Below are 70390 nucleotides of genomic sequence, written 5' to 3' on the forward strand. Positions count from 1 at the left end.
GAAATTTTTTATATCTTTTTTTTTTTTTTTTTTTTTTTTTGAGACAGAGTCTTGCTTTGTTGCCCAAGCTAGTGTGAGTGCCGTGGCGTCAGCCTCGCTCACAGCAACCTCAAACTCCTGGGCTCAAGGGATCCTCCTGCCTCAGCCTCCCAAGTAGCTGGGACTACAGGCATGCGCCACCATGCCCAGCTAGTTTTTTTTTTTTTTTTTCTATATATATTAGTTGGCCAATTAAGTTCTTTCTATTTATAGTAGAGACGGGGTCTCGCTCTTGCTCAGGCTGGTCTCGAACTCCTGACCTCGAGCAATCCGCCCGCCTCAGCCTCCCAGAGTGCTAGGATTACAGGCGTGAGCCACCGCGCCCGGCAGAAATTTTTTATATCTTTTATGCAGAGGCTACAACCACACATACACATATACCCTGCAACCAGGTTTCACCCCCATAGCTCTGGCTTCCATGACTTCTGCCTATGGGCCTTTTTCATGAGGGGTTCCATAGCTCTTGGGCAAGCTGCTTCTCTTGGCTGAACCAGGAGTCCTCCTGGATTGGATTCTCTCTCAAAACATACATACTTTCTTTGCTTCAAACCATGTCAGGTGGAGTTCTGCCCACAGCCTAGCCATCCCCTTTTGCTTTATCTCTCACTATTGACCTATTCCTCTGGGGTCACCTCTTCCTCCCAGAGGATGTCAAGCCAGAGCTCCAGCTCCAGTGAGTGACTCCATTGTCAGGGGGATGGAGGTGGAGAGAAATTGTCCCTTTCAGTGATATAGTGCCATAAGTATGGAGTCACATTTTCTCTTCTTGGGACTCCTTTCTTATCCTTCAGCCTATGTTCTTAAAGACCAGCCCTGGGCAGTTTCCTTTCTCCACCTGTCTCTGGCCATCCAAAGCTCCCCACCTATCTTGTCTGGTGTAAGAGGAGAGCTCCACCACCTTCAGGTAAGAAGCTTCTTAAGAACCAAACTAAAATATTCTTTCCTGGGGCCACATAGTAGGGGCCCTTATTCAGGGAAGAAGGCTGACCTCCATCACATTTGGAGTAGAGCTGCTGCCTCCTGGGACTCCTTTACTCTCTTCTCTTTCCTAGGAGCTGCTCTGGTTTCTGGATTGGGGGAGCCCTACAACATGCTTTGTCTTGTGGAAGCTTGCTAGGCAGGAATTCCTAGGACTGGCTCTTTTTAGCCAAATGGGGAGGAACAGTACCCAGAACCACACCTTACCCAGAAATTAACTACTTACAGGTTTTTAAGAAGGCTCAACCTCTCCTCCCCCACTACCTCTTCCATTCCTATCACCACTGTTGAAAATCCTTGGGAAACCCTCAACAAATTGGCACATTGTAGCTCTGCTCTTCCCATTCCTCAGCTTGTCTTCCCCATTCCTGCTCCCTTTCATCCACAAAAGCCCAAGAGGAGGGGAGGAGATAGGGGGAGGGGGTAGACAAGAGAAGATTATAGGAAGATGGACAAATACTCTTCTTAATCACTTTACCTGGGTATCCTAAGATTAGGAAATAAAGATGTCTGTCTCAATGTATTCCTTTCTTTCCTCCTGTCCCTTACTACTAGCTACTTTTTGTTATTGCCTAATTATATAGAGTAGGCTGTGTAATTTTATTTTCTTGTGTAAGCCACAGTGAAGGCTGCAAGCAAGTCTCAATCAGCATCCTTCATCACCATGCATTAAAAAAATATCTACTGAGCCCTGACTAGGAACCAGACACTGTTCCAAACACTGTTTCTCTTTAGCCTTTTTTTTAACTCCATTCCCATAAAATGCTCTTCAGAATTTCCTAGAAAGGCATATATCCTTTGATTAATTTCTTTATTAAATTATGGAAAAATAAAGAAAGTTCTTCTCAACGTCTCAAACTTTGATTTTTTTTGTACAGGGGATTAACAGGGATTAATTTCAAAGCTGGTCACCTAGTGCTAATGAAACAGAAACAGTGTTTTGAAGAGTTGATCTTTACAAATTTTTAAAAACAGATTCCACCAACTGTAAAAGAAAAATATCCTTCTAAGTGGCTAATGGAACAGAAAAGGAGAAATGGATGCCTATGATCCAGGCTAACAGCCCCCTGCTTTATACCTAATGAGAATCAAATCAGAAAATGGGTTTGGAAATACATGTAAAATAGGTGGAAATTACGATGAAAAAAGAGATCTTTGTACAGAAGGATCTCTTTTATGGGCTTGCTGGGACTTTCTGATGGGAACTGTTGCAACTGAATTTGATTTAGAAATCATGTGTGTGCACTCTACAAATCTATACAGAACATTCATTATTTTCATCAGATTTGTCAAAATCAAATGTTTTCACACTGGTGGCAATTCTGGCAGGGTATTAAAGGGTGCTGGGGGGGTCTATTCTCTTTATTTACACCCCTCCATAAGAGCTAGGGGCATCTTCCCCTCCACCCCCCATTTCTCCACCCCCACCACCACCCACTCTCTACCTCCCCCAAGTAGAAAATGCTGCATTCTCCTATACAGCAGCCTCAGGCCCAAGCTCCTTTTCTTGGCTTTCTCAGCAGGATGGCGGGTATACTCCCTCCTCCTCTCAGGCTCTTCCTCTGGTGGGAGCAGCAGTGCTGGGGAGAGTGGAGCCCTCCTAAGGATCCCACCCAGGATTGGGCTCCCAAAGACCCCTGAGCCCTGAGCCCTGTGGTTGGGGGCACTGTGGGAGTGGGGACATCTGACTTCCTGGGCTTGGATTCCTTGAGAGCTTCATTTGCTTCCTCACACCCTGTTCCCTTCACACCAGGGCCGTTTTATTGTTTTATAACCTTCTTTAGAGCTTCAGTTGCCAAAGATTCCGATGGGGCTATTCTCTAGTTTCTCACTTTACCAAATCCTAAGTCTTGCTGTTTTAAGCAGTTTGGTCACTTGCAAAGGCTTCCCTTTCAAATCTAAGCAAATTATAGAAACCTCTAGGCATGTGGCTACTTTCAGCTTTCACCAAGCCTATCCACAACAATACAGAGGGAGCCAAGTGTTAATTCCAACTGCCACCTCCACCCTCAAGCCCACCCAGCCTTTCCCTAACCTTCCTCTATTGAAACTTGAACAAAATCTCAAATAACTTCTGGTATAAATAAGAAGTGGCCTTTGATGTTTTTCTTTATCACATCTAGAACTAGGAAATTATTGAAATAAAGGGGTTGATGGTACTCACAGCGAATGCAGCCAAAGAATCATAAGACATGCCCACCAACCAGCCTTTTCCAAATAGCACTATCTCCCAACTTAAACAGCTTTCTCTGAAAAGATGCTATTGATATGCCCCGGTATTGATATGAATATGACCTCCTGCATCCTGGATATTTGGAAGTATTTAAATCTGAAGAAACAGTTGCCCAAACCTTTATTTGGTGAATAAAAGTTTAAAGCCAAAGGTTATTTATGGTTCTGCAGAGATAGGACCTGAGTGGCTATTTACGAGCACGTGATTCCAATAAACTTTGTTTTATGGCTTGAGAGTTGACAAGCCAAAATATAATTCCCACCATAAATTAGGTTAAGAGCATACAAGTGCAGATGCTTGGTTCCTGGAGCAGCGATAGGAAAGTGAGAGGCTCCAGCCAGCACCCGGCTAAGGAGACAGTTCTTCTCCCAGCTCCCCTGCCCACTAGGAAAGAAAAACAGTAAGTCACTTATTACTTTTTCCGAAACAGATACAGAGGTGGGGAATTTCTCTTTCTGGACTTTTCTGCCTGGTGTGGGGAGAAGTCCCATCGAAGTTAATTCTAATTTTAGCCTACACCTAAATTAACAAATAGAATGAGGATCTCGGTCCCCCCCCCTTCTGAACATCGACAGTTAAAAATCGAGGGCTCCCATCTCACAAGAGGGACTTACTGTCTCTCTCCTCCCCATAATGAAGCATCTGCTTCAGAAGTAGACTAAAATAGTAGTAGTCTGGGTGGGGTAAAAGAGAAGGTGAGGGTACAGATGTGTTTGCCTCTGAGATTTCCGAGACGATTTCTATCCTAGAATAAAACTGGGAAAGACAGAAAACTTGAAGCTGGACACCAGCGCCTGGGAAGACCACTGCTTTGTGAGATTGGTTTTGTTGGCTTTCCAGCAGCAATGCTGAAAAATTGATGTCATACCCATAGAGCTGGATAACAATCTAAAGCATTACCATTTACCTTTAAACGCATTGATTTTCCTCCTCCTTGATTATCATTTGGGTGCTCATTTCCCCCTGGAAATTGCTCTTTGTTTTGAATTGGAGCAGAAGTGGGAAGGTGAGTCCCAGCCATGTCTGATTCTTCTTTAGGGAGGATAAGACAGGTTTGGGGAGGAGGAGGGCACTCCTTGGGGCAGATGAATTTTAAACAAACCTGAAACTGGAAAAGGGAACTGAACTGCTCCCAGGGCCAGAGAGACAGGAGAACTGGGGAGGGGACAGATGGACCGACTACACCCTCCCCAGTGGACCTGCACCTACCCGGCCTATTTGCGTAAAAGGAAACACACAAAGGCCCATTTTCTCCTCGGTTTCCGTTTTCCCACTGGGGAAACCCTAACAGGCAGCCTGAGTAGGGCCAAACAACCAGTAAGGTTTTGCCCAAGGGTGCGTGGAGTGGGGGAGGTGATGGGGACAGAACTCTCTCTCGCAATCTGCGGCTCCGTCCTTGAGGACTGCGGTCTCTGGCTCTGCGGAGAACTTTACGCAGTTCCCGGGGGCGGGCACCTGAAGCAGGGAGGTCTGCGTATTGATGGGGTGTTTGGGCCTTGTCATTTTTCTGTGTCATCTGTTTCTGCTTTTTATCCTGTGAAATTTAAGTGACCCCCGTTTTTATTGCAACAGGTTCAGGACCATGAGAGAGCGTCACTGTAAGTACCTTTCCGTTTCTTTCGAATCGCGAAGAGGCGGTGCTGATCCCGGGGAGGTGGTGGGCGAAGGGCTGTGCCAGCGGAGTGGGCTGGTGGAAGGGACGCCCTCCCTCCCCAGGCCTGGCCAAGCGAGCAGAACTGGATTTGGGTGGTGGAGGTGCTAAACTGAGCTCCTGGAAAGCTTTTCTGGGGCCTAGTTCACAGTCACCTGCCTAAGGAAACAGGCCACAGGGTCTCACCCTTGTCTCCTTGGACCTTTCTGGACCTTTCCAGCCTGTCCCTGGCTCAGCACAGGTGCAGCTCCGCCACAGCGCTCGCTTGGGTTCAGAGCTTGCAGCTAATTAGCAGCCTGCCCTATTAACGAGTTGCAGCCAGCATCCGCCTCCAGCCTCCAGCTACGCTGCAAACACCAGTCTCTGCAGTCCAGCCTAGTTTATCCCGGTCAAGCCTGGCCCAACCTTCGGCTTTAAAAAAAAAATTGACTACAAACAAAACTTAATCCTCTGTGGCCGCGGGTGTGTTGAGTTGGCCCGCTTCCGGGGAAGGCTGCTAATTCTGAGCTTTACGTGGACATTCCTCTCACGGCCCCTCCCCCGGACCCAGAGCTAGCGGTGTGGGCCCTGGGTTTGGGACAACGGCTGAGCGAGGCGAGATTCTCTCTCTCGTTCCCCTCTGCTTCTCTGTAACTACAGTTCCAGAATTTCTGCTCCAGAGTCGCTGGTGTCGCAAGGAAACATACCAGGGGTGGGGGGTTGGGTGGGGCCAGAGCCTCTAGGGGTCCTTAGCTGGGATAGTTGGATCTTTCCGAGTTCCCTGTGCCGCGAAAGACAGGTTCATTTCAGAGGAGGCCTGTGAAGTCTGCCGGAGAACCACGTCATTAAGATGATGATATTCGCAGGAGAGTCAGGGGAAAAAAGGTAGTCCCTCCCTCACTGCAAAGCGGAGGTGATTTTATTTTAATGGGAGAGGGGATATTGGAGGACTGCAGGGAACAGGCACCCTGGCTTGTGAGACACCCTATCTTCTGGTTGGAATAGCTGGGGCTGGGCTCCCGGCCAGGTTTTTTGGCCCCATAGGCTGGGCAGCCTAGGTGACTCCCTGGGGGCTGTGCTCACCCCAGAAAACCAGATCTGCCCTGTGCGTTGGCTTCTATGAATCAGGCCGGCTCAAGTGAAACCGGCTCTGGGCTCCAGGCTGGAAACTCTGGTCTCCCCAAGACCCCTTCGTCTTGTGCCCCTCCTTCAGCTGACCTGGCTTTAGGTGCTTATCTCTGCGGAGGCTACTCACTTGCAAACCCGCATGCAGCACCCTGTAGCTGAACACAGCACAAAAAGCCCGAGAGATCAAAAGCATTAGTATGGGCAGTTGAGAGGGAGGTGAATATTTAACGCTTTTGTTCATCAATAACTCGTTGGCTTTGACCTGTCTGAACAAGTCGAGCAATAAGGTGAAATGCAGGTCACAGCGTCTAACAAATATGAAAATGTGTACATTCGCCTGGGTCCCCACAAGGCTCAGGAGGCTCCCTCAATTTGTCTGGATAAAGCCTAGGCCCAGTGTCCCCAGGAAGGTGAATATGTGGGAACACTTGGCATTAGGGGAAATTGAGGTGACTCTCTGAGACAAACAGATTCAGCAGCCTCAGAGCCCTTGTTAGAATTGGTGCCCAGAAAATACCTACAAAATAACCAAAGTGGTGGAACCAAAGGATGTGAGAAGTGTGTAAAGTGCCAGGCTTAGAAGGGAGTTTCTCTGCCCCACCCTACCAAGCCCAGGCCTGAGGCTTAAAACTAATTTTTGAATTATGGAGTGGGGAGGGAAGGGGAATCAAAACACGCCCCCCCCCCAATTTAACACCTTCAGCCTACGGTCAGGCATCCAGAGCCCCACTTGAGCCAGGGCATCCCTTTGCCCCTGAAATCCATCCCGGCTCTGAGTGCCTCTGAGCACTTGGTGCCCTGAACTGAAGGACAAGCCTTGGACAGGGCTGAGGCACTGGGGCGGGTGAAATTCGTGAACTTTTGTACTCTTGTGTGCTGCTGTCGGCAAAGTAAAAATAATGAAACTTTGTGATATGTTTGTAAATGATTTCGAATGACCCCTCGCCCTGCCCTTCACCATTAGTGCGCCGGCCTCAGCCCAAGGCAGCTCTGTGCCTGTGAGCAGCAGTGCCTGCCTCGGGGTCTGCAGCAGCAGCAGCAGCGGGATGAACAGGCCGGCCGGCTCAGGGCCCAGGAAGGTAAGCATGCGAGCGTTCTTAGAGAAGTAGCTTTGGCAGCCAATCTGGCTTGGTCAGGCAATAGGAAAAGGAGTGAGCAGAAAATGCTCCCCTCCTGCCCCATTTTCTTCTGCCGCTGAGGATATTTGTTCCTTTCTGGAAAATACCACTTGATGGGAAGGGGGTACTAAAGCTGCCATTGCTGGGATGGATTATTTTTTCTTTTTTCTTTTTTTCTTAAGAAGAACATTCTGGTTGCTCGGCTGCTTGGTAACCCTGGCCCTGGCAAAGGAATGATCGAATTCGATTGCTGCAAATTGTCACCAAGCCTGTCAGGCTACCTGAACTGTCTCTGAAAGTGTGGGTGGCTGCATCGGGCTGGTGGTGGCTCAGAGGAAGAGGCCAGGGCTGGCAGCAGCCTGGGTACCCGCTCTGGGTGGGACCCGAAGGTTGTAACGTTGTCTATATATACCCTGTAGAACCGAATTTGTGTGGTATCCACGTAGTCACAGATTCGATTCTAGGGGAATATATGGTCGATGCAAAAACTTCACATTGCTTCGAAATAGCCAGATACTAAGGTGGAGACTAGAAGCCACCGGCACTTGTCAGCCACCTCTTTCTGTTTTAGTACCTTGGATGCCAGGAAGATCGACTGTGCCTGGTGACATAGAGCAGCCTTTTCCTCTCCGGAAGCTCCTCCTCACCTTTAAACAGAGGCTTCTGTGGCGGCTGCAAAAAGAATCCCTAATTGGTTGCATGAAGGCAGGGCCAAAGGGCTAGGTTTTGGGGTGCTAGGAAGTGAGGTGGAAGGCCAGCTAGCCTTAGCCCCAGCTGCGCCCTTGAGGGGCATGTTGTGCAAAGGTACCCAAATGGGGTCTTGCTGGAATTTAGGGCCTGTCTGTGGGAAGAAAGCAAGCTACGAAGAAGGCAAGTGGGGACCTTTGTCATGCATTTGGGTGAGGTGGGGGTACCCTCACTACCATCCCAGCCCACCCCTCACCTGCACGGACCAGGGCAGCCGAGGCTTCTTGCCATATCAGGAGGGCCCAGCTTTGGCTTGGGAACACCCTGGCTTGGGCACCAGTAGAAAGCATGGCAGTTACTCATTGCCTAATTTGATTCAGGTCCGCCAGATTCTGGTAACTTTTGGGTGACCCTGATGAAGACAAAGCCCCGACTGAGGTCTTTGTATGGCAGAGTCTCAGCTCCTGCGGGCTGGGCGGACAGGGCACCGCCTGCCTGGGGCACTCTGCCCAACTCACAGGCAACCTTGCTTACCCACCTTTCTCGTTGCCCTACACCCCAATGGGAGGATTCATTCTCCCTTGAACTGTGCGCAGTTGGTGGGGGGCTGCTTTCACGCAGGGGTTAGTGGAGAGGGCATGTGAGGTTAGTAAAATCAGTGGCAGACAAAAGCTGGGATTACCTGAGGGGAATGGGGGTGCTAGGGGTTGGAACTGTATTAACATCTGGCGGGGGCTCAAATGTGCCATGGCGAGTCACTTGATTACACGTATGTTATTTAGTTAAATTTGTGAAAATTATGAGATGTTCACCAACCCGGTGATAAACTCGCTCCCTTGCTATTGGCTGGCCTGGTCACATGGCCACCCAACTTTATTCAGTTGACAGCAAGTAGGAGGGCCCTATGGAAGGAGAAAAAAAGACAACACGAGAAAAATTAGTATTTTCTACCTTCAGAAATTAATGGCCATGAGTTCGTATATGGTGAACTCCAAGTATGTGGACCCAAAGTTCCCTCCGTGCGAGGAATATTTGCAGGGCAGCTACCTAGGCGAGCAGGGCGCCGACTACTACGGTGGTGGCGGCGCGCAGGGCGCAGACTTCCAGCCCCCGGGGCTCTACCCGCGGCCCGACTTCGGTGAGCAGCCTTTCGGAGGCGGCGGCCCCGGGCCCGGCTCGGCACTGTCTGCGCGGGGTCACGGGCAAGAGCCAAGCGGCCCTGGCGGTCACTACGCCGCTCCGGGAGAGCCGTGCCCGGCGCCCCCGGCGCCTCCACCCGCGCCCCTGCCTGGCGCCCGGGCCTGCAGCCAGTCCGGCGGCCCCAAGCAGCCGCCCCCCGGGACTGCACTCAAGCAGCCGGCCGTGGTCTATCCCTGGATGAAGAAGGTGCACGTGAATTCGGGTAAGGCGCGGTGGCTCCAGCACCCTCTCCATCCCCACCCCAGCCGGTTGGCCTGGGTGTCCCGGAGCAGGGCGCGAGTGGGTGGGAGCATGTGGAGCTTCCATGGGCGCCACAATTATTCTCTCCATAAATTTTTATAGCTGAGGGAGCAGGCCGGGACCATGTGGCTGGCTGCTCCTCTATGGGAGCAAAAAGGGGTGGGGAGGAGCTGGGGTGGGGAAGGACTCCATTTTCAGAGCAGAGGGAACGCGGGGGAAGAGAGGGGGGTTTCCAAAATGCTTGGGGATTCCGGAGCTGGTGGTGGGCCCCAGAGAAGGAGCACATTTGGAGATCCCACGCTGCAAGCCTGGGGGAATGGGTGTGTGTGAGGGGGTGGGTGGGTGGGAGAGAGTGTGTACGCCAAGGAGAGGGCGGGAGGGAGGAAGCGAGCTTGGGAGCGCGGGGAGGGCCGCGGCCTCGGGACGGGCCAGGAAGTGAGCCGCAGAGGCAAGGGGCCTAACTAGTGGCAGGGCGCTGACCTGGCTGTACTGTGTTTTGTCTCGCAGTGAACCCCAACTACACCGGTGGGGAGCCCAAGCGGTCTCGGACGGCCTACACCCGGCAGCAAGTCCTAGAACTGGAAAAAGAATTTCATTTTAACAGGTATCTGACACGGCGCCGTCGGATTGAAATCGCTCACAGTCTGTGTCTGTCCGAGCGCCAGATCAAGATCTGGTTCCAGAACCGGAGGATGAAGTGGAAAAAAGACCACAAGCTGCCCAACACCAAAGGCAGGTCATCATCTTCATCTTCCTCCTCCTCCTGCTCCTCTTCCTCAGCTGCCCCGGGCCAGCATTTGCAGCCGATGGCCAAGGACCACCACACGGACCTGACGACCTTATAGAAGTGGGGACCCTGGGCCCATCCCTCCCTGCGCTCCAGGCTGAGCCGAAGCTGCGGGGGCAGGCCGGGCCTGCTGTCACCTCGCTGGGCTCTAAGGTACTGTGGGGTGGACCTGGGACACACAGGCCTCCCTCCGACTAGGTTAGCATCCTGCCCAAGGGCAGCCCCCTCCCTAGATCCGGGATGGGGAGGAGAGGGGGGGCGGGATTTTCTCTCTAAGTATATTATATGGCAGGAGCTACTGATAATATAAAACCTTGTCGAGTCATTAAACTCATGAAAATCTCTGCTCTTGGATTTTGAATTTGCTGATGAAGGTTGGATGCTTTATCCCAGTATGAATTTGGACATTCTCCCCCATGCCACCCCTCCAGGGAGCTTTGTGGTTTAGTAAGGTGGGGGAGTTAAAGCAGAAGGTTGGCCATCCCCATACTAGGTGATTTCAGTGGATGTAGGAGAGCTGGGCCAGGATTTTGGAACTTTCTGGGTTGCCTGTAGAATTTTCTGTGTGATTAAAAATATATATATTTTGCTCCCAATGGCCCTGTGTCCAAAGAAATAAGTCTAGAAAGAAAGTGGAAATGGATTATTTTATGTTTAGATATTATTTGCTTAACTATTTATTTGTTGGGAAATGGAGTACAGAAATAACTGACACCTTCATGCCAAAAATCTTAAACGATGAAAGGGACTGAGCTTCAGGGAGCAGAATCAGAGATCTGTATACTTACTTCTGTCTATAAACCAGGATTTTGAACTCCACCCCCTCTCCACTCCCTGGAAATGTGTGTAGGGGGCCCTTAACCCTTCTAGAGGGAAGCAAAGGATCCACTCAGTTGAGTTCTTGAAAATGTATTTCCACATGTGCTTTTTTCAGCACTGTGCTTACAGCCAGTTCTGGATGATTAAAGGAAAGGGGAAAAAAGAAACAAATGGTCCAACATTTTCCTTCTGGGGAAAGAAAACAAAACTCAATGTACTGGGTTATTAGATAATGACTGAATTTTCTGTTCCAATAAGACTTCAAATGCCCCAAATACATAGCAGTATTTTATAGGAATTGGTATATGGCCTATGTGGGGGAGGGGCTGTATGGTGGGAAGAAAGTGGTAAGGTGAGGAAGTCTTGCTTTAAAAAAGAAAAAAAAACTTAATTGAATCTAGAAGTCCATAAAAGTTGGTCTTGGGGGCGTTTCCCCCCTGAAGCTCTAAGTTTTACAAAAGCAAATCTAAGGAAGTTTTTCTCAGTCCATTAATTCGAAGAAGAAATTGCAAAAGTATAAAAGTTTTCAAGCCTTCTTCTTTGCCTTGAGAATAGTAATTTTTTTCCAAAATCACTCTCAAACAACAGGAGAGATGTTCTCTAGTCATTTTTCTTATGCCTTGCCTGGGAAAGGTTCAAAGTTCATTTTTTCTAAAATGCTGACCTTGAGGATAAGGAGAAAAGAGTCAAAGGTAATGGCCAGAGTTCATATACTCAAATGAAGAAGTCTTTGGAAGTTTAAACCACCAAGTCTCAGGCTCCAAAAAAGAAACCCCTGGTTAGAGCTGCCAAAAGGGGACAAAAGAGGAGAGGGAGTAAGTATAAGCTTAAAACTTAATTTTAAGATCCAGAATGGTGTTATTTTTTTCAGTGCTTCAGAATACTTTAGAAGGTTTCAGTGGTAATTCTCAAAATATATTTAAGTGGGAGAGAAAAAACCCTTTCTTTGCAGGCGTATTCTTTGGTTCTGTGTCTCCTGAGAGCTGAGGGCAGGTATTCACTGGAGTCCCTAGGCTGAAATTCCACTTCTCCTAAAGTATCTTCCAAGCCTTGGTCTTTTGTATTAGACCCTGGGGACAGCTCTTTGTTCCTCCTTGGGGTGAGCCTGGCTCTCAGACTTGCACATGGCAATACTTGAATATCACCACGTCGGGATATTAAAGATGGATATTCCTGCATTATTCACATCATTGTTTCTATGACAAAAAGCACAGAGTTCATACATAGTCAAGATGTCTTTTTTCTGACGCCCTCACGTTGAGAAGCTGAAAAGGTATTTTACTGAAGTTCGGGTAAATTACAGAATCAGGTTCATCCAGAGGACAAATTTTCTATTCGATTAGCTGTATTTCAGCCGGGAGACTGACCTCTAAACCCTTAACCTTTTGGACTCTAACTACCCTTCTCTTCTTTTTTCCCCTCTAACATGGAGAGCAGTCTTTGGAAGTAGAATTTGAAAAGAGCCGCTATCTTTAAGCAAGTTGGAAAGTTGCTAAGATTCTTTCTTAAAACCTAAATATGTGCATATATTGAACCTACTCCTTGGGAGGGGGAAAGGTATATATTTTCATAACATCCAACTACATATATATTATAGAGATTATTATATGGATTTTTCCCCCTCCTCAGAAGTCCAGGTTACTCACCCCAGCTTCCTACCAAATGCCACAACTACTTAACTGACACCATCCCTGGCCCAGAGGAAAGCCAAGAAGCATGTTTTCATGAGGAAAACCCAAGCTCCTTCTCAAACATAGCCACACTACTTTGGAAAGAAACTTAATCAGAGAAACAACTTCTTTGTTTATAAATCTCAGCTCTCCTTCTCAGCTTCCTGGGATTGTCTTTTGATATGTTAATGGAGCCTTGATGGCTCAGAGGGCAGCCTGTTACCCTGATGTCCCACTCGGACCCCAGCATCCATTTGGGCCCACAGGAGTGGGCCAAGGAAGGGGCAGGGCCCCAAAACCACCTAGGGCAGGGAAGGAAATGGATTTCTATCTGGGAACGTGCTCTGCAGAAAGCTACATGTGGAAAGGCTCCAGTGCCCATTTGCTATTATTTGTTTCCAGTTTGTTCCCCTAAATATGAGCCAGAGTGTGTGTTTTGGTGTTTAAAAACAAACAAAAAAAAAACATCAAAAAACCTGTGTTGGGGTTGTGACTGGGGGAGGGGGCGAGTGAAATGTTTGCTGAGGACACTGCTCCTCAGACTCCCATCTCACTCGGTCCATCGCTGCCTTTTGTTGTGAGATGACATTGTCAGTCAGCCCCATGGTGTCTGTTCACACAAGATGCTTTTTTAATAGAATTGACCAATGTTTTGCTGCCACTGATTAAAGTATTATTTATACTAATTGTTGCCTGTAGTTTTGATGTAATTCATTGATCTATATTTAAAATAATAAAAGGTGTAGCAAACTCTCCCTCCTGTTTGATGCCTTGACAGAAGCATTCTTCCGTTAAGTCTTCTAAAGCTAACACTCAATATAAGCAATTTATTTTTTTATTTTCTGTAATAAATTAGGCACCAAGTTATTTGGTGCCTAAGGTGTGAAGGTTAAACCCTGTAAGGCTTAGCAGTTCTATTATCACCTCCTACCCCAAATACACACACTCCCAATTTGGCTACCATATTTTGTGAGCCTGGGTTTGGATTCAGGCTGCAGGGTGGTTTGCTTTTTTTTTTTTTTTTTTTTTTTTTTTTAAGAAAAAGTAATTGCCCCGTTAATAGGGGGCTCCAGTTTGGCTTTCTGGGCCCCAGACAACCCTTCAGTCTTGGAGCCCTGAGGGGAGGTCTTTGTGATGTGGCAGTGGAGAAACCCCTTCCTGCCCACCCCTCCCCAAAAAACTCTGGGAGAGAATGCTGGGTTCTGGGCCAGTCAGTAGCTGCTCTGAGCTGACCCCGCTGGTTTCCGATCTTGGGCTTCCTCACTTTTCCGGTGCTGCTCAGCCCCAGCGAGGGCTCCAGCACCTGCCCCTCCTTCCCCAGCGCCCCCTCCGCCCCTCAGACAACAATAAACACTCCCCACTGTAAAAAGTACCGTTCACTATTTTTACCAAGAGTGCTTTTTCAGATTTTGGCCTTTCCTTGAAGAGGGGGCCAGGCAGGAGTTCCAAAATAGATGGGGGGGGGGAGAACTTGGTCGAGACAGGAAATGAGCAGAATGCATAAAATCAGACATGTGTCCTTAATATATGGAAGGGCTCGCCCCAGACGCGTGGACATGTGTATTTATAAGTGCGCAGACAGAAGTTTAAATATTCAGACACATTTTATGATTGTCCTCTGCCCGTCTTCTGGTTAATGGCTCCTCCCGTGCCCACCAATACATCAATACCGTGTGTGTATTGAATCACCGGCAGGGATGAGGAGGAAGCGAGCCCGTAGCCCAGCCGGCTGAGTACAGTACAGTAAATCGGGACCCTCGGCAGACTGCGCTTCCCGCCGCCCGCCATGTTGGGGAGCCCTCCCTGCCCCCTGCGCCGGGCTGGGCGGCCGGGGCTCGCCGGCAGCCGGGGGAGGGCCTTTCATAACCCGGAGAATTTTCAAAGTGCGAGGAAGATGATAAGAATAGATTTCTACAAGTCCCGACCACGTGATTGGCGAAATAATTAATTCAGCACGTCCCTTAAGAAACACGGAGTCGTCATTAATCTGCCACGCAAAGGGCTCTCTCCGACTTGGAAAGTGCAGGGATCCCAAGAATATCACCCGCCGAGGGGGGCCGCGCGGCGCCCCCGGCCTCCACCCCGGCCCCGGCGGGCGCGGGAGCGCGGCCGGCAGGTAAATATTTTGGCGACTTTTATTTCATCAGATTTAAATCCTTAATGAACTTAGCTGTCAGGGCTGCTGACAAATAGTTCCCTTTGCTTCCCGATTTGGAACTGCGCGCCGGCGAGAAGTTGTTAGTGGCTTGGATGGTGACCTTTGGTTCAGCAAAGCTTTGCACTTATGAAAAATTACTGAGAGCGGCCGAGTGTGAGTGCGTGCGCGCGCGCGCGCGTGTGTGAGAGAGACAGAGACAGAGGATGTGAGGGTGTGCGAGGCGCTAGGGTGCGAGGGGGCGAGGGGTGAGGGGCGAGGGTGCGCGCGGGCTGCCGCGAGACAACAGGAGTTGTAAAAAACCGGCCCGGCTGGGGGACGCGCCTGGCGCACGCGGGCCGAGGTTGCCCGGTCGCCTGTGTCTACCGGGAACAATGGTCGCTGTCACGGCATCTGCCGCCTATTCTTAAACCGGTGAGAAAAGGCCCCGGCCCTCTTTTCAAGCGAGGGTCGTAAATTTTTCTTTGCGTCATAATAGAAGGCTATAAAATCGAGTTGAAATTTTACCCCAGGCAGGTTTTAACCAACAGATAATGATTTCCGAGTTGCTTCTCCCACTTTCCTCCCTCCCCACTCAAGCTCTACTGCTTCTGTCACCCCAGCGAGGATTTGCCCCTTCTTTCCCCTTTATTTTTGTTCTTTCAGTTTTCGAGGGAAGAATTAAAATAAACGCAAGGGGAAGAAGTCTCTGCCGCCGGAGTGGGGGACCCTGGGGCGAGCAGGGGACGTCTTGGGGGAAAGTAGCGTGGGGAGAGGACAGGGCAAGCTGCAAAAGGCTGTCTCTCTTGCTCACTCCCCTTTTCAGACCTTTTTCACCCGCACGCCAAGAAAATTCGGTGACCTAAAAGCCATTCCTCTCCTGCCCCACCTCACCCCCAGCTTGCAAGGGACCTGGGCTGGGGCAGCAGCGGGCGTTCTTTTCTTCCAGCTATTAGCTCCGGCTTGGGTGCCTCTTTATTTGCCTCCTTCTCTCTTGTTTCTGTGACATGCCTCCATTGGCTTTCGGGATGATTTCGGCAAGCTGGGGCTGGCTGTGTGGTAGCTGTTTTGGGATTGTGTGTGTGTTTTCATTTCTTTTGGGGTGTTGTGTATATTTCCCCGTCAGGACAGAAACAAAGTTTCCTCCGTTATGAATTATACATTCAAACAATAGCACATTAATTCAATTATTCAAAGATGACAAATGTTTATGTGCTTTGCGAGTGACTCCGGCGCAGATTCTGGGCGCTTTCGCTGAGCTGCTTGCATTTTTCTCAATGAGAATCATCTCCTCTTCCACCATCACCCATTCCAACCCACCCAGACAGCCCCTTGTAGGCCCAGAGAGGAACCCACAAAAAACCTCCCCAGCCCCGCTGGCAGCCCGGCAGCCAACAGCCTCCCAAGGCCTGGGCTTGGCGGGCACCGGCCCGGGCTATTTTATCAGTGTGACAATTGCCCGGGTTGGTGTGATAAATCATCGTAAGTAATTCCTGAAAGGGTGCGAGACTGTTGGGGGCCGGGCGAGGACTGTAAATCTTTCCGGTTTATTGCTCTATGAACATATGCTCCGATTGAAGAAGGCTTAGATCCTTTCCTAGAGACAAATTCCCGCAAAGCAGCCCCCCTCTTTGGCTGGGGATTAACACTTGCTGCGGGCCGCTGGCTCCGTCCCGGGCAGGAGGCTAGGGGGCGGGGTCCTCCAGGTGGGGGTGGAATGGGGGCACCCCCGGAAAACCACCGAGTGGGTTTCTGGCCAGGCCTGGCCAGGTGAACAAAAGGAGGGGCTTACTGACAGGTCTGGGGGCTCTGGCCTCTGGGACCTTCCTACGCCTCTGGAGTGGGGCTGCGGTGGACCTTACCCCTCCTCCCCAGCTCGTCTATGGCTGCTGGGCGCTTTCGCTGTTCTAAGACCCTGCAAGCAGTGACAGGGCATGGCTCGCATGTTCGATGCTGCTAAGAAGCAGAGCTGGCGATGAAACCGAGATGGGGTGGGGGGTATGGGGTGGAGAGCGCCCGGTGGTGCGGGATTCCGGAGTGCGGGGCCTGGCTGAGAGAGGGCCGCGGGAGTTCCATACAAGCCAGGAGCTGGAGATCGGCTGCTGGCCCAGGCTCGCTTAATTTTTTCCACATGCAGAATTCCCACCCGACTATTCCGAAAGTGGTGGGAACCTGTCCTGATTTAATATTTCTAAAATAGAAGTTTCCTTGTCCCCCAGGTAAGCTCGGCCAGGACTGTTTCCGCAGTCCTCCTCGCCTTCCAGGAGGCGCCGCAGGAAGCGGGAAGCCGCGGCCGGGCGGTCGCTGGGCTTGCGGGATCCGCGGGTCTCGCCGGGATCTTCAGCGGGCAGCGGCTCAGCGCCCAGGCGGCTCCGGGCCTCGAAGGACACGGTTGGGGTACTCAGGGCGCAGAGAGCGGAGGTCGCTCTAGGTCCCAGCCGCCTGCTAGGCGTCTTCTGTAGCTCAGAAGTGGCGAAGACTCGGCTGCTGCTGAGTGCGGGAACGAGCCAGGCCCCAAGGAATGGGGATGGTGGCGGGGGTTCTCTGAGGTGACCGGCCACGGCTGAGAGCCGGTGGCTTCAACCTTAGAGCCCGTGCCCTGCCACAACGTAATTGCCTCGCCCTGGGAAGGGGAGAGCGGGGCGTCGGCCTAGGAGGCGGGGAGGGCGCCTTGCCCGGGTGCGTGCGGATGCGGAGTACGCGGCCCAGCCGCGGAGTTAGGGGAACCCTGGGCCTCTGCTTCTCCACAGCCATCTCCAGGGACCTCTGGAGGCCGCCTGCAAAATTTCCAACCCCCGGACCAATCTGGCGGAAGGCCCAGCCAGGGTCAGAGGTCGTTGTGGGGAGAGACTCTCAACGCCCCCGTGCTACTGCGGGCTGCCAGGCTGGGGCCGAGTCGGTCCGGAGCTTCGAGATAGGGTTCTTCAATCCCACACCCAGCCGAATCTGCCCCAGGGAAGGGGCCCGGGCCCGAGCCTCCCGCGCCCCTCCTCCCAGCCCCCAGGCCTGGCTGTGCTCCGGGGCTGGATGGCGTGAAAGTTTCAGCCTCAATCAGTACAATCTTCCCTCGGGGTCACGTGAACAAATATGCTCGCATTTGAAGGCAGCGTCTGTATTTCCCGACTATGAAGGGGTTTCCGGGGCTCTCTCCAAATCCAGAAAGGACCACGTTCCGCAAGCAAAACAAATCCCGAGCTCTGGGGGGCCTGGGAGGGCTGGGCAGAAACCCAGGAGTGGGTGGGGGCGCGGGTGGCCGCCGCTCCGGGCCTGAGAGCGGACGGGCGGGCGGGTGGACCGACGGGCGCGCAGCACAGGCGAAGCCAGCTCAGGGACTACGAACTCGTTCCTCCTGCGTTTATTGGTAGTTGAACCTCAGCCTGGTTCCGTTCTACCGGGAATTCCGTATGCTCGGGTATATGGCCGCGTCTGCGAGCGCGCAAGACCAGGGTTGGGACAGTGTTGTCTGCAGACAAAGGGGGAAGGCTAGCTCTGCCCCCCACTGGCGCCCACTCTGAGGCCGAGGACACCAGGTTTATGATAAATTGGGATCCAGGTAAGCAATTGCATGACAAAATGGAAATCTTTGGGCACGGGGCGGCTTGCTACCCTGAGTGGGATACTAAATATGATTTATTTTGTGTAATCTCTGATCTTGATTATTGCCAATTGGTGAGGCAGCCCGCGTAGACCTAGATACACTTCTACATATACATCGAGCATGGTGATTAATCGTAACGAGGCGCTCTTTGTGGGGACGTTCCCCGCCTACCAAAAGGTTAGGAGGACACTACCTGCCAGGCTTGGAGGTGGCGGGCGGCATGGGGGTGTTAGTAGCAGTTTGAGGAAGGGGTCTGGTGAAGGGACTGGGAGAAGGAGGAAGTATTTTAGAGGTAAATATGCAATTATGAGAATAGGCTGAAAAATGAAATGAATAAAAAACTTTTTTACACTGTCACTGCCAAAGTAAGATGGAGCGTCATATTAATTTTGTGTCTTGGGCTGCCGGGCTGGGCACAGTTGGGTTGATTTATATGTATTTAAAATAAATTCGGTGGCTAGCCAGCTCCCTGCATTGTTCTGGGAGTGAGCTACACACAAGAGGGCTTTACCTCTTGCTGGTGGCTTAATGTATTTTTCTTGAGAGGTTAAAATGCTACTGAGCTTCTCCCTCACAAATTCAGGAGAACCCCAAACTACTCAGAAGAGTTTGGGAGGTTCCTCCACACTCCCCCCACCAATCTAGGCTTCTGACTTCCATCGTGGCAGAGAAAGGATTTAGGGTTTCTGGGTCCTTTTCCCCAAAGAACTCTGAGTGAAAAACGAAACCATATATTGGTTCCTGAATCCAATCTATTCTTTTGTTTGCTTGCTCCCTATGGTTCCTGGCTGGCGGAGGGAAGACATCCCATCCAGGGTCTTTGCGGGCCAAGGCCCGAGTGGGCAGGTCCATGAGCCTGAGTGAGTGGCTCCAAGCTCAAGGAAATGCCACTGGGCCAGACCGGACTGGACCTCTGTAGGGAAAGGACCCCCAAAGCAAGGAGCACTCCCTTAACCTAGGTTGGGACAGGGCCCAGCAGAAGAGGGACTGACTTCTAGGGACATTGCCATCAAAGGAGAGCAGTAAAGTTGTTTCCTCAATCGCCTGTGTCTGGCTCCATCAAAACTTAAAGTCGCTGGACATTTTTCTTTGCTCGCTGCCTTGGAGCTGCGTGCCTGCCAGCTTAGTCAGCTGAATCCAATTACTGCGAGCAGCATTTCATTTGGCCCCATGGAGCACTCACTTATAACTTCCCCGAAAATTTCAATAATCCCCACCAAGGCTCCGTGCTGGCCCTATCCTAAAGAGTTTTCCCGGGGTGCTGCTGGGGGATGGGGGATAGGGCTGGGGCTGCCTGGAACCAGCTCTTCATTGACAGCTGGCAGACGGGGCTCTCTACTGCTCCCCTGTTTTTTGGCTCTGGAAAGGGTACTAGTGATGGTGGCCCAGAGCCAGCCAGGCTAAGGCTGAGATTCTGGGCAAGAAAAGGGCTAAAGTTGGGCCCCTGTAGGTTGGTGGGTGGGCAGGGGAGAAACATGGGAGAAAGTTCAGGCGGGGGGGGCTTTTCTGGTAATCCAACTTTGGCCAACTTGGGGTCCTTTTTCCTTCCCCCTTCCCATGCCAAGAGGGCACCAGCCACCCCTGAATGCCCAGGCACAAACTTACCCTGTTTCTCCGTGGCTGGAAAACAAAATCTAGCTAGAGGAGTCAGGGTATCCTGGCCCTAGCTGGCCTTTCAACTTAGATCTTTTGAGGGTATGCTCCTACTACTAAAGAACCCCTTTTTAAAGATAAATAAATAATAAGCAGATAAGTTGACTTCCACCCACGTGAATGTATTATACAATGCAACTGCAGGACCCACTGGTTTGAAACCCCTGGTTCCTTGTGCCTCCTCTGGGCCACCCTCAGGGCCCAGCGAGCCAGGCAGGCTTAGAGTGGGGGCGGGAGAGCAGTTTGCCTCTGGGCCTGGGCAGCCGAGAAGCTAAAGCTGGGGCGCGAAGTTAGGAGCCCTACCGGGCTTGGCTCTCTCTGAGGCGCTTCCGTTGGGTGTTCATTAAGGGGTGAGTTATTGTGGCTTGAGCCAAAGGTCACTTCAAAGGCTTATGGCTGTGCGCTGTGGTCTTTAGAAGCGCCTGGGACGCTTTGTGTGAGGCTTTCCCCGGTGCAGTTTAGTGTTTGCAAACTACTGAGTCGACAAATTGCACAGGGCAGATGCAAGAGTGGGACTCTGTCCCTCTTCCTTCACCTGCCAGGGCAAGGGACCCCACCGCTGAGTGATGCCACTGCTTGGGCCCCTTGGTCGGTGGTTTTGGGTAGGCATAGAAAGGATGTTTGTTTCTTAGGTGGTTTGCAGCCTGATCCTGACCCAGTAGTGGGCAGCCCAGGCCAAGAGTGTGGATACTTACAGGAGTGAATAAACTCAGGGAAAGCATCCGAGGTAGAAATTTAATGTACAAACCAGGAAATAGAACCCAGCTCCCTCTTCATGAGGCTCTCTGGGGCAGCCCTGACTAGATCCATTCAGGCCCATCGACCAGCCTTTCCTGATGCCCCAGTCTGTAGCCTCCCTCCCATCTTTATTCTGCACAGTCTCTCTTCTGCTCCCAGGATGGTGGGGTTAGCCTCTGGGATTGCGACCCAGGGCATTTAGAGCTTTTTGGGAGCAGGAGGAGGGTAGACTGCTCCTCCGACCCACTTAGCTCACCTACTGACCAGAGGATCTGGCTCTTCCTTCAGGTTTGGGCTTTCCCCTCCTCCATGCAGCCAAGGATCTTGGTGGTGACAGCCTCTGGCTCCCTGATAGCCAACTAAGTCTCCTTTCTACTGGGGAGAAGGCCTCTGGATAGCCAAGGGCACCATATATAATAGTCACATTGATTATGATACCCTTAAAGGGGGTCTTCTCGGCATGTTGTTTGTAAGAAAGAAACTGCTGCTACTGAGAGTTTTCCATTTTGTTCCAGATCTGCCTCCACAGAATATCAAAAGAAACCAGAAGAGCCTACAAAAAGAGACAAAATTCAAGAAAACACACACATACATAATTGTGGTGAGTGGGTGTAATTATAAAAAATAATTTCCACTATATTTCCATCTGTCCTGCAATTCAGGGTAGCTATTTCAAAATTCATACATCAGGACGTAAAACAAAGGGCGGCTTTGAAGTAGATCACCTCAGTGTGAACTGCCGCCCCGTTACACGATAACCGATCATCGGCCTTCAAATTTATGGCGCTTTAATGGGATCAGCCCAGTGCCTTAAATGCAGGGTGCATTTCAGTATTGAGTTATCCGTGCTAAATAAGAGTGATTTAGAAGGGCACTCAGGGATTCCCATAGAGCAGAAGAGGCTCAGGCTGAGAGATCGGGAGGGAGAACTTGGGCAGAATAAAAATAAATCCCCTTCCAAGCAACCCGAAAAGGAGTGGCTTCCAAATCTTGAATTAGCAAAGCCAACATGGAAGGTAGAATTATTGCTCGGTTCCAGTGAATTAGCAGGATGCCCAGCAAGAGTTTGGGCCCCCAGAAAGAGATCCGTGGGCTTCTGAGGCCCTGGTTAAGGCAAAACAGGGAATGCGCCGAGACCGACTTGAATCTTAGAGAATTTTAAGAGAAACGGACGCAACTAGCACTCCATTGCCTCCTCCTTCTTTTCCAACTTGCACGGACCGACTCTGCCCATCTGTGATTTACGACCCGTTGCAGCGCTAGTCACAGCCCGGCCCCTATTGCCCCCTCCCTTCCCACCCCTTCCCTACAGCCTTTCCTCGGCCACAGCGGGCAGGCGAGCGCCGGGCCGTCCGCGCGGTGGTCGGGCGAGCCTCCTGGCGTCCCAGGCCGTGGCGGCAGCAGGTCTTCGGTCCTGGCGAGGCTGCGCGCGTCCGGTCTTGACTCCGGTGGCGGAGCAGAGCTGCTAGCAAAGGCAAGCGCCGGCCACTTTATATAATCCCGCCGCTCACAGGGTGAGCGAGCGGGAAAAGTGCGGAGTAGGGAATTCTTTTGCTGCGCTGCCTCCTACGCGGAGCCTGCTTTCCACTTCTGAAAAGTGCTGGGCCTTGGGAAGTGTTTTTCTTTTCATTCCTTACTGAAGCGTTTACTGCCGCCGTGGTCGCAGTCATAAATTTTGTTACAAACCACAATGACAGGTGCATTGATATGCACCGTGAGAGCTCCAGCTGCTTAATAACCCCGTCCCCTGGCCGCTGTGAGCGCCCTTTATTTATTCGGTATCATATTAGGTATTGATCCCGGGCAGAATTAAGTGCGGTGAGCAAGTATCAGGGCTGGGCTGCTTCGTGGGCGCAGCGGGCGCAGTGGGCAAGCACGGCCCGGGGAAGCGGGTGGTGGTCGCTCAGAAGATGCCTCCTTTCCGATGGGAGACCGTTTGGCACTGTATTCTGGGCCTGTGGCTGGGCCTCCGAGCTGACTTGGGCAACTTCCCGGAACCGCAAGAAAGGGCAAGCCGGATCCCATTTGGCGCCCCTTTCCCAGGAGGGGCACAGCATGGCCCGGGCCAGTTTCCCGGACTTAGGGGGTGGAGAGGAGGAGAAGGGAGAGAAAAGGCAGCTGAGGACTTCGAAGAAATGTGGAGCTCCGCTCGACCGCCCCTCCCCCTACACCGGCCGGTCTTCACCCCAAGGCATTTGGATCTTGGAGCCCAAATGAGCAAAGGTACCAAAGGGCGAGAAAAGAAAGCCTTTAAAAAAAAGGGGGGGGTCGAAAAGATGAGCCACTGAACAGTTGACCATTGTCCAAGTGATTTATGACCCGTTCCTGCTTTTTAGGTTCAAGCAGAGTTCACAAGGAGTAGGGATTTCTGGAAAGAAATAAGCCTTTTTACCAGTTTTGTAACAATGTTCTCAGGTTTTGTTTTAAGAGAGGTGGCTTCTTTGGGGTGCTGTATTTTTGGGGGACTGCAAAGCCATTCCCAGTGAAGACAGCACTGCCTTTTGGTGAAATGGACATTAAGGTAGTAGATCATCATTGAGTGGGCCTGAAAATTTCTTAGGACAATGTAAACAGGCAGGAAAACAGACTGTGGTTAGTCAGGAAACTGCCTAGTATTTGTACTTTGGAGGTCTGTACACAACTTTTTCTAGGTATATGCCATAGGAACAAATATATATGTAAAGCCATCTGTCTCAAAGATCTGGTCAGTTCCTAAATAACCTATTTTAATGTGACTGGTCCACCTATCAAGATAAACTTGGTCAACTTGGGAGGCAGGAGGGGGGATGTTTTGCTTCCACAGTTGTATAAATGGAATGACAGAAGCAGCAGCAAGTTCTGCTGGTCTGAGTTTCTGGTGTGACTTTTAGACATCCAGACCCTTAAGACTGGAAGCAGAATCCCAGAAAAGGCCAAAACTTACCCAAACCCAGAATGTCTTTCTTGGGGCAAACACATGTAAATATTAGTCACAGGATGAGGATGTAGCTATCCATTTGATATTCAGTAACATTAACAGGGAAAGATACAGAAAATTAATCAAAAGAAAGATTAAGTCCAGCTTTGTTAGGTAGTTCCTAACTGCATACATTTAAGAACACCAGCAGAAACAATTCCTACAATATAACATCTTAGTATTATGTACTCCATTGAAAAGGGCCTGTTCTTCATCAAGATAAATGGCATATTCACTTATATTATAAAACACAATGAGCAAGAAAACTGCCTACCAAACAAAGACTAATTTGAAGTATTAAAAAATTGAGTTAGGCCGGGCGCGGTGGCTCACGCCTGTAATCCTAGCTCTTGGGAGGCCGAGGCGGGCGGATTGCTCAAGGTCAGGAGTTCAAAACCAGCCTGAGCAAGAGCGAGACCCCGTCTCTACTATAAATAGAAAGAAATTAATTGGCCAACTGATATATATATAAAAATAATTAGCCGGGCATGGTGGCTCATGCCTGTAGTCCCAGCTACTCGGGAGGCTGAGGCAGAAGGATCGCTCGAGCCCAGGAGTTTGAGGTTGCTGTGAGCTAGGCTGACGCCACGGCACTCACTCTAGCCTGGACAACAAAGTGAGACTCTGTCTCAAAAAAAAAAAAAAAAAAAAAAAAAAAAATTGAGTTAGGTTCTCAGGTGAAAGTGGAGGGAAAATGTGTGGACAAAGAAGTGTTTTTGGTACCTGTGGTCAACTCCATTAGGCCACACAAGCTCTCTAGATAATGTGGCCCATCATGATGACCAGGATGGAAGCCAGGGAGAGTTTCTGGGAAGGAAAGCTGCCTAAATGACGAGATCAAGAATTAAGACCACGGAGCTGACCTATGAGTTTTCTTTATCAAACAGACAAAAGTGATTGAATGGTATTAGTTATACTTTAACTCCTTAGGAGCCTTTTGGAAGAAGTGGGGAGAGAGAGAAAGAAGGGAAACCCCCATCAAGAGTCACAGGATACAAAAGGAGTAGAATATTTCTTAGTTTCTTTTTTTCTTCTTTTTCTAATTCTGAGCCCATTCATCATGTCAGGAGCGGCTCTCTCACTGGCTGTGTGTTGGGTGGGAGGTGGGGTGGGATAGATGCTCCAGAGCAGAGGTCAATAATAATATCTATTTATACAATAGACCCAGCATAAAAATGATGAAGTTTTAAAGCATTCTGTATTCACCCATGTTCCATGCATTTCAAATTCTAAATCTTTCCACCCATTTCCAGTAGTATCCATTTAAAAGTAGTGGGAGAACAAAGTAAAGGGTCTAGAAAAATGTTGATGAAAGAAAAGAAACATTTTCTAGCCTCAAAATAAGTCTGGAAGTCTGGAAGTCTTCTTCTTGGTTTTTATCTCCTAGTTTTCTACATTGTAGATCTCACAGTGCTGACCCACAGAGCTAACTGGGCTGATTCTCACCCTGTCATCACAAAGGGGACTATCTGAACTTTCATGAAAGATGCTGTGATTTTGAAATCAGGTGGGGGAGGTTTTTTTTTTTTTTTTTCCAGAGCTCTTGCTGTTCTCATTGTGTTATAGGGCTTACTTTTACCCATCAAAACCCTGTGAGGACCCAGTGATTGACTGATTGATCCATTTATTCATCCACTTATTCAACAAGCAATTATTGGATTTGCTACATGCAGGACACTGGGCTGAATGTTAGGAATATATAGATGAATGACACAGTCCCTGTCTGCAAGGAGCTCACAGTTTAGTGGGAGTATCAGCCAGTAAAATGCATGGGGCTGTAAGTGCTTTTCTGCACAGGATCAAAGGCTAATGGACAATTTTGAAGGGGGAAAAATGCATTTAGGGTAGAGGGAAGCCTCTTCCCTTGCTAGAGTTGAGCTAAAGAGAAGGTCTTTTCTTAAATTTAGAGAAAATTCCTTCTGACTTTTCTAAGAGTTCTAAGAGTTCAGATAAATCCCAGAACCAGCACCTTGCCTATCCACCGCCCCCCCCCCATGAAATGGGTGGGAAGCAGAGAGCATGGGCTATTTCTTCTATATTGACTGTTCTTGCCAATGACAGTCCCTCTGGGCCTCTCACTTTTCTTCTCAGCAGGTGACCTGGAGCCTGGGGGCTGGCCCAGCTCTCTCAGGATTCTGAAGACATTGGAGGTGGCAGTGAAGGAGACAGTGGTAGTCAATGTTATTTGAGCAGGGTCAGCAGGCCCTGGAGCTTCCTGAGTGCACAATGCAGAAGGCTGCTTACTATGAAAACCCAGGACTATTCGGAGGCTATGGCTACAGCAAAGCCACTGACACTTATGGCTACAGCAACCCTCATCAGCCCTACCCACCCCCTGCTGCTGCCAACACCCTGGACACTGATTACCCAGGTTCTGCCTGCTCCATCCAGAGCTCTGCACCTCTTCGAGCCCAAGCCCACAAGGGAGCTGAACTCAATGGTAGCTGCATGCGGCCTGGCACTGGGAACAGCCAGGGTGGGAGTGGTGGCAGCCAGCCTCCTGGTCTGAACTCAGAGCAACAGCCACCACAACCCCCTCCTCCACCATCGACCCTGCCCCCATCTTCACCCACCAATCCTGGAGGTGGAGTGCCTGCCAAGAAGCCCAAAGGGGGACCCAATGCTTCTAGCTCCTCAGCCACCATCAGCAAGCAGATCTTCCCCTGGATGAAAGAGTCCCGACAGAACTCCAAGCAAAAGAACAGCTGTGCCACTGCAGGTAGCTCTTTGAGATGGCTCACCCTGGACCAAGGCCCCTCCAGACTGACTCCAGGAAGAACCCGTTATGGCTGGGAGTGCAACCTTGGAAGCCAAATCTCTATACTCCTCCTCATGCTGAAATGTCCTTCCTTTTCAGTGTCCCTGATTGGGGTCATGACCTTGCAGTGATAGGGTGCTCACTTCCATTCCATGCAGCTGATGCCATTGCTGGAGAGGTCTCACAATTATTAATATAGAGCTCTTCCTTAAACTGACATCTGTTTTCCAGGGCTGCTAGTCATAACTCAGCTCCATTTCCCACCCAACAGCTTTTCAAAATTTGAAGACAGGTGTTATAATCCCCAAGCCTAGGTAGTTATATAGTCTATACCACATGAATCCCATTCCTTCAAATTAGTACGTCAGGTCCAAGGAGCAATATGTCAAGAACCATGCCAAGTACTTCATGAGCATTAACTAATTTAATTTTCCAAAGAATCTTTTGAAGTAGGTATAACATTTTCATTTTACAAATAAGGAAACTGTTAGAAATGATAGGCAACTCTCCCAAGATCAGGAAACTGCAAAGTGGTAGATTTGAATCAGACTGGGCCTGCATGGCATAACAATAAGACTCCACTTGACCTACTCCAACCCATTTCTCCCCACTCCAGCAAACCTGCAATGGGGAGGTGTATATCCATCCTAGGGGGAGAGGATGTTCTGAGAGACAAGAGCAGTTTTTGGATTTTTCTCCTTGGAAGGGGTACCCTAGGGAGCCAGTCCCTAGAGTTGAGAAGGTCTTCTCTAGGTCCAATGTGTATGGAAGAAGAAAGGCATGGCCAGGAGTTCCTAAGCCTCTTCCTTCTCTCTGCTCAGACTGCTTGGTTCCTGAAATTTTCTGGCCTTGTGTTCTCTGATGTGGTTTATCTTCAGGTAGATGAACTTGCTTCCAGGTCCAAGGCTAGTTTGAGGCCTGGAATGTGGCTTGTTATCAGGTCTCTGGTTTGCCTGATGCTCTCTGGGGCTGCTGCTTCTAAGGCAAAGGTATCATCCTGCCTGCAAGCTCCTTTTCCTGCCCCTCCCTCCTCAGCAGCAGGCTTAGGCCCTCCCTCCCAGGAGAAATCCATTTGTCTTCCCAGGAAGGGAGTGGACAAGCAGCTGAGAGGTGGCAGGGCTAGTAGAAGCCAGTGTTGAAGCTGCTGCTCCCAGCACTGCAATACTCAAAATGCTTCTAGCCTGGCCTTGGACGCTCTAAAACTCCAGGGCAGTATTTTTTTGGTTTATCACCCCCCTGCCTTTGTGTACTGCTGGGCTGGAGTGAGGTATCAAGACCCCACCTTCATTCTTTGTTCCCTGGGGGGTTCTTTTCCTAGGAGCCAGTCCCTAAGCAAGGCAGGATGGAGCTGCTTCCTCCTCCCTGCTCCCCACCCCCAGCGGCAGAGGCTGGGAGGAGTGTTCAAAGAAGTCTAGCCCTTCTTTGACAGAGGGGGAGGCCTTACCAGCTGCTCCTAGTCTCTCATTATACTCCTTCATGGCCTTTGGGTGGAGATGAGATGATGGGCTAGGCTGGAGGGGAGAGGGTGGGCACAGTGAATCGGATCTTAGAAAGCAGATGGAGGTTTCAGGTGCAACTGACAGGTAGGCCTGAGGAGGAGGTGAGTTCCCCCTCGGAATTGTACCTCTCTAACGCCCCCTCCCCGCTCTAGCCTGGATTGGAGGTGGGGGAAAGGGAGGAGGAAAAAGGAACCAGGAAAGCACCTCTCTTCCCCCTCGCTCAGCGCCCCCTCTCTCTCCCTTCCTGCCCAGGAGAAAGCTGCGAGGACAAGAGCCCGCCGGGCCCAGCATCCAAGCGGGTACGCACCGCGTACACCAGTGCGCAGCTGGTGGAGTTGGAGAAAGAATTCCACTTCAACCGCTACTTGTGCCGGCCGCGCCGTGTGGAGATGGCCAACCTGCTGAATCTCACCGAACGCCAGATCAAGATCTGGTTCCAGAACCGGCGCATGAAGTACAAGAAGGACCAGAAGGCCAAGGGCATCCTGCACTCGCCGGCTGGCCAGTCCCCTGAGCGCAGCCCTCCGCTCGGCGGCGCCGCTGGCCACGTGGCCTACTCGGGCCAGCTGCCGCCCGTGCCCGGCCTGGCCTACGACGCGCCCTCGCCGCCCGCTTTCGCCAAATCGCAGCCCAATATGTACGGCCTGGCCGCCTACACGGCGCCGCTCAGCAGCTGCCTGCCACAGCAGAAGCGCTACGCGGCGCCGGAGTTCGAGCCCCACCCCATGGCGAGCAACGGCGGCGGCTTCGCCAGCGCCAACCTGCAGGGCAGTCCGGTGTACGTGGGCGGCAACTTCGTCGACTCCATGGCGCCCGCGTCCGGGCCCGTCTTCAACCTGGGCCACCTCTCGCACCCGTCGTCGGCTAGCGTGGACTACAGTTGCGCCGCGCAGATTCCTGGCAACCACCACCATGGACCGTGCGACCCTCATCCCACCTACACAGATCTCTCGGCCCACCACTCGTCTCAGGGACGCCTGCCCGAGGCCCCCAAACTGACGCATCTGTAGCGGCCTCCGCTGGCCCGAACTCGCGGCGCAATTACCTCTTCTGCTTTGGTGGTGGGGGTGGCGGGCGGGGCCCGCGGGGCAGCTGGGGACCCCCTCCCCCGCTCTGGCCCTGCCGCTGCCTCCCGGGTCTCTGGCCTCCAGCGGCAGAGGCGCAGGCGACCTGGCCTCCCCTCCATGCGCGTCCTCCTTTGGGTGACTCGCCATAAATCAGCCGCAAGGATCCTCCCCTGTAACCCTGACAGTGCCACGTACTGAGGACCGAGGGACTCTAGTCTGGTAATGGTGTCCCAAAGGTAAGTCTGAGACCCATCGGTGGTGTGCCCAGCAGAAGGATCAGAGCCCTGAGACCCCTGAGAGCCCTGGTCCTGGCCCGCGTCTAGCTTAGTTTCGGAGACCTTAATTTATATGCTCCTTCCCGTCCCGTAAGGATTGCATCGGACTAAACTCTGTATTTATTTGAAGCGAATCATTTCGTTTCCCTGATTATTTATCCTTGTCTGAATGTATTTATGTGTATATTTGTAGATTTCTCCAGCCGAGTTTAGGAACGCGCTCCTAGGCCTTGGGGCCACATTTCACCTCTTTAGTCCCCTTGGTCTGAACTAGTTGAGAGAGTAGTTTTGAACAGTTGTAACCGTGGCTGGTGTTTGTAGTTGATGTAAAGGATTAAGACCGCAAATTGTCCTTCATGGGTAGAGAGTCAGGAAACCCGGTGGCGTTGCAACAAGACACATTAGTCAGTTCTCAACAGCTATAGCCCTTGCCACTAGACACAGTTTATTGATTTCAAATTGTCTGGTACTATTTGAACAAATATTTAGAATAAAAAAATTTCTCAGTTGGAAGTGTATTTGTGTTAATCACGCACACTTGCAAGCAGATCACTATGCCTTTACCTTTTGCACAATCCCTATGGAAGGCCGGCAATAGACTGACCTTTTGAAAAATTATTTTATTTCTTTGGGATCTAGTTCACAGATTGATTCTGGGCATACTTTATTACTTTCCAGCTGTTGAAATTAGGGGAAAAAATGAGGATGCAAACCTAGAAAGGTTCTGGGCAGGATGATTTGGATAGGGCTTTTCGAAAGCAGTGCTGGCTTTGCTGTTTCCTAACGCCCTCTTTCCAGACACAATTGACTTTTACATTGGGGAGGCCAGAGATCACTTTTCTGCATTAAGTAATAAAAAAAAAAACTTTGAAGAAAACTGACAATCAAAGAAAAGACATAAGAGAAATCGTAAGAAGAATTGAGCTATGAAAAAGCTAAGGTGCCAAAAAAGAAATCATTATTTGGAGATACACACCTAAGCTTTTTCTCTAGGAAATGCCGTCATAAATTCTTCCTCTGTAGTGGTCATTAGTTCATTTCGAAAGAAAACAAACCTTCCCCAAGATGTAAAGAAATAAAGTTTCATTAATGGAACATAACAAGTGTAAACACCTTGTTTACTCCTGTTTCTTTGTACAAAACGGGCAAAAATGTCTTCAAGGTTTTATAACCATTTTGTAAATATTATCCTGGCTTCAGCTAGGGGCGGACAACTTACCCGCTTCTTTGGAAGGGACCACTTAGAAAAACGCCTTCAGATAAGGTTCAATTCTTTTGTATTTCAGCAAAGTCAGCCCACGCATCTCTATTTGGTTTGACAAATACTGCAACTCCTACTACATACCCAGTGACACGAGGTGAAATTCCTATTGTGTGGAAATAATTTAACTTCTGATCTTCTGGTGGAACAACAATCGTTTCTATTTGGATGTTTGTGTTTCGCTAAGTAATGATGGCTCAAAATAATATTTAGTTTCCTTGTTCCTTTGTGCTGTTTTTTAAATGGCATGTTAGATTGGGGGCGGGAGGGGATATCCTTTTGCTAAATTTCACTTTATCTGAGCAGATTTAAAGCATATATGTTGTAGAAGTGTATCAACAGAATAAATGACTTCAATCGAAGGCATATTTTACCCACTTTCAAGGCTTAACATTGTTTTCTATAAAATTTGCATCCATAGGCAAAATTTTTAATTGTCTTGTAAAATTATTTTTTAAGCTACTAGGGAAATCAAAGAAGAGCTCGCTGCCTTGCAGGGATTACAACTACCTTTCTTAACTGGCTAAACATTAAATAGATGAATTGTCAGGCTGCTTAGATTCAGCCCGGTTTTTCCCTCATCTCCTCTTCCTACCATAAATAATAATAAAAATACATAATGCATCATGGCTCTAGGCGTTTTCCAGCGCGGTGTGTTACCGCAGGAGTATCTGCTGAGTCTGCGGGTGTCTGCAAAACCCCAAGTGTCATTTGCGGCTAAGGGTTTCATGGATTAGACTTTAAACGGTGTCTAGCCCGGTTGACATCAGCTTCCTCTCGCACTCAGGCTCCAAGGAAGTGCGGGGTTGGGGGCTCCCTCTCCAGGCAGCCGCAGCCTCCCCAGACCCTCCTCTGGAATGGGGTGAAGGCTTGCACCAAATCTGCGACTCTCTCCCACCTCTGGAGGTTCCTAAGACTCCTGAGAATGGCTCGGATCCGTTCCTGCCATTGGCATGAGAGTCATCTGATGGGCACACTCAGTCACTCCTGGTGCGGGTGCGGGTGGTGGCGAGTCGTGGGAGGGAGCGTTCCCGCGCGCCTGCCCGCCCGGGCGAGTGCTGGGGCCCGCGGCACAGCCATTTAAAACTTCATAAATTATAAACAAGCCGCCTTGGCCTTCGCCATAAATTCCGCTCCTCTTGAGCCTGCAATTAGTGTTAGGAAGCACCCGAGTCTAAACACAACCAAACGCCCTCTGAAGGGCCCAACTGCCCGAGGTTGCAAACCTTTATTTATTTCCCGGTGCCACCCCCTCTCCACCCGAGGTTTGCTCTCACAGTCGCCTCCTCCCCCGCCACCGCAGGCGGTACACACTCGGCTGGGTTCCCGCTCCACGGAGGAAGGTCACAATAGCTGCTCTATGGGCGGAGGCGCCTGCCTCCTCCCTCTCGGGCTTCAGAGAAGCCGAGAAAGAAGAGAATGGGGGAGGGGAGGGGAGGGGAGGGGAGGCCCGCCCAGCTATGGTGCCCAGGACCCAGGCCTCTCCTCTCCGGGAGGACCCGCAGCGGGAAGGGGGAAGTTGGTGGGGGAAGGCAAACTCCACCCTAGCCGGCGTCTCTCCCAGCAAGGGTGCAGGAAGGGGAGATAGTAGGGAAGCGCACCAAGGCCTCGAGGCTGCTCGAAGCCTTGCCACCAGGAGCTGGGTTGAGAGTGTCCTGGAGCAGCCTGGTCTGCACAGAGCAGCCGCGCCATTGTGTGCGAGGCGCCACGGGTTCCGCGGCCGGAGAGGCCATACAAAGGCAGCGCGGGGCCAAGGCCTCGCTTCCGGGCATTGGTCTGTGGGAGGTCTACTTCGTTTGCCCAAGGAAAAGAAATGGCTTTTTGGCTCAGGCCTTGGCCAGCTCTGCTTTTTTCCTAAAGGGTCCGCTTCGGAGAGGTGAAGATCAGGGAGGTTGTGGGGCCCGCTGAGATTTAAGAAGGAGGTCAGGGCCCGGAGCCCAGACTCCTGTGTGAGGGGCGGCAGTCGTTAGGCGTTCCTGGTTGTTCTGCCCAGGCAATCAAGTGTGAATTAAGGCAGGATAGCATTGAGGCTGCCAGAATGGCCCGTTGCAAAATGGAAGGTGGGGATAGGAAAGAGACTTAGGCAGAGGCAGAGCTTTCTCTGCAATCAGGAAAAACTCAGGACAGCCCCTGGAAGTGAAGTGCTGAGACCCAACTGAGCTAGCCAGAGGGGATGGGGAAGTGGCAGAGGAAAGGCCTGGAGAGTAGTCCTGGCCACTGGTGAGGAGGTAAGAAAGGGCAATGCAGTAGGTATTCTGCCTCTTCGATTTCAGACTTCAGCCTCATCCAGGAACCTGACAGAGAAAAATCCGCCTCTGATGGAATCATTAAGTTAACCATCCATTTGTACCATCTCTTTGTACAGGCTTTCAAATGAGAGAGAAGGAAAGAATATAGAGCAAGTATGTTCCCCTTGGTGCAGCCCCAAGCCTAGTCCCTATCAGAGACACATCAGCCAAATTGGTTTCCAAGGCCCCAGAGGCTGCTAACCTTGCTGAACAAGATTTTTCAAATTTCTATCTGTAAGGAGTATTCAAAGAAAGTGATTACCTATACTAACTGCTAGTCCCTTCTCCCTTCCCAGTCTGTACCAGCCCCCTGGCCCTTGAGTGAAGTGCATCTTCTCAGCTAGGAGGATTGGGAGCTCAGGCTCTCCATCTGTTGAGGTTTTTCATTAGGGAGGTGGAAGAGGATGTGTGTGTGTGGGTGTATGACTGAATAACAAAGAAGTAGCCCTTCATTCTAGTAAGAAGTGTTTCTGTGCTTGACCTGGGGGAGCCAGAAGCTTGTTTACACCTTCAGTATTCAAGGGACTGTCACAGGCCCATTTGGACTTTATTCTGAGAATTAGCTGAAACTTCCTTCTCATGTCAAGAAGTGGTTAATTCCAGTAACAGGTCTAGGAAGATCCTCTTCATCTGGGAGTTCTTGGCATTACTTTAGTCCTTTTTTGAGAAACTGAAAGAAAAGAATAGGAAGAACAGAATTTTGTGAAGGCAAGAAGAGGCAGAAGGCCCAGTCTGCACAGGCCTATGGCCTGACCACTTCAAGGCACTGCAACTTCCCAGAGAGGGTGTGTACTTAAGGCTGGGGGAGCAGCCTCTACTTATTCCTAGACACTTTGGGCACCAGAAGCTGAGGTTGGGCTGTCACCAGCCAAGCCTTTACCAGCTGTGAGGGCTGGCTCTCAGATCTCTCTTGCGCAATGACTAGATGGAGAGAAAAAACACTGGGTAGGTGAGTCCTCTGAACCTACTGCATTGGTGGTGCTGGAGAGAAAGGATAGTGAATGGAAAGGATCATCACAGAGGATTAAATGTTAGTTCTCATCATGCCTTTGTTTTCTACTCCAGCTTATCTTTGGGGTCCAAGGTTGGTGTCAAATGGATTTATGTACCTGTCCTAAAGCCCATTCCTGAATACTTCCCTCAGGTCTCACACCCACTTTGGAAAGTTCAAAAGTACAAAGACAATCCAAGGGTCCATTTTCAGACCAGGTCTAGCATGAAACAATACACAAAAGATTTCCACACACAAGGGAAGAGCCAAGGTAGATGGATGCCCAATCATTTGCAGTAGCAGAGGCAGGTGAAGGGTCCCTTGGAGATCTGTAAGGTGTAAGCTATTTGCATGGGTCTTCTTGTCCTATAGTATGTGGCAAAGTGTCTTAACTAGTTCCTATGGCTAATCTGGATAATTTTTATGGAAGAATAATATAAGGAAAATCACAAAAGAAGTAGGGTTTTAACATGAGAGATAGAGGAGAAGACCCTACTTTAAAGAGGAATTCATGGAGAGCTCTGGTACAGACAATGTGTTTTCATCTGGGTAGCAGGCCTTAAAACCCAGCCAGGAGGGCTTGCTGGGCGAGGAGTATCCCTGACATTTGAGGAGAAGGCCTTTTGATGGCTCTATTGTTCACAGTGCTGCCCTACAAATACCATTCTTCTCCACCACCTCTGCAAATGCCAAGTGGAAAAGTGGGTTGGGTGAGCTGAGCTCTTAGGGAGCTGGTACAAGGGTCCCTCTCCCGCCTCTGCTACTCTTTGGGGCACTGAAGACGCCACCCCTGCCGCCTTCAGAGAACACATAAAGGAAGTCCTGACCTGTCCTTGGACCCGGGGACATTCTGGGGAAGGGGCTGAGGTGGAACTGGAGTCTGAACGCCTCTGTCCCCCGCCGGGAACAAAAGCTGCCGCCTCCCAGGGCAGTCTGGCGGACGCGCAGCACAAAGGCCCTCTCGAGTCCGCGCCGCCGTGTGACGGGCGCGCGCAAGGGGCCAGGCTACCGGCGGGGCAGGTGGGTGGGCCTCAATCCACCTGGAACACTTTCGGAAAGACAAAAGGTGAGTTAATCACCCTAAGGGCTGGCGGCCGCATCTCCTCTCACCCCCTAGGAGACCTGGGGAGGGGGCTGGGTGGAGGATTTCTCTGTGTGTGTCTGTCTAGGGTGGGGAGCGGGAGAGGTTTGTCCTATTAAGAGTTCATCAATCACCCTGTGTGCACTTTTCGCTAGACAGCAGTTCCTCCTACTTCAGAGCATGTCTGGGCCAGCTGGGATCCGACCAGAAACCGCAAGCGGGGGAGACGCAGGCGAGCAGGCTGAGCTCTAACGCAGGGCGCGACCCGCCGCCCGGTGCCCGCCGGGGACCCACGACGTAGCCAGGGCAGCGCGAGGCCCGAGGGAAGCGCTGGCGGGTCACTTCCTCACACTGGCCGACAGCACTGCGGCCGGCCAGCCCCCACCTCAGCTTCATCAGGGCACCCAGGGACTTCCCAACACCCCCGCACCTAAGCCCGCCCCTGACACACAGTGACCCTGCATTCTCCTGTCCCTAATACACCTGCTGCTTGACCAAGCAGCACCGTTAAACGGTGCTCTACCCCCAGAAAGGGAGGAATCCATCTCTGAAGACAGGGCAAGAAAAATCCCAAAGAAACGTTCTTGCAAACAGTGTTTTATTTAAGAGCCCCTATCTATCCACCTGCAGGAGTATTTGTGTGGGAGGAAGTAAAGTAAGACTACTGTTGAACTTGGAACTAAACTTGAATGGTATTTGAAATAACAATAAAAATATACTTAAAACACGAACCACAGTGATACCCCTCTCCTCTCTTTTCTAGTGTGCAGGAAAGACTCGAGTGTTTTTACTTTAGCTCTTTTGGTTTCCTTTAGAAACACCACAAAGGAATAGCCTCTGCAGGTTTCTAGAGGCAGTCATTAGCCTTAGAGCTGTTTACAGCAGGAGTGAGTGAGCGGTGAAGCGTTTACACCCCCTCTGGACTGGTACATGCTGTCCTCTTTGTAAATCCTAACAAAGTTCTGGCCTAGTCCCTCTTTTCCATATTTTCTGGTGTACATCAGCTGAGATGTTTCTCAATTTAGTTAATCTGTTGCCTCAGCCCACAGGAAACAGCCCCTGAAGGACAGAAAGTTCTAGCTTTGTCCTCTCTTCTCCTCAGCCTTTTCTCTCCTCATCCTCTTGGGTAGAAATTAATTTGCTTCAGAGAAATGTTCTATCATTTTGCTTCAGATAGGTATAAACTGAAGAATTAAGGCTCACCCAGTGTCCTGAACTCATGAAGCAATGAAAATACTGGTCCTGTTGTCCCTGGTTAAGTCTATCCCTCCCCCCTTGGCTTTCACCAATATCCACCAAACAGCTCCTATTTGCACTGTGCTGGGCTCTGGATACAAAGATGAGTCACTAATGGTTTGTGCTCTTCAATCTGGCAGGGAGAGAAATAATGAATCCTAAAACAATGGAATGGGTGCTGTAACAGGTGTGGTCCAAATGACCCTGAAATAAAGAGGGGCCACTAAGTACTGTAATGTCAAAAAAGGATTTTCAGAGGATGTAAATTTGGCTTCCTAAAGAGTAACAGTTTTTCAGGCCAAGGAGGGAAGGATATCCCAGGCAGAGAGAGCAATTCATGCAAAGGCAAGGAGGAAAGAGAGCATGGTCTTGCTTAGAAGAGACCTTAGTTTGGAGTGGGGGTCATATAGAGTTCATAAAAAGGAGTCTGGACCTATTCCATAGGCAGTGGGGAACCACTGAAGGTTTAAGCTGGGACTTGAAGTTATGTATTTCAAAAGCTATTTCTAGGGCATACTGTGTCTGACTGGAGAAAGGAGTAAGGAGGAGGCAAGAAGAACAAAAAAGGAGGGGGCTGCAATAATGCAGCAGAGAGGAACTAATAAGGATGAAGAGAAAGATATTTAAGGGGTAGAATTCACAGGGTTTGCCAATCAATTTGATGAGTAACAGAGGAGTTGTGAATGGTAATCCCTAGGTTTGAGGGCCTGAGTGAATAGTCAGGCTATTCACCAAAATGAATAGAGGGAGAAGAGAAGACTTTGTAAGGGAATCTAATGAGTTCAGTTTCAGGTCTACACTGTATTTTCTGCTTTGCTACTGATACATTGTGTGACCCTAAGCAATCCACTTAATCTTTCTGGACTTCAGTTTCATCATTGAAACAGTCAATAAAAATATCTACATCATAGGTTTATCATTAGAGCTGTGTGTGTGTGTGTGTGTGTGTGTGTGTGTGTGTGTGTGTGTGTGTGTGTTAGGTATTATTACCTTCACTGGGTCCAAGTGGCCATATATAAAGCTAAAACCAAGGGAAAACATACCCTCACCTCCACCATGCTGATTAACACTTAGATCCCTGGTAGCCAGTGAGAAATAAGTCTCAGGGAAATTAAAAGCAACACTCTACTGCTTCCCAGATATTGAATCCAAGCTAATGCTTAGGACTAGGTCAGATCAGATTGCTAATCAGAGCCCCTCTGCTTTTGAGGGCTACTCTCTGGAGAATTCATGCAGAAATGTGGTCCTGGTATCAGACCACTAAAGAGGAGGCCTCTTAGCAGATGTCAGGAAGCTTCTGTGCTTTTTTTTTCTTTTTTATATCATGTGTTTTTCAGGGAATTCTTGAAGCCACCCACTCTCTTTTGAAGCTCCTTCAGCCCTGTGTGGAACAGTGTAGTATAGGAAGGAGTGTTGGACTTCTGACTTTGGCCATTCACACCAGGTGTGACTACAGCAAGTTGTTTATCTTACCTGTGTAAAACAGAATTATGAAAGGATCAAATAAATAATAATGACATTTTGGGAGATGCTATGAGGGTAAATAAAAAGGATTATTTCCCACTTAATCAGTTTGGCAAAAATCAAAAACTTTAATATCCCACTGATTGGGCAAGGGTGTGAAGAAACAGGAACTCTCATATGTTGCTTGTAGAAGTGTAAATTGATTCTACACTTCTATGGAGTGTAGTTTGGCTAAATGGCTAAATGTAAAATCTCCAGTGCACATACCTTTAGACTAAGTAATTTCACTGACAGGAATTTTTCTAATAGGTTAAAAAAAAAAAAGCTTGACTATGTGTTTGCAATAGTAAGAGATTGAAAACAAACTAATTGCCCATCAATAGGGACTGGCTAAATAAATTGTGGTCAGTGTATACAGAACAGAATGAAGTTGTAAAAATAAACCAGGAAGTTCTATATGTATTTATATGGAATGGTCTTCAAGATACAATAGGGGGGGGGGGAAACGTGGTGCAAAATAGTCTATCAAGCATGCTACCATGTGTGTAAAAAACTGTAGGGAGATTATATGTGTGCGTGCGTGCATGTGTGTGTGTGTGAATTCTTTAGGTAAAAACTATCTCTGGAAAGATAGACAAGAAACTAATAAAGCTGATTGCCTATGTGAAGGGGAATTAGGTGGCTAGCGACAAGACAGAAACCTTTTCAATGCATAGCCCTTTGTATCTTTTCAATCCTGGGACCATGACAATTTAAATTTATTACTTATTTTACAAATAAAGGAACAACAACAACAACAAAAAAGTTAGTATAAGTGTAACTGACCTGGGTGTGCCTGTGTGTATTCATACATTTCCTTATTTGTACTTGCTCTATCCAGTGAAATTAATCTTAGGACACCTCTTGTTTTGTCCCCACAGTGCCCTGGTGCTAATCAACCCAGGAAATGAGGGTATTCTTTAACCTTGCTTGGTGGTAAAGGGGTTGAGGACCCAGGTGCATCTGTGCCCTCTCTTGTACAATTAATTAGCTCATGCTAGGGCTGCAAAAGTCTGGTCTACAGGTTTAGCAAACAAATCCCAAGGGGAGGGCAGCAGGCCTCTCAGTCAGTCCCCCTGACTGTGTGCTCTCCCAGAAGTGAGGGTGCTTTGTGCAACATTGCTCTGCTTGTTCGAGATGGAGGCCTGCCATAGTGCACAGGAGTGGCTGCCTTACTTCTCCCTCTTTGCAGACCATGGAAAGGCAACAGACTGTGGAGAGTCAGCAGAACTGAGCTGGTTCCCTCATTTTTTGCAGGGTGGCTTTACTATTTAACCCCTGAGTAAAGTGACTTCCCTCTAAAATCAGGGGTTGATGTATTTTATCTCTAAGGTTTCTTCAACTTTTGACATCTTAGGCTGTGAAAGGTTAGCCTTTAGCCAGAGGAAGAGTTACAGCTTATGTCAAAGGACATTCGGCCCCCTCTGGATCCCTGTGGCTCACATGCACATTCCAGACAATTTGAGAAAGATGGTAGGAAAAGAGAGTTGAATCCTCCCTCTTGAGATCCCTATTCTCAACTCCTTTCTTCTTCCCATTGCCTCAGAACCACTTGAAATTTGCTTTGAAGACTGGAAGAAACAAATTTCTTTCCCTTCCCACCACACTGGTGTCATCAAAGCCAAGACTAGGGAAGTGGCAAGAAGCAGAAGTGAGCTGTCTCTGCAAAGCACTAACTGGTCAGCAAAACTTGGGAAACTTCCTACTAAACTCTTTTTAAGGATATTTTCTGGAACTTCAGCCCAATTGGACCTAAGTTGGAGCTTGACATTGACCTCTCTGCCCTGCCACCCAGCAGACTTCTGGATAGTTTTCGAGTTATACTCATGGGCCAGCTAGCCAGGACCTCTTACTGTTCATGGTTCCTCCCATAGAAACATCTCATTTTTCCCCACATTGCCCCCTCCCAACCCCAACTCCTAAAGCAAAATTTTTCAAAGTGTACTTCCAAAGAACTTTGCTTTAGGATTGCTCAAGTGGCTTGTTAAAAATAAAGAGTCTTGGCCAGGCGCACTGGCTCACGCCTGTAATCCTAACACTCTGGGAGGCCAAGGCAGGCAGATTGCTCAAGGTCAGGAGATGGAGACCAGCCTGAGCAAGAGTGAGACCCTGTCTTTACTAAAAATAGAAAGAAATTAATTGGCCAACTAAAAATATATAGAAAAAATTAGCCAGGCATGGTAGCACATGCCTGTAGTCCCGGCTACTCGGGAGGCTGAGGCAGAAGGATCACTCAAGCCCAGGAGTTTGAGGTTGCTGTGAGCTAGGCTGATGCCACAGCACTCTAGCCTGGGCAACAGAGTGAGACTCTGTCTCAAAAAAATAAAAAAATAAAAATTCTTGAGTCTGACCTATTGGATTAAAATTTCTGGGATGGACCAAGGCACTTGAACTTTTTTTCTTTTTCTCTTTTTGAGACAGAGGTCTCACTCTGTCACCCAGGGTGGAGTGCAGTGGCACAATCATAGCTCACTGTAACCTCAACCTCCTGGGCTCCAGTAACATTCCCACCTCAGCCTCCTGAGTAGCTAGGAATATAGGCATGCACCACCACACCTAGTTAATTAAAAAAATTTTTTTTTGTAGTGACAGGGTCTTGCTATGTTGCTCAGGCTGGTCTTGAAATCCTGGCCTCAAGCAATCCTCCCACCTTAGCCTCCTAAAGTGCTGGGATTACAGGTTTGAGCCAAAATGCCTGTCCAGAACCTGAACTTTTAAACAAGGTTCTGTGGTGATTCCCACCCACACAAAGTGGTTTTGGAACCAAAGATCTAAAGATATCCGTTAGCCAGTATGAGTCACGGTAAAGACACACCATTCTGTCCATTTTTTATTTCTATCCAACAAACATTTATTGAACGCCTACCATGTGCCAAGCAATAGCTTGACTTTTAACTGTTTTCCTCAGAGAGGGTCATGTTATCAGACTTCCAACAGATTCAAAATTCCTGTCTTTAGAACCCCTTTCATCTCCATCCTAGGATGACCAAAGGATGCTATAGAGAACTGCATTTTCATCTAAATTTTCTCTTAATACAGATCAAGAGAAATGATACTCCCCTCTTTTTCACCCCCTAAAACAAGAGATTTCCTATGCTTTGGGGTTGTGGAGCCAAGAGTGCTCCAGTGTATCCAAGGGGTAACATAGTAGGGCTTGTGGAGGGGGTTGCCAGGGGCTTCTTGGGAACAACTTTCAACACACAGAAGACTTGACTGCCACCCTCCATCACTTCTGTTTGTAGAAAAGAAGTTTGCTATTAGAATGGGAGAGAAAGGTAGTAATGGAGGGGGTAGTGGGTAGGGAGTGGCTGCTGTGGTGAGCAGGATGGGAGAGATTTCAAAGCATTCCTACATCAAACACAACCTGGAAATCAGGCCCCTCTGCTGTCACCTCCCACAGAGAACTCAGCACCAGGACCCAGCAGGGCAAGTGACCCTTGGGAATTCCGGGCTTGACAAGTAATAAAATTAGTAAGACATTTCTCCCATACTCAGTGAACATCTAAGAGACAAACTTTAAAGTTACTAAAATTATCCTAATATATTCACATCTTCCTACATTTCCCCTAAATAATATCTTTCAATTTCTCCTTAGAGAATTATAGGCTAAGATTATTCTAGAGCAGATTTATTGTATAGCTAAGACCTGTGGCAGAAATGAGTATCTTGTTCTTTTGGTTTGAAAATGTCCTTTTCCCCAGCCTAACCTTCCCCCAAGAAAATGTCCTTATTTAATAAAATAAATCCTTGGCAAACATCTGTTCGATCTGAGTATGAGATGACAGAGAGTCTTGATTTCTAACCTTAGTAAATGAAGCAGCAGCCCAGGAGTGGAGATGCCAACTCTGAGCTCCAAGTGTGGGATATGCCAAGGATTTGGAGATTAAAGGGAGTAGAGAGAAGGATCAACAGAATGTAGCATTTTTGTGAGCAATTATCAGTGAACTGCTATTGGGTCTGAAAATTAAAAAAACCCAAAATCTCACTCTTTTAGGACACTTTCTTCCCTCAGCAAAGGCTAAATCTCCAAAATTTTTGCTTGAGGGAAATAGTGTAGCTAGCTCATGGGTCCATCAAAGTCAAGGCTTAATTGCCTCAGGAAGGACCCAACCTTTGCCCAAAACACTTAGCAGAAAAAACCTAGTCTTTGTTGCATGAAGTTTGCCAAGGTGCCTAGGCACCCTATTTTACCTGAAACCTTAGAGAAAAGGCTCTTAAATTTGATGGGTTTTGGTCAGACTTGCCAGACAATCAGGCTGGCTTTTCTGTCTTAACCCATGGGTTGAAGCTGCCAGGATGTCTTTCCCGAAAAGGTTTACAAAGCTAAACTTCTTGACCCATGGGGCCTTCTGGGCTTAGGAGTTGTGATAGGACAAGTACCATGTGAGAGAGCATTGTGAGAGCTGGGATATCTTGCAGCAAAAACTGCCTATTAAAATCTAGTCAAGGGGGGAGTAGGGTCATTGTGAACTCAGCACCATCTTATTTGCTGATGCTTCTCTATTTCTGCATTAATGGCATGGAAGGAGGGCAGTGAAGAAATACATCTACACTTGAAGGCTGAGCTAGCTCTAAAGAGCTCTATCATTTCCTGACCAGGGTGCTAGGGAAGAACCTTTATTTTTCTCTTCTTAAAAACTATTTAGGACCATTGTCATCTGATTGGGCACAGGACAAAAGTAGCAAAATCAAACTTGAAGGGCTATTTTCAGCACAGGATTCCATCTCCCAGTCAAACTCAGGGACTCCAGTAGTACAGGAACCATAGAGCCCTTTGGCTTTGAGCTCATTCCTACATGTCCACCCCCACCCCCTTCCCTATCTTGGCTCAACTTCAGCCTCACCAACAGTTTACACTTTTGGCTCAGTTTGTTCACAAGTCCACATTCCTATAAAGAACTTGCTCCCTGGACTGTGATGGCTCTTATTCTGTAGATTTCCTCAGAGTGGGATTTTAGGCAAGGGTTCAAATAGCTCTTTCAGGACAAGTGGATCAGTGAAACAATAATAAAGCCTAGGTTACCATAACTCAGGCTGTAATAGATCAAGTTTTCAAGGGCACTTGAATAAGCTAAGAGTGGACTCTTTAGAGTGTCTTTCATTTTCTTTTAGGAACCCACTATCATTACTACTGTGTGTAAATAACTTCTATTTATTTAATTTATTTTCTTACAGCCCTAAAAAGGGAAGCATTACAAAAAATACCCAAGGAAGGTTGGAATGATTGTCAATGTACAGCTTCTCTTTGTAACCTTTCTACTCTTCATTTCCTGTGCCAATTGCACTTTTATTTCCCGTCTCTCTATACTCAGTAAACAAACCCTATTATCAAGGGAAAGACGTGAGCCCATTAACATTGTGAGCCCTCAGATTTCACTCGCAAGAGACGACACAGCACTTATCTGATGGAACAGAAGCTTTAATTGCTTCAAGGTACAAGGCCGTCCAAACCTCTGAGCTGGACTTAGCCCTGGGAAGGCTTTGCACTCTCCAGCGCAAGCACCCGTGCCTGTGCCAGCCTCCCAAATAGGAGCACAACGAATGTTCCACCACGACGGTGGATTCTTTATTCTGACAACCTGGTCAGAGGGGGAAGTCTGCTAAACGTCCCCACAAGGCAGAAACTTTATCTTCTGTCCAAATCAAAGCCTGGCACTACAACACTAGCCCTCATCATGCCGCCACAAATTGCAAGGGGTGGAAGAAGCTGAAGGGAATGCTGTGAAGTAACGTGAAAAGAAAACAGTAAAAAAGTGAAGATTTTTGTCCTGCCCTAGCCACACAGCACTTACGGCATAAAATGCAGTCCCGTGAGTCGTAGGGAAGAGGGGAACCAGGGAAAACCAAACATCTGCTCTGGGTTTAGGAGGGGGATGACATCAGTGCCAAGAAAACCGAAAGCTCAGAGGACTCGGAAAAGGGAAGAGGAATAACTTTGCTTTCTCCGGAGAAGGGCTAGGAGCAATCCCCACAGGCGGAGCGCCAGGCTCCCGATTAACCCCTTCCACACCGCGACGCCCACAATCACCCCGAGGGACTAGCCACCCATGGATCCAGAAGAACGGAAGCAGCCCTCCCCGCTCCATGCCCTGGCCATCACCCGAGCCGCCAGTCCTGCCTTTCTGCCCCAACCTCGCCCAGTACCTGTCCGAGGACCAGGCTTCCTGCGCTCCCGCCCCAACTTCCCCGGGCAGCCGGGGCGGCGGCGGCTCTCCTCCGGGCTGGGGGCGCTGGGCGGCGGCCCTCGCCTGCTTTGGCTAAGTTGGCGGCGGGGCAGGCGCGAGGAGCCGCGCTCCAGTCGGAACCGGGCCGTGCGGGGAAGCCGCCCATTGGCTGGCCAGCGCCACGTGGCCGCCCCCGCCGGTATATTAGGCCACTATTTACCTCCGGCTGGCTCGCCATGGCTCGGCGAGGGCAGCTCGGGTAGAGCGGGCAGGCGGAGCGGCGCAGACGGCGGCGGTCCTGCCCAGCCCCGGCCAGGTTCCGCACCCCGGCCCTGGCCTGCGCGCTCCGTAGGGCGTGCTGGAAGCATGAGCTCCTACCTGGAGTACGTGTCGTGCGGCGGCAGCGGCGGTGGGGTCAGCGGCGAAGTGCTCAGCTTCGCACCCAAGTTCTGCCGCGCCGACGCCCGACCCGTGGCCCTGCAGCCTGCATTCCCCCTGGGCAGCGGCGACGGCGCCTTCGTCAGCTGTCTGCCCCTGGCCGCCGCCCGCCCCGCGCCTGCGCCCCCGGCCGCCCCCGCGCAGCCCCCCGCGCCGCCCGCGGCCGCGCCCAGGTACTCGCCCTGCACCCTGGAGGGTGCCTACGAGCCGGGCGCCGCACCTGCCGCGGCGGCGGCGGGGGGCGCTGACTTCGGCTTCCTGGGGTCCGGCCCCGCGTACGACTTCTCGGGCGCGCTCGGGCGGGCGGCCGACGACGGGCACGTCCACTACGCCACTTCGGCCGTCTTCTCCGGCGGCGGCTCCTTCCTCCTCAGCGGCCAGGTGGATTACGCGGCCTTAGGCGAGCCTGGCCCCTTCCCGGCGTGCCTCAAAGAGCCAGCCGACGGCCACCCCGGGGCCTTTCAGACCGCGTCCCCCGCCCCTGGCGCCTATCCCAAGTCCGTCTCTCCCGCCTCTGGCTTCCCCGCCGCCTTCAGCACGTTTGAGTGGATGAAAGTGAAGAGGAACGCCCCTAAGAAAAGTAAGTACGTGGGCCTCGGGCCGAGGCACCGGGGGTTGGGATGGAGTCTCCTCCGCGGAATTGCCCTGGGAGCGTGTTGCCACTGTCTTCCTAGACAGCAGTTTGGTTTTAAGGAGGAAATGCGTTCCTGGGCGTTATTAAAGCAGGAGAATTCCATAGAGCATCCCCTGAGTCCCGGCTCAGAAAGCTTGCTAGGCATTGAGAAAATGACAGAAAGGAGCTCTTCGTGGAGCGCTTCTGGCGCAGCTGTGTTCGTAGAGACCAGGAGGGCTGCGCTGTGACTTTGGTTCTGACGCTAGCCCCACTGGTCGCTCATGTTCTGTCTCAGCGTCAACTTGCCCCACTGACGCTGTGTCTTTCTGTTGCAGGCAAATTCGCCGACTATGGAGCCGCCAGCCCTTCCAGCGCGATCCGCACGAATTTCAGCACCAAGCAACTGACAGAACTGGAAAAAGAATTTCATTTCAATAAGTACTTAACTCGAGCCCGACGCATCGAGATCGCCAACTGCTTGCAGCTGAATGACACCCAAGTCAAAATCTGGTTTCAGAACCGCAGGATGAAACAGAAGAAAAGGGAACGAGAAGGGCTTCTGGCCACAGCCGCCTCTGTGGCCTCCCTCCAACTTCCCCTCTCTGGAACAAGCCCCACTAAGTCTGGCAAGAACCCGGGGAGCCCTTCTCAGGCCCAAGAGCCTTCCTGAGGTCCAGTACTGAGGCTGAGAAACCTTGGCCTGAAGAAGGCACAGGCCACCCCACCCCTGTCTAGACTTAGGAGCTCAGTTTAAAACCCAGGTGGGCGAGGGCAGAAATTAGTAGGGATTTCACTTGGGAAATGAAGTATCTTAGTTGGCTTGTGAGTTCTAGGCTGTATGTACAGATACTCATTTGCTGTCTTGCAAGCCACTTGTTTGGGTATATTTTGTGTCCTATCAGGGAAAAGGTGCCCAGCTGCCAGCCCAGCTCTGCTGCTATGTTGCCTAACTTAGTCATATGCAATTCTTGGGTACAGAGTGGCAGACCATTAGTTCCTGAGTTCTGCCAACCTCTGATGTGCTCAGTAGAGCACCTGCCCAGTTTTTCTGGTTTTAATTTAAAGGACAAGGCTACGTGTATTCAGCTTCTTGAGATGACCAAAGCTAGTTAGGGTCTCCTTGATGTGGCTAAGCTGCTTCAATGATGATCTTCACATTTGCACTGCAGTTTTGTTTTTGTTTGTTCTTTCAAGAGCAGTTTCTACCTCTCCATGTGCCTGAGTGAAGATACAATCGCTGTTTGTAGTTACTAGCTGAACAAATCCACAGGGTGGGTAAAGATTAGAACCTGAACTACACCTTGACATCAGTTATTCAAACTTGAATGTAAATATATACAGTATGTATATATTTTAAAAGGTTTGCTTGCAATCAGCTTATATACGACATTTAATGTCATAGCATGTAAAAGATTTTAACTTTTTTGTAATAAAAATCACAGAATATGCTACTCTCTTCCTTATACTCTTCATCTTCTTTCTTTAAAAATGATTGTTTCCTCTATTTGGAATTTCTTGATCATGCTACAAGAGTTCATTTACATTGATAACCTTTAAAAATAATACTTCTTACAGGTTGTGTATACACAGCAAGTTATGGACAATTATCTGAGCAGTTTAAGTGGAGAAAAGTACTCTTCCAAATATCCAAGTAACTAAAGAAATACTTTCCTTGCCTTAAGGGCCCTAGTTTTGCAGTGGTTGTGGAGACTGCATACTAACTCAAGGGTTGGTGCCCACTGTGGGAATGTTGTAAAGCTAAGACACTTCTGGGAGATCTCCGTGTTCTTTTGTCTCCTGTCCTCAAAAAAGGAAGAGGAAAAGTGACCTGAAGACTTTGTTAGTGTTAGTGTTCTCTGAGAAAGGAAGCTGCACATCAAGAAGTTCTCAGTGGCTGAATTCCCATTTCCAAAGTCAAGAGTTACAAAGGAGACTGGAGAGGCCAATAGTCAGAACTTTCTACTTCCTATAGCCCAGACTGAGCATCTGGCTGAGAGCACAGATGGTGCCTTTCTGGTTTTGAAATGTTTTTTCAAAATTATGAAATATTTTCAAATGAATTATTTGGAAGAGGTACAAAGACAAAATTTGAAAGTTGGCAAGAGGATATGTGGTTAAAGAAAGAAAAAACACCAACTCTCTTCTCTAATCTTATTTCTACCTAACCTCCCATTTCTCATCCTTGTAGGCACCCATAGTTGAGCAGCTTTTATACAACTTTATACAAATATGGAAAAAATACAATATTTTATGTTTATACACAACATCAAGTGGATACTTGAGATAATTGTCAGGATAGGTCATTTTCCTCACTTTATAGCTATATTTTTAAATTATTTTCCAGTTCAACAGAAAGGCTTAAAGGCCCAAATAATCCACATAACAACCTCAGCTCTCCTTTGAGCTAGATTTCTAGATTCCAATACTCTCAATCCAATAATTCAGAAGTCTAAACAACTGTGAAGAATTACTTTTCCTATAAAACAGCAACGTGATTAGTTGTCTTAAAAGATATAAATTACATGTAAAGTCTTGTCCTTTGTACTCACAGTTTAATAGAGTTGAAGAAATAAAATTTTCAGCTCTAACAAACTCAGGTGATTAGAGGGGAAAATACCACTTAAAAAGCAGGTCTGTCAATATTATTCTTATGTTTCACAATCTGCCCTTCAATAACTTGATATTAATCAGATTTTATTCAAAACAACAGCCTCCCACCAACTCCCCCAGCTCTGCAGCTATTTGAAAGAACTTGTTAAAGGACTTGTGATCTGGTCATTTCCATCTACCTCTGGGCTGCCCTTGCAGTGGTCTTTAACATGTCGATGTTTCCTTTTTGATAACCATTCAAATGGACACCTAAACAAAAAAATACCAACACTGGCTTGGTCATTTCCTTAATCTACCTCCCTTTTCTCTGAGAAAATAAAGCTTTTCCTTTTGAAGCTAATACTAGCACTTAACAGCCCTGATGGATGTCTTTCTTGATGAGGGTGGCTATTTTGACATACATATAGTGCTGTTCTATGAATCAGGCCAATATTAGCTATTTTTTGACCAACCCCAGGGATCCCTAAAAGCTTTCTTAATGCAGATCACTATACAGCCATATTCAGTATTAGGAAGAGTCCTGGCTGGAGATTGGGATGAACTAGGTGACCTCTGGAGGTCCCTTCCAGCAATGAAAATGCTACAGAAACAATTCAATGGCTTCTGCATATTTTGTTTTTGCCCTATCATTTGAAGTGAGTTTGGTTCTAAAAAAACAAAAGTGGTCTGTAGTATTATAGTGACACTGTGTTTATCCAAGGAAAGTGGATTTTAGACATTGTCAAATACATCTTGTCAGTAGAGTTACCTAGCTCCTGTGGATCGTTTACAGAGCATTCCCTTTCCCATTATTCGGAGCCTTGTATTATTTTGAGTCAGATCTCCATGAAGGATGAGGTTACTACGTCAACTCTGAGACTGCTCAAACAATCCCATTTCTATTTTACAAGATTGCAAACTAAATATGCTAATTCACCCTTCAGCGATCTGTTACAAGAATGAATACACAGTGGACAGTTCTGGCTATTGTATAATTAACTATTCAATGTTCCTTTGTCTTTTGTCTTCACATAATGACCATGTGTCTGTTTTTCTGGATTCAAGATAATTGGGAGTGAGGAAAAAGCATTAAATAATATACAAAATTTCCATAACTTGAGTACTAGCAAATGAAAGCCTTGTTGATATAAAAAGTTAAAGTAAGGTCACCTAGATTTTCTAAAGATTAATTGTGTGTGATTTATTCTGCCTCAATCCCAGATATGACCAGAACCAGAAGAGGTTATGTACGATTATCATGTCCTCAGAAAAAAGAAGCAGGCTCAGGAGAGTTGTATTAGCTCCGAAGTTCTTAATTATATCTATGGCCAAAGAAATGCTCTATCTTTGCAAAATATTGAATTTGAAAACCTCAGGATCTAATCAGGTTCAGAGAGATGGTTAGTCTGACCACAGACCTCTCAACAAGAAAAATGCCCATTGTTAAAACTTTATTTGTGGTTTTAAAGTGAAACCATAGTGGACATATCTTACAAATAATGATAAATCTCCATCTAAGTAGAAATCAAGATTTTCACAGTTTTTATCTCTCTATCATGTTTCCAAGAATAAACATGGAACAAATATGCAGACAGCTGTATGTCAGTATCTCCTTTGTAATTCCTTCTTGAGTTATACTTGATATTCAACAGTGTAATTTGGACAGAAATTGTTTAAGTTCTATAATGAATCAAGAGGAAAGAAATCGTAAACATTCATATGAAAGGAAGATCTGTTACTTAGCTTATAAAGATTTCAACATTACTCAATATCTAATAAACGTATTGATGTAATTTGGAAAGGAGGGCCAAAGAGTGGTCATTTAGACTTGTAACAGCTAATAAAGCAGGTCACTGAGACTTTTGAGGCATTTTCAAAGGGCATTAGGCTATTTAGCACATCCCATTCTTAGGAATTATATAGAGCCTGAGCTTACACAATTCAGGGGGACCTCTATAAGAAAAAAAATACAAAATCATGAATATAAACATTCATTCATATATATATATATATATATGTATATATATATATATACATATATATACACATTCATATGTACAAAATCATTGCTAACACATCTCCCAGGACCCGGAAGGGCTCAAGGTAGTGAAGCGTAAGTTTCGTGGGGTTCGTGGTAAATCCATCACTGTCTCTTCCTTGAAACCGTTGCTTTGTACTCACTACCCAGTCATTGCAGATGATAGCAATGATTGCTTTTCTCCAACATCTTGGACCAAGAGTCACTGTTCGATTATCTTCAAATGCATCAAACAGCAGATCCTGGGGACAAGGGCAGGCTGACATTCTGTTCCACTCTCTAAGCATCTCAGTGCCATTCTGCTCTTCTGGGCTATTGGCTGTCTGACTTCGCCTGTGGGCTTACTTCATTGCCTTCAAACAGAGGCTCTTATCTCATCCTGGAGGCCCTCTTTTGTTGTGTCTTCTTCTCAAAGATACAAACAGAAAAGAAAGGTATAGCTGGAGACAACACAGTTACCCTGCTAGCTTCTAAACATTTCCCAGAAGGATGGAATCACTGAGGTTGACATAAAGGATCTTGAAGGAAAAAAAAACACCAACTTTTTTCCAGAGATAGGATCTTGCTCTGTTGCCCAGGCTGGCCTTAAACTCCTGGGCTCAAGTGATCCTCTGCCTCAGGCTCCCAGGTAGCTGGGCTTACAGGTGCACATCACTGTACCTGGTAAGAAGATCATTGTTAAGGGAGGAGATCTGGATTTTAGCACCAGTTGTGTTTTCTGATTACAAGGAAAAATAACTTCCCTGGTCTCGGTTTCTCCTATAAAACAAAGGGGGTTGGTCTAGATTGGGGTAGGGAATTTGCAGAGAATCAAGGCCACATGAGGCCCTCCAGATCCCCAAGTGCAGTGCCTTGACTAAATCCAAACTTCAAAGAACAAATTCTTTTATTAAAAAGATTTGTTCTGTAAAATTTGGATTCAGTCAAAAGGCCGTACTCAAGGATCCAGAAGGCCACATGTGGCCCCAAGACTCTAGATGCTCATTATGTTCCCTTATCACCTTAGAATTCCTTCACAATCTTTTACTCTGCTGGTTGTTACTAAAAAGCTTATTTAACAATACTGTACCTCTGTAAGATTAATATCAACAAGAGGCTGTTATTGAAGTAATATCTGAGGCCTTTAAAAATTAATCTATCTGGCTTTAGAGCCTCTGTGTGTGTGCGTGTGTGTGTGTGTGTGTGCGTGTGTGTGTGTGTGTGTGTGTGCGTGTGTGTGTGTGTGTGTGTGTGTGTGTGTGTGTGTGTGTGAATTAGGTAATGTTTCCCATTTGTCTTGACTTGATTAACTAAAAGCTAACAGTGATAGCCCCCGAAAAGTTACCACTTTCCTTTGAACAGATAAATTAGGGTCTAACAGGAGAGTTTCAAAAGGGTATCAGCACTTCAGGTGCACTTACAGGTGCACATGTTTGGATTCTCAATCTCCTGTCCTTAATTCCATGCTTCAAAGTAGACAGCTTTCAGAACACAGAAATAATTTTGAATTTTTCTCTTCTTTTAAGTTATATGGGATAACGAAGTGAATGTTTCGTTCTGTTGAAAGAAAGAGAGGTGCACAATCAGATCTCTCCTCCTTTCCACTGGTCACCAAGTACTGTCTATTTTTCTTGAAAATGTCTCATGCCATTTTTCCTTTTCCATCAGCTCAGACTTTATCATCTCTCACACAGCAATGCAACAGATTGCTGAGTGTGGTCTCCTGGCCTCCAGTCTTCTTCCCAGGCAACGCCTTTGAAAGCTCTGCCTTCATTGGGTTGTTCCACTGTAAACCTCAGTGGCTCCTCGTTGCCAGTGGGAGAAATTCCAATGTCTTTGGCTTGGGAGTCAAGGTTCTCAACATCTGTATCCATCTTTTTTCTGTTAATCTTCCACCATTGCCTGACACAAAAACTGCACCTCGGTTGGTGTGGTCTGTTTATTCTCTCCCCAAGGAAACTCATGCTTTTCTGCCTGTATACCTTTTCTCATGTCATCCCTTTCTCTCATAATTCCCCCCACCTTCTCTCTGCCTATCCAAAGTCATCCTTTTTGGCACAGCTCAAATTCCACCATCTCTTTGAAAACTTTTTTGCATCATCCAGATTTACAGTTAACTCCTCTGAGCTTCTCTACCATTTATTATTTGTAATACTGACTCAGCACTTATAATCTCCTGCCTTATTATGAGACTCTCTTTCTCTTTTCTTGCCCCCCCCCATTAGTTCTCTCTCTGTGTGTATACATTATATCTCTCATTGAGTTCCTTAGACATAATAGTGGTCTTATACTCTTTGTTGAATGTTCAGTGTGGTTTTATTACTAAATAGGTCAAAGCTTACAATGCTACTACTCATCAAGCACCTTTCTACCAGGTAAGAAACACTATAATGATTTATTTGCTAAGTAGTTTTTGTATTTCATTATTTATAATAGAACATACATAATTCTTGACCACAGAATAAAATACTAATAGGAGACTAGGAAGCTGGAATAGGGAGGCCTATAGACTTCCCTCCCTGTACTGTGGATATATTCTTTGAATTGAACACTTTGTAAACCCACAAAGACTGTGAAGATTATTTAAAACAATCCCTTTTATTCTTATAGAATATAATTTGTACTTTGGTTATTGTTTGAGGATTTTAATATATTGCATTTGTTACTTGCAACAGTAGCTGGAGTACCTTATGGGAACAGAATGACTGGAGGAAGATTGTTGAAACCAAATGAGGTCTAGTGTACAGTTTCTCAAGAGAGGTCTAGAGACAATTAAATATCATGGTTATAAGAGTGAACTTGGAAGCAGAGAGGCTTGGGCAGAAATCCTGGGACAGATGACTCAATGTCATTTAGGTTTTCATTTCTTCCGTAAAAATGGAAATAATGATGTCCCAGTTTCATGGATGTAAGTACAGAGATAATACATGCAGATGGCTTAGCACAATGTCTGATGCTTAATAAACATTGCTAATTATTAAGACAGGTGGACTATGAGCATTTAATAGGCAGTAAGATGGAGAGACAGGGGCTGAAGGAGAGAACTATTTATATAAATGACAAATATTTGTTGAGTTTCCAGGTGCTGTGCATAAGCTATTAACCAGTAGGATTGAAGAGATAGTGAAAAGGGAATAAGCGTTTCAGGAATGGGGCTGGAAAAAATAAGTAAAGGTTTTAGCAAAATACTGGTGGTACATGGTAACAGAGGAAAGCACAATGGCAGTTAATGGATGCTTGCTGAGTTCAATGGCTAAGCACTCGCTAAGTTAAGTAAGAGTCCAAGACCTTAGAAGAAACCTGGGAAAAATAAAGGAAGAAAGGGGAATTGGGCCATGGAACACTGCTTACACCATACTGGCCCATTCCAAGCATCACAGAACACTTAAATCCATCACACTTCTCTTCAATTTTTTAATCTAAAAGGACATATGAATTCACATACATGATATTTTGGGAGTGAAGTGCCATAATTAGAATGCAGTGATGATTTCCATGAGTTTCCTACATTCTGACAACTTCCCAGGGTTGAATGTATCATCGTTAAAAACACAGTGACTCACGTTATTGTGTTCTGTAGACATCAAAGTTAAAACAGGCACAATCAACCACATTCTTGACTCTTGCTACAGAAAGAAGTAATTTTTAGGGGGGGAAAGACCACTAGCTTATGAAAGAATTGTAGAAATGATAGGTTCAATGTAATAAAAAAATGAGCTCCAAATGACAAATTATTAATAGAACTATAATATTTCTCATTCAGACAAGGATAGCATACTATTTGTCCCTAAAAATCTTAAACTGAGTTTACAAGCAATTTAAACTTCCTTGGGTTAACCTGCCAAGAAGTTCAATCCTCTTTTGTTTGAACTACAAACGAAGGCACACATGCAACCAGCGTAATCTATTTTTCTGGCAGCATATGGTTCCTTTGCAAACTTCAAAAACGTCTGTGTTTGTATCTCAAAAGATGCTTTGGAATCTTCACAAAGAGGGGAGTCAAAGAGAATTGTTGAAGTCTATTTTTATTGAAGGTATGAAATTTTTGGCTTGGCTTTTGATTTTGAAAAATTTATATATTTTATAAGAAAATGTTATAAGTTTCTTAACTGGTTCCATAAAACACAAACAATTGCAACTTACATATTTTGTTATGCCAATGAACTGAACAAACTTTGTTCTCAATGAACAAAAATAAATGACAGTTTTACTTTCTCCAAATCTCTAACTCAATAGGGATCACAATGACACGATAGGCTAGCTCCAGGGTATGTGTAAATAAAGACTAAAAGTTTCAGATTTTCTAATTCTGCATCCTTCTAATTTTAATTATGAAATACAACTATCATTTGGAACTCAGGACAAATAGAGATACCTTAAAACTTTCTCAATTAAAATCATGCAGTATTAGGGACGCATAAAATTCAAAAACACATTTGGGTTGCTAAAACTTCGAAACTTTTAAATATTTTTCTTGGTAAATCTCGGAAAGCTCTTTTAGATATTGTTCTCATCGTGAAGAAGGAACAGTTATCTGCTAGTTTCATCTGTTTCTCTCTCTTATTAAATGTAAGTAAATGCAAATTTCATATTTTTATTTAAAAATAACATGCATAGTATATATATCCAGTTTTATAAAATTATTTCTGTGTACTAAACTATCTCCCTATGTGTTCATCTATCAATTCTCTTATCTGAGTGTCTACTTAGAGATGTCAAGAAAGATATTTGCCTAATATTAATGATGGTTACTTCTACTTAGTAGGATTTTGTTGATATTTTTTCTGTGTAATGCTTTTCTGTGTTGCTTAAAATTTTAAAATAGTGAATCATTAGATGTTGAGACAATAAAGTCATGACTTTCAAATATAAGAAAAAGGGGAAAAATTCATTTAGTAGCCACAGTCTTTGCATTTATTTTTGCCAGTAGAAAGCCCCAGAGGAATTAGATAATGCATCTCATGTGCCAATTCTTGAATAATTAAATAAAAATGTCTGTAATATACATGGGTGTACACATGAGTCAAATAAATGATAGATAAGGTCTATCATTCATTTCTTCAACAGGGAATTCAGCATTTCCGTGCCACATATGTTCAATTTTCATCCTACCAGTTGGAAATAAGTTTTGAATTTGTGCTGATAAAAGCAGAATTCATGATTAGCAAAGGAATAAGAAAAGTCTACCTTTAGCTGAAGTAAAAATGAAGAAACCAAGAAATATGGAAAACTATACTCCAGATGATCATTTTTCTATACTTATAAAGCAAAACTAAACAAATGCTATTTTTAATGTTAAAAGCCAAGTTCATAAAGATATAGGCAAACTTTATAAGAATGTGTATTCTTAATAAGATTCACAGTTGTCTAGAAAACAACACCAAAATATCCTTTCACTTCTGTTGTAGAAAGACATAAAATTTGACAGTGGTTTATGAAATAAACACACTCAAAAACATAGGTCTAGTTAAGCCTTGAGGAGGCTAGTAAGAGTTAGATAACTGTGATGAGAAAATGCTAGCCTTCTCACCAGTTTTATTTAGAAGTTGGCTTTATTTCACTAGCAACTCAATACTTCTAGGTATGCCTGAGAAGAAATATATATATAATTTTTTAAAACTATATTAGATATTTTAATTTGGCTAAAATCATTTCAATCCCATGGAGCATGGATTACGTAGCTGCCATTATTTTGGCTTGCCCAGCGTTCATTCTCTCTTCCTCTAACAAACCATCACTCTTTCTGTAGGAAAAGGATTCTTGTGCCCACAATGGTGATTCCAGCCTATATCAGCCTGAGGCCTGTGCCAGGGTTACTAGGGCTGCCCGCACCTAGTTCCCTGGCCCTCCTGAAAACTAAAATTATTTTTTTTTCTTGTTCAAACTAGCTTTAGTGGGTCCAATGTTTGCCACTGTGAACACAGTATTATGCTCTGCCCTCAAGGAACTTACAAACTCAGTGATAAGGAAGATCAGACAAGGCCCAAAATAACATTAAGTGCTTTCTTGGAGCTTCACATGCTTAGGACTGTGTCTACACAGCACAAAATGAAGTGGCAGTCGGGCACGCATCCAGTTGCTTTAACAAATTTGGCAGCCCATTGAATACAGAAGGCTTCAAAGTCGATCAGAAGATCTCCGGAGAGAGGAAATCCACAGCTTCCACTGGTAACTTGCTGTTAGTTGCTTCATAGACTCTGGTAACAGAGAGGTGAAGCAGGTTTTTTTTTTTCCTTCATCTCTTCTGGTTCCCAAGAACTTTCTCAGCTCAAAGTGGAAATTTTGGACTAAGTGATGACAAAGATCCCAATACCAATTGCTTCTGATTTTGTTTTATGGTTGAATAAATTTATATTCCTTCTGTTTCCAAACTTTCAGTTCTCCAAACTTCTCCAACCAAAGTTGCACTTTGTACAGCATCTTTATTGTAGTATGATTGCTGCTTCTTGCAATTATCTGTATTCATGGTCTATCTCTCCAGGGCAGGGTCTGTAATATATTCATCTTCTGAGCTCTGGATTTGCTATGTTTAGTATTATGCTGATTTTATATATCATAATTACTGAAGAGATTTTTTATTCCTTTATTATTTTTAAAATTTTTATTTATTCTTTTTGAGACAGGGTCTCACTCTGTCACCCAAGCTAGAGTGCAGTGGCACCATCATTGCTCACAGCAGCCTCGAACTTCTGGGCTCAAGTGACCCTCCTGCCTCAGCCTCCTGATTAGCTGGGACTACAGTTGCTTGCTACCACACTCAGCTAATTTTTCTTTTCTTTTCTTTTCTTTTTGTAAAGATGGGATCTTGCCCAGGCTGGTCTCAAACTCATGGCTTCAAGCAATCCTCCCATCTCGGCCTCCCAAAGTGCTGGGATTACAGGTGTGAGACAGCACACCTGTACCCCAGAAATTTTTTTTTAAAAGAATTGTCCACGTGCTCCCCTCTGGTTCTGCTATAAGGTACTGTATTCCATGCTTGGGTTAAATGATAAAGTGAGAAAGTTTGTCTCCATCTCTTCTTTTTCTGAGGCTCTTCCTACCACTGCTATCCTGTAGGTCTACCCATACTTTCCAGGAGCAGTGGGTTAGGTCAGGACTAAGTACTAACTAGCAGTGTTCTATCTTAACCTGTTTATACAAATGGTAGCTTATGATTGTTTTTTAAATTGTACACAAAAGTTTAATGTACTCTTCTGCATGTATGCTATGTCTTATAATCCAAAGAAGTTAAATAATGCACATTAAAAAAAATGTCCACACCTAAGTATACTAAGTTTCCCTCGGAATGAGCAATGAGGCTGTACATTAATAATATGTTTTAAGCTTCTTCAACAGGCAAGAATGAGACGCTGAGGGTGTTAAAAACCAGATGACATGGAAAGCTGCATTGTGAGGTTGATTGGACAGGAAAAGGCGGAAGTCATCGAGGCCATCTAGGGATAGCCTTGATGAGAGATGATGATGAAGACTCGAATGAAGACAGAAAACATAAAACAGGCACTTTGGAGGAAAAATGGGAAGGAGTTAGTGACTGATGCAAAAGAGGAGAGATAAGACCAGACACACACTTTAGAGCCCTGGGAACAGAAATGATTTTTTAAAAATTTTATCTTGTAAAAATATACATAAAATAAAACTGACCATTTTAACCATTTTTAAGTGTGCGATTCGGTGGCATTAAGTACATTCACATTGGTGTGCAACCACTACTACTGTCCAACATCAGACGTTTTGTGTCATCCCAAACTGAAACCCTGTACCCACTAAGCAATAACTCCCCATTGCTCCTCCCCCATCCCCTAGTAACCTCAGTTCTGCCTTCTCTCTCTGTGAATGTGACTAGTCTGGATACCTCACATAAGGGGAAGCATACAATATTTGTCCTTTTGTGTCTGGCTCATTTCACTTAATATAATGTTTTAAAACAGAAATGATTTTGCTCTACCTCACCTCTATCACGAGTCATTTAAAATAAAAAATATATTTTTCAAAATAATACCAAATGATGTATATGCTTAAATTAAAATAGCATTTTCTGATTGCAAGCTTCTGGATAATTGAAGTGAAACTTTTCACCCTGCGTCTGGGGTCGTGGTGTGGGGAGGGGGTGGGAGCTCTCTGCTCAACTGTTGGGAACTCCACTCCCCAAGTGGCCTCCAACACCCAGAAATGTTTAATCTTCAGATCTTTCTCAAGTACTACTCCCAGATTTAAATGTATCTACTCAGTGATACATTTAAATGTATCTATTCCCTTTGGGCTCTGCTCTCTGCTAATGGGTCAAACATGGTGATCAGGGGATTGATGTGCATTTTCCAGATAACATATTTACATTTTAGCCAGAGATAGATAGATAGATTGATTTATACCCAAACTTTGTCGACCAAACCAGGGACTTAAAAAAATAGACCCTGATGAGTTGTTGAAATAATGTGGAAATGGACACCTCAGAAGAATGTCAGGCTGATGGAGGGAGAGGGGAGACACATGACCAGGGCAGGCTTGGGACTGTCCCAAACCTCCTGTGCAGAAGAGCACCCAGGGTGCAGTATGGGCCCAGCCTACCTAAAAGTGGATGGTGCTTGAGTGTGGCGGGAGGAGCTTCTTATAGCCCAGAATCCTGCAAGAAAAGCCTTAGTGATTTTCTAGTTCAATCATGGAGCCTGGGCTTGGAAGACAGAAGGCTTGGATCCAAATTACTGTTTGACCTTGGGCAAGTCATTTGATCTCTTCTGTGTTTCTCTTTGTTTATGGAGAAGTGGGAAAAACAACATCCATCTCATAGTGTTTTTAAGATCAAATAAAATAATATATAAAAATATTTAAGGATAATTTTTGACATATAGTAAGCATTAAATCTATGTAAGTCATCTTTCATTTTAGTCTTGAAAATACATGAGGCACGGCAGGGTGAAGTGGCTCATGCCTATAAACTCAGCACTTTGGGAGGCCAAGGTGGCAGTTCAAGAGTTCAAGACCAGCCTGGGTAATAGTGAGACCACATCTCTCTTCAGAAAAATTAAAAAAATTAAAAAGTTAGTCAGTTGTGGTACAGTGCACCTGTAACCCCAGCTGCCTGGGAGGCTGAGGCAGGAGGATCACTTGAGTCCAGGAGTTTGAGATTGCAGTGAGCTATGATAGCACAGTTGCACTCCAGCCTGGGGAATAGAGAGAAACCGTGTCTCAAAAACCAAACAAACCAACAGAACATGAAGCACAGAGATGTTGCACGAATGGCTGAATGTACAGCTAGGATTGGAGCTACAATAATCAAAACAATAATCAAAACCCATTAGCTCTCTGGGTTTCTTAAAGCTACAAGGAGAGGGGAACATCAAGTTAGGATCAAGAATGTCTGTGTCCAGGTCTGAGGGAGAAAATGTCACCTGATGCCCAAAGCACTACATTTTATTTTCCCACAATAGAAAGAAGGATGAAATGAACTTAATGAGGAGACAGAGCAAGGACAAGATACTAACATTCTACCTGTCATTTCACCAATTTTTCTTATGTTTTAGTAATGACTCTGGTTAAAGTATTAATATAAATGCCCCTCAAGAGAAGTTATATATTAACCTCATATAATACTTACCCTCTGCTGTGTAACAAATCACCTCAAAACTTAGTAGTTAAAATAACAATAATCACTTGTTAACCCTCACAGTTTCTGCATGTCAGGAATTCTGAAGTGGCTCAGCTGAGTAGTTCTGGTTCAGGATCACTCACAAGGTTAATGTCAGATGTCAGCTGTACTGCAGCAGTCTTACAGTTTACTAGGCCTAAAGGATTCACTTCCAAGGTGGTTCATTCACATGGCTGGCAGGTCGGTTCTCTCCACACGGGCCTCTCTGGGGCCTGCTTGAGTATCCTCACAACATGGCTACTGGCTTCCTCCAAAACATGTAATCCAAGAAACCAAGGTGGAAGTTGCCATGCCTTTATGACCTAGCCTCTGAACTATCACTTTGGAATCTTCTGTCAGCCACACAGGCCAGCTCTGATTCCATGTTGAAGGGTCTAGACAAGGGCATGAAGACCCGGAATCAAGGATCACTGGGGGCCATCTTGGAGGCTGGCTATCACAGCCACCTTCAGCTCCAGTCTTAGTTAAGAGTTCACCCAGGAATAGGAGAAATGTGGGGGCAGATTGAGGTCTAGAGGGAGAATTTAAAATAGCCCCAATGGGGGAGGCAGGAAGACTCAAAAGCAAGCTTTATTAACCTCTCCCTACCCTAACACAGGGCCAGAAAGGTAGCTTGAATCAGGAAGAAGCAGCCCCTGAAAGAAGCTACAGACTTCAGAAGCACGCTCTTGCTCCCAAAATATACATAACATGATTCCTCTCTTAAGGAAATTAGGTACAACTTTGAAACTCTTGATGAATTTCCTGGTAATCACTGTTACCTGGCTGGACTAGCCGTTTAGCAGCTGCTGCTGCCCCTACTAAATTACTGTGTGCAAGAGCAGGTTGGTCTCTTCATGCCTTATTGTGTCCATCTTCAGAATGGGTTGGACAATATTAATTCATTGGTGGTTGTTTTCAAAAACAGGTTTATTATTACAAATACACAGTATATTTATTTTCATGTCATTATTATTTTGCTTTGAAATGTTCATTCGTCTGTTTAAAAGACAGTGTAAGATCTTCATAGATGCATTAATCAACACATTTACTTGCTCATTTGTCTTTTAATTTTAGTTTACAAAAATACCCAAAGGCCACATCCATTACAGGCTAATGGACTGCAAAATCTTATTTAATTGTAATGAACATATTTATTGGAGTTACAGAAGAAGAAAAATATACAATTTTGCGAACTTCTATCATTTTAAAAGGATCAAAACAACCTCTGGTAAAGGGCAAGAGAGTGCTTCCCCCTGTTCTCACTCTCCCTTTCTTCCTCTCTTCTCTCCTTGCTCTGGCTCCGCAGGTCTTGGGAAAGCAGGACACCCTGGGCCAGAGCATCCTCAGTACCCAGAAGGCCTTGGAGAGCCACAGCCCAGCACTCTGGGGAGATAGATGTATCTAACACACTCCTGGCTTGGTTCTGATACAGGGCTCTAGAGTGACTCACTAGCAGCAATTTCCAGAGCCTTCCTCTGCTGCAGATAGAGAATGCTTAGCAGCTAGATTGCGCTCCGGGACCGTGGGCCATGAGCAGTCCTACTGCCTATGAGTTATTCTGGAGCATTCTCTTCTTATACCTAAGATGATGTGAGCATTTTTTGAGGTGACTAACTATGGCCTTACCCAAACCAATGGTCTTATTTGTGGTTCTCAAATGGCCTTATTTTAATAGAATATTTTCCCCATAAATTAAAAAGGTAATAATTAAAAATAGATAAAACACGTAAGTTGGCCGGGCATTGTAGTTCACGCTTGTAATCCTAGCACTCTGGGAGGCCGAGGCGGGCGGATTGCTCGAGGTCAGGAGTTCGAAATCAGCCTGAGCAAGAGCGAGACCCGTCTCTACTATAAATAGAAAGAAATTAATTGGCCAACTAATATATATAGAAAAAATTAGCTGGGCATGGTGGCACATGCCTGTAGTCCCAGCTACTCGGGAGGCTGAGGCAGGATTGCTTGAGCCCAGGAGTTTGAGGTTGCTGTGAGCTAGGCTGATGCCACAGCACTCACTCTAGCCTGGGTAACAAAGTGAGACTCTGTCTCAAAAAAAAAAAAAACCCCAAAAACACATAAGTTCAGAAATTCTTAATACCCTCCAATTTTTCTTGCAGAGCTTGATATAATTTCAGATACAAGTATATTTAATTCAATCTAAGAGGGTTACTTCAAACTGAATTCTCCTGCTGTTTATTTCTGGTTCCTCTGGGATCCTGTAAAAAAATCCAAGGAAATTCCTTGCTGATTGGGGAGATATTAGACTGCAACATATGGTCCACACATGTCATTAGTATTCCTCTAAGGAAAAATGCAAAGGATTATATTTAGAATACAGGGTATGTATTCAGTGGTTCGGGATGACCCAGGGGATTATTAGATTCGTCTTGTGGAATTTTCTATAGTTAAAAGATGAATCCAGAATTCTGACTGTCTGGTGTGGGCATTGGAGCCCATTTGTAAGTTTTTGCAGGTGTGAGACCTGCCACATTTTCACTATTGTGTAGTGTCTTGAAAGCTGTTTATACTTCAGAGAAGACTTTCTGAGTTTCAGGGTTTCTCAGATACATTTTAGAGGAGTCTTTTGACAAAGGCACCTTCCAAAAATTAATCATTCATGAATGACATATTATTGGCCCCCAAATAAAACGAGTTGAGCCTATAATAGCATTGCCAATTTTGCATCTACCCTAAATAATTCTAAATTTTATTTCTTCATGTCCTAATGGTTTGCCACAATTGTATTTTATCACATATTTAATGGTGAAACTAGAGAATGGGTATTTTGGTCCATTCAGGGTGTTATAACAAAAATATCAACTAGGTGGCTTATTAACAAGAGAAATCTAATACTCACAGTTTTAGAGTCTGGGAAATTCAAGATCAAGGAGCTGGCAAACTTTGTGTATGGTGAGGGTCTTCTTCCTCAAAGATGGCATCTTCCATTTGTGTCATGAGGTAGAAGTGGCAAGCAAGTTCCCTCAGGCTTCTTTTATAAGGGGACTAATCCTATTCACACGGGCTCTGCCCTCATGGCTTAATCACCTCCCAAAGTCCCCACCTTTTAGTACTACTACACTGGGGATTAGGTTTCAACATATGAATGTTAGAGGGACACAAACATTCAGACCATAGCAATGGGACATGATTTCTGATGAAATTTTGACACTCATGTCTTGGTCCTCAGAGGCCATAGGCTGATAAGCCAGGATCACTTGCTGCCTTGGTCCAAGGCCTTGGCTGATGTGGCTATCTTAGAAGCTCCACAGTTCCTTCCACACCTTCTGGTAAAATGTCCTGCATTGCAATATAAACTTCTTGTTTTGCATGTATTCAACTTAAACCGTTAAAATCCTGAAGAATATAAGGGCGTCCAACAGGCTAAACTTGGCTTTCTTACCTAAACATTTTACTCTCAACTCAAAATCAATATTCCCTTTCCATTTCACCCCTCTGGTACACTTGTCTCCCTTCCCAGTTGCCTGAATGCTGTCACTTGAGTGACATCTACTTCTTACTTCCATTTACTCAAGTGAGAACTGTGGGAAAGTATGCTTCTCTACACTCTCTTACACTAACTTCTTTCTAAGTCCCTTAATTTTCCATTTTTCTCTTTAGTGTCTGGATTTCTTTCCATTTTCTTCTCCTTCTCCTCCTCCTCTGTCTTCTAAAAGATGAGGTCTTGCTATGTTGGCAGGCCAGTCTTGAACTTCGGGCCTCAAGCAATCCAACTGCCTCAGCCTCCCAAAGTGCTGGGATTACAGGTGTGAGCCACCATGTCCAGTTCATTTTCCTCTTCTTTGACATCACATGTGAAGCTTTAATTGCAGCCATTTCCCACAATTCAATGTCCTCATTCAATTCAGCTTCAATCTTGTTGCCAGTGGTTTTTCATGAACCATCTCCCTCTCTCACTTGTGCTACTGCCCTGGGCTCTCGGCATACTGCAGCAAGCTTTTATTCTTTTATCTTACTCTCAGGGATCCATCTAAAGAATCTACTTAATCCATTCAGTGGGAATAGTGGCAACCCATTCCCACTATTGCCAAAATAAATCTTCTATTCAGTCAGGTTAATTTCCTATTGCTTTCTGTTCAAATTAAGCCCTTACTTGGTTCTGTTTCTTTTTTTCAGACATTTTTTCTCTTCCTGAAATAGTCCTTTCCCTACCTTCCAAATCCACAAATTCAGACCTCTGATTATCTTATCACAGTAGCTTCTTCTGCACTTAAAATCAACAAATAGATCAAAACCATAAAAATGTGTTCATATCCTTTGATTTAGTAATTTCATTTCTGGAAATGTATCTTAAGAAATTAACAATTAGGGTGGGCGTAGTGGCTCACACGTGTAATCCTAGCACTCTGGGAGGCTGAGGTGGGAGGACTGCTTGAGCTCAGGAGTTTGAGACTAGCCTGAGCAAGAGCTAGACCTCGTCTCTACTAAAAACAGCAAAAATTAGCTGGGCATGGTGGCACACGCCTATAGTCTCAGCTACTTGGGGGCCTGAGGCAGGAGAATCGCTTGAGCCCAGGACTTTGAGGTTGCAGTGAGCTATGGTGATGCCACTGTACTCAAGTGAGAGAGCAAGACTCTGTCTCCCCCCCCCACAAAAAATTAACAAGTTAGAAAAAGCTCTTGTGCACAAAGTTTCCCCTCCCATCCAATATTAGTGATGATACTGTTAAAGGATTATAAACAAATTACATGTTCAATAATGGAAAGAAATAATTATATCATTCTATGGAAATTTTGAATGCACAAAATGGATATGATAAAGACTCTGTAATTATTTGAATTTTTAAAAATATATAAAGTTAACTCAAAAGTAGAAATGAATGTAGTATTGTATTTTTGTAAACATTTTAAATCAATCTTTAAATTCAAATCTTAAATAATCTTGATTATTCCCCTTTTTAAAATGGTGAAAAAAGATCATTTAACAGTAAAGACATTTCTGACAAAAGAAAAACACATCCTGTAACAAGTTTTTAAGTAAATAAATTTGAAGTTTTGTCAAAAAAATTAACATCTCTTACGTGTCTATGGCATTGTAGTTATTTTATAGGTTGCTTAATCTTTACAATATACTCAGTGAGGCAGCTACATTTCATCAATGAAAAAAATACATCCATAGAAATTAAATAATTTTTCCAGGATTACATATCTAGGAAATGATGGTCAAAATTTTCACCTAATTCTGCTGCATAATAACCTGAATATGAAACAAATTTAAACACATCTTCATTCCTAGTGAAATGTCCATTGTTGAGAACTTGGTTATTAAATAATGTGACTCTTATAAGCCTTAAAAAGTAGGGGACAAGAGAAAGAAATAGAGAAAGAAAGAGTTTTGGAATTATTTACTTGGACTTCTTCCCAAGGTTTAGTTAGAAACATCAGAAGTTGATGACAAAGGTTATACTGATGGACAGGGTGCCTTCTGGGACCTCTGGTTCACCATTTTTAGTTTGAAGTTTATGATCAGAGGTGACAATGATAAAACTGTTCAAAGACTCGAGTGACTTGATTAGGATGCAACCCATCCTTAAAGTCAGGCAGGAGATTAGATGCTACCATCTTTCTGTAGATCAGCAATTCAGCTTGGTACATCATAACACTTTGGTTTCAAGTAATCTCTCAGCTCCAAAGGTAGGTAGTTAGCTCTCCAGACTCAAGTCTGTTTCTGGAATGGCAGAGGATAGCTATCTTTCCTGTATGGATCCTAAGAAGCTGTGGGGCTTTGGCAATCTTTGGCTGCAAGTAACACATTGGTCTGCAAAGAATCATGTAAAAATAATGTTGGCAATAAGTTAAATTTACAGAATTCATAGAACTGGTAGCCACCTGAGAAAAGAAAGAGTATTTCAGGCTGGGCATAGTGGCTCATGCTTATCATCGTAGCACTCTGGTAGGCTGAGGCAGGAGAATCACTTGAGCCCAGGAGTTTGAGATTGCAATGAGCAATGATGATGCCACTGTACTCTAGCCAAGACAGCAAGAGCGAGACTCTGTCTAAAAAAAAATTCAGAGATCTACGCATTTTCCCCTGAAAGCATGGATTCCTGATTGAAGAGAACAGGGGAGATGTTGCTGTGCTTCTTCCATGCAATCTGAGCTGTAAGGGACGGCCTAGGGTGCAGGAAGCCATGGATGCAGTGCTAGTGAGAACTTGAATCTCATAGCAATTCAACCTTTGTCTCCATCCAAACTGTACTGTAGTTTTTAGAGACTACTGACAAATAATGTCATTAATCAAAAAGGTAAGGTTGTTCATGTGTAAGAGAACTAAAAGTTTATTTCAAATTGCCGTAAGCAGAAAAAAAATTTGGTGGTAATTTAGTTATTTATCAAGCACCAGCAGATAATTCTCAGAACCATCCATGGAGGTAGAATGGATTGGGGCAATAGTTTTTAGAAAGCCCTTTTTTTGTTAGAGTGATCAAGATGGGCAAGGAAGGAGTGAGTATCTATTGTGTAAGAGAAGAGTCAAGGTAAGAAGGTGGCCCTGAAGCTCATGTACAGCCAACTCTTATCAAGATAAAGGGAAATGGAATTGCCTCTGCCCCTTCCCCTGTACATAATTCAGGCTCCATGTTGCAATGTTTCAACTACTTTTTGCTCTCAAGTTCTCCCATACTGTATATTTTAACTTGAACTCCACTGTGCAAATACTCTGGAGTGGAGAAGTAGTGGGGAAGTATTAACTTCCCCAGAGATGGTTCTAGATTTTGTATCACCCTTCAGGGAGGTAACACCCTGGTTAAAAGTGAGAAGTCCAAGGTTTGGGAGTGCCTCCTGTCTGTCAGTACATCTTAGCACTGTTACTAACATCTTGTTAAAAAATTCAGTTGTAAGATATTTGCTAATGTGGTATTAAAATCCCAGACAATTTAAAAAATTGAACTACTATTTCAAAAATTGAATATGAACTACTTTTTTTTTTAAAAAAACCAATTTCTTCTTAATGGCAACATCATCCACATCAACTCATTTTTGAAGTTATTTTTCATTATAGTTGGGCAATTGTTAAATCCTGTCTAAGAGATTCTTAGATTTTAGAGAGACTTATGAATACTATCATTTTAGAGATTTTAAAATTTTAAATTAAAGATCTCTTTATTTTAATTTAAATTTCTTAATGTGAGCAGCTTAAGGAGACATGAAATGCTAAAATTAGCAAAGGTACATGGAATGACTAAGAATATTCACCAACTCTTTTATCTTAAAACCTTAACTCCATGGTAGAGAAGAGAGGCCCATTGGACCTCTTTCTTTGTTTCTTTTTAAAAATACTTTTAAGTCTACTTGAATCTTTTTTTCTATATAAATTTAAAAACAAGTAGAGATTCTAAACTTATTTTGATTAATTCTACTCATTGAATGATTTCCAAGCTAAAATAATTAGTGTTCAACTCGGATGTGTTCTTTACTTACGTTTTCTCAAAAAGATTCAATATTTTACTTTTGATGCATGTCACATGAATAAAGTATAGGTTATATGTCAAATTATGCTAATTAGGAACTTTATTATAGAGAAATTTTGGTTTGTCCTGTCATATCTGTTGTAACACCGAATGGTATTTTTAATAAAAGGATAACTTTTGGCCATCATTTTCTTTCCCCTTCACTGGGATGTAAGCAACATTGGAGAATTTTCTTAAGACTGTGAAGAAAAAACCCTATTATTCTATCAGTGACCTTTGGCTAGCAACTGCTCTCTTGAACTGCTCTTGTCTCTGGAGTGTTTGACTAAGGTTTCTTCTGGTCAAACCATCGACAATCCAAATGTCAAACAACAGTGTGGCCATTTTTCATCTCAAGATAAGTGTTTCTCCAATAAGATGATCAATTAGTCTTATTCACATTACAACACACCTCCCCATGTATTTTTATGTCATACAAGCATCTCTGTAGTCCTATCACCTTCTTATTAAAAAACCTCTTCATTTAGATTTGAGGCTATTAGAACACATAATCAATCCGAATACGCCTCATGTACGACCTATGTGTATTGACATTTTCATTATACCAATACATCCTACAAAGGTGATATTATAAAAAACTCTGTTCTCAAGAATATGAACTGAAGTCTTTCATAGAAAATGTCACACACTTGATAAAAATAAAGTTCTGGGAATGATCTTTTTACTGATGCAAAACTTATAATGCCTTAGGACTTTTCTTAATGCTATATAAGAAAAATTCTAAAATTTGTTTTCTTTTTGTTAGAAAGGCACTTAGGATGCTGTACTTTCTTCTAAAGAAAAGCCTACTATGGAAAACATTAGGTGTACATTTTGAGAAGAATTCTCAGAACATCACTACCTATTACTTTTGGAAAATTTTAACTGCTCTCTGGGGTTGTGCAGATACAGCTGAAACCACTGCCTCCTATACAGCCTGATTTAAAATATGAACTACTGTTTAGTTTTTTAAAAATATATTCTTGTTAATGGTAACATCATCCACATCTACCCAAGTTTTTGAAATTATTTTCTGTTAGTTAGGCAATTTATAAATCCTGTCCAAGAAGTACCTACATTTTAGAAAGATCTATGAATGTTATCATTTTAGAAATCTCTTTGTTTTAAATTAATGGAATTATAAAAAGGCCCTTTATGACAATGTTACTTGGTAGCTTCGGGTGCTTACATCTCTGAATTTAAACTATTTCATATCATTTTTGGAACTGCAATAAAAATATATTACTAAATATATATGTACATGTGTGCATAGTGAGAGAGAAAAATAGTTGCATGTCCATGTCTTTCATAACACAAGTCAGAAATTTGGAATACTTAATATTTTTAAAGCAGCTGGCTTAAAATAATAACAAAATACTTTCTTACATTTGAAAGTGAAACAGCAGTTCCAATAAGTATTATAAATAGAACAATCTTCATTGATTCATTGGTTTATTAATTCTTTCTTTCCTATGATGAGCCAGTGACAAGCACCTATTCTGGGTCAGGTATTGTACAAGGCAGTGGAGCTACAAAGATAAATGACAATCTGTGCCCTCTTGGAGATTTTTTTCCTCCTGGAGTTTTAATGTTTAATTTCATCAGTGCTTTTATTAGGAAGGAAAGGCAAGTGAGGAGAGGAGGAAAATGATTGTCTAAAAAAGGGATGGAAGCTTGAGTCAGAAACATTCAACTTTTCTTGAGAGGTTCTGAACCGGTTCCATTATTAGAATGGTCTCACTTCCTTACTTTTCCAACTGAAATGAAACAAGATCTCTCACATCAAGATCGGACTAACAGTAAAAAGATAAGTGTATGGGATATGGAGTCAGACAGGTGTAGGTGGAAAGCTGACCCTGCTACCAACTTGAATGTACAATTCTGTAATTTACATAATTAGCCTCTCTGTTCACTGGTTCCTTTATTGCAGAATGGGAATAAAAATATAATATCACTTGGTTTTTACTAAAGCCTGATTTTTCTCTCTCTAGTCCCTTCTTTTCCTTTTAAGCACTGAATATCATTGACCTGAAAAATGAGGCTCCAAACAAAAAATTTAAAGCAATTGAAATCTGGGAATTGTATCTTTCAAACAATGTAGCATAATTGCTACCCTTTATGTTTTATGAGATACTGGAGTAAAAATGATGTCAGGTCCCCCAATCCCTTTGTCTGGCTATGCATTTTTGGCACTGGTCCCAGACTAAATATAGCAAGTCTTGTTCCCTGGGTCAATATAATTTCTAATCCCTAGGTTGAATGAGCAAACCTTTCCAGACAAGATTTAATTCACAAATGCATTTAGGTAGACATTGGATCTAACAGTGCAGCATCAAGTAAAAACAGGTCATCAGCATTAGCTCAGCTAACTAAAAAGAAACTTGCATTAGGAAGCCAACAATCTCACCAGCAAATCCTGCTGGGGATTGACTAAACATAACTGTTAATTGAAAAAAAATTAAAAATAGAGTATTAGGGATATATTCTCCCGCTGATAGTTGCACATAATTCCCCTAAGTGTTAATGGAAGCTCAGCAAGTGCATCATCAGAAGAATATACCTCTTAACATCCACAGTCATCTGTCAGTCTTCCATTTCACAGGCTCTTAAAGCTGGGGTGGGAAAGAAAAGAAGATCTCGTGGAATTTTCAAAGCTTTTTAAGCAGGACAAGTCCATCTCTTTGTATTTACCAGTTCGCCACACCATAGCCTTAGCTTTAAAACGGCTAAACTGTTTGGAATCACAGGTTCTCATCCCTGGAGAATGGATTTTGCTCTGTCTTTCTGGAATAGACTAATGGGATTTCATCTAATTTATGCTATGAAGGACAAGCTTCATAAATTCAGGCCTCTCTGACTTTCATGGACATTAAAGGGCTGCTTCTTCTTCTTTTTTTCTATTTTTTTTTTTTGGCCCTTAAAGAAATGTTTGGACTTAAAGAAAGCTGAGAATAGGTTTTATGCCCTCAGAATATCAGTGGAAATTAAATGTCTTTATTTTTTCATTCATTTCCATTGAAATAAATAAGCCTGTGTTTTCCAATTTCCCCACCAACTGAAATCAATTTCTGAGGGGGATGAAAGTTACTATCACAACTCGATGTGAAAAGTCAATGAGAGGCCGGGCGCGGTGGCTCACACCTGTAATCCTAGCACTCTGGGAGGCCGAGGCGGGCGGATTGCTTGAGGTCAGGAGTTCGAAACCAGCCTGAGCAAGGGCGAGACCCTGTCTCTACTATAAATAGAAAGAAATTAATTGGCCAACTAATATATATATATAGAAAAAATTAGCCGGGCATGGTGGCGCATGCTTGTATTCCCAGCTACTGGGGAGGCTGAGGCAGGAGGATGGCTTGAGCCCAGGAGTTTGAGGTTGCTGTGAGCGAGGCTGACGCCACGGCACTCACTCTAGCCTGGGCAACAAAGCGAGACTCTGTCTCAAAAAAAAAAAAAAAAGTCAATGAGAAATTTAAGACCTGCTGTTTCTGTGACTACTTCTAATGATCACAATGGCAGGCTTAGACTGTTTTCACAGTATTCTTATAAGCCAGGCCTAAACCAATCTTTTATTTCGAGCAATTTTTCCCAGTAAAGTAACCATTTTATCTGAAACTAATTAACCTATACTTCAGCAATTTGTTTGGTTTGCGGCTTCTATAGGTTTTCCATGACTGTCTTAACAAATTACCATAAACTTGGTAGTTTAAAACATCCCAACTTTATTTTCTTATAATTCTGGAAGTAAGAAGCTGGATTTGGATCTCACTGGGCTAAAATCAAGGTGTTGGCAGGGCTACATTCCTTTCTAGAGGTCCAAGGGAGAATGTTTCCTTGCCTTCCCAGCTTCTAGAAGCCCTGCATTCTTCTGCTTGTGGTCCCCTTTGTCTTCAAAGCCAGAAACGGCTGGGTGAATC

General features: G+C 45.7%; 3 protein-coding genes and 1 long non-coding RNA gene across 5 annotated transcripts; 3 read left to right on the top strand and 1 right to left on the bottom strand.

Moving 5' to 3' along the window:
- The first annotated feature begins 7613 nt into the window (after positions 1-7613).
- On the top strand, positions 7614-13473 carry HOXD4 (homeobox D4). Of its 2 annotated transcripts, XM_012753429.3 has the most exons (3): positions 7614-9215; positions 9761-9857; positions 10034-13473. In XM_012753429.3, exons 1-3 carry the CDS (start codon positions 8777-8779, stop codon positions 10236-10238), a joined length of 741 nt encoding a protein of 246 aa, XP_012608883.1. In that variant the 5' UTR covers positions 7614-8776; the 3' UTR covers positions 10239-13473. The 2 variants fall into 2 exon arrangements, with proteins under 2 accessions (XP_012608883.1, XP_020143955.1); XM_020288366.2 differs by having other exon boundaries at positions 9761-13473.
- Positions 13474-25130: 11657 nt separating this feature from the next.
- On the top strand, positions 25131-31204 carry HOXD3 (homeobox D3). The gene is made up of 2 exons (XM_012753418.3): positions 25131-26327; positions 28118-31204. The coding sequence occupies exons 1-2, from the start codon at positions 25787-25789 to the stop codon at positions 28873-28875; spliced, it is 1299 nt and encodes a 432-aa protein (XP_012608872.1). The 5' UTR covers positions 25131-25786; the 3' UTR covers positions 28876-31204.
- A 2075-nt stretch (positions 31205-33279) lies between these two features.
- LOC142872359 (uncharacterized) lies at positions 33280-43831 on the bottom strand. The gene is made up of 2 exons (XR_012920573.1): positions 43712-43831; positions 33280-33426 (listed from the first exon to the last, which is right to left on the bottom strand). It is a non-coding gene; the product is annotated as an uncharacterized LOC142872359 (long non-coding RNA).
- A 133-nt stretch (positions 43832-43964) lies between these two features.
- On the top strand, positions 43965-46277 carry HOXD1 (homeobox D1). Its single transcript, XM_012753431.2, has 2 exons — positions 43965-44749; positions 45118-46277. The coding sequence occupies exons 1-2, from the start codon at positions 44098-44100 to the stop codon at positions 45450-45452; spliced, it is 987 nt and encodes a 328-aa protein (XP_012608885.2). The 5' UTR covers positions 43965-44097; the 3' UTR covers positions 45453-46277.
- The last annotated feature ends 24113 nt before the right edge of the window (positions 46278-70390 follow it).

Source organism: Microcebus murinus, chromosome 8 (assembly GCF_040939455.1).
Source record: "Microcebus murinus isolate Inina chromosome 8, M.murinus_Inina_mat1.0, whole genome shotgun sequence".
Lineage (NCBI taxonomy): Eukaryota > Metazoa > Chordata > Mammalia > Primates > Cheirogaleidae > Microcebus > Microcebus murinus.

Excerpts from the sequence above, each read along its gene's own strand:
- HOXD4 (XM_020288366.2), top strand. The coding sequence starts at position 8,777 with ATGGCCATGAGTTCGTATATGGTGAACTCCAAGTATGTGGACCCAAAG. Across the intron at positions 9,216-9,760 it reads GAAGGTGCACGTGAATTCGG|TGAACCCCAACTACACCGGT; the intron begins GTAAGGCGCGGT and ends TTTGTCTCGCAG.
- HOXD3 (XM_012753418.3), top strand. The coding sequence starts at position 25,787 with ATGTTATTTGAGCAGGGTCAGCAGGCCCTGGAGCTTCCTGAGTGCACA. Across the intron at positions 26,328-28,117 it reads GAACAGCTGTGCCACTGCAG|GAGAAAGCTGCGAGGACAAG; the intron begins GTAGCTCTTTGA and ends CTTCCTGCCCAG.
- HOXD1 (XM_012753431.2), top strand. The coding sequence starts at position 44,098 with ATGAGCTCCTACCTGGAGTACGTGTCGTGCGGCGGCAGCGGCGGTGGG. Across the intron at positions 44,750-45,117 it reads GAGGAACGCCCCTAAGAAAA|GCAAATTCGCCGACTATGGA; the intron begins GTAAGTACGTGG and ends TTTCTGTTGCAG.